Source organism: Symphodus melops (genome assembly GCF_947650265.1).
Source record: "Symphodus melops genome assembly, chromosome: 4".
In the NCBI taxonomy this organism is placed as follows: domain Eukaryota; kingdom Metazoa; phylum Chordata; class Actinopteri; order Labriformes; family Labridae; genus Symphodus; species Symphodus melops.
This window is the reverse complement of record NC_136694.1, coordinates 16101063-16162010: the sequence shown is the minus strand read 5'-3', so window position 1 is coordinate 16162010 and position 60948 is coordinate 16101063. Positions and strand designations below refer to the sequence as shown.

The following is a 60948-nucleotide window of genomic DNA, read 5'->3' as shown; positions in this document are numbered from 1 at the left end:
ACATCGTTTTCACATTATTTTGAGAATGAATGAAGTCATTCAAACTTGTTTTTATTGATCTTTTTTTTAATAAAGAAAAGTATGATGTGATAAAAAGCTTTTTTTTTTTTTTTTTACATGATTCACTAAGATACTTTTTTTATATTACACAAGTTTTGATCTAGTTAGGTCGTGAAAAGGTCTTTGAAAAATGTGAAAGATTCTTGCAAAACTCAATGGACCTGGGGAAAAGATAGAATTAATTACGGAAATGTATATGTTGAGATGTTTTCTTTCCTTCCCTTTTCTCTTGGGACGGCAATGTTCACACACAGATACATTCAAAATGTTAACCAGTCGTTTGGGATAAGGGGAATGTTCATCCCTCACTAAATATTTGCTTAAACCATTAATACGTTTTCTCCATGTGATGAAGCTCTGAAAAAGGCATCAGTTATGAAACAGAATGGTGACAAGTTTAGAGTAACACAATATCAGAGATTATTTAAAGTACTACCAGGATTGGTTATACAACCCCGTACTGAAAAGAACATTAAAACATTCCATTCTGACATGGAGCCGGTGTCAAACACCTGGTAATGGATTAAATCTGTAACATAAATCCTGAAATATGGAGTCTTGCAGGATTTTAGAACATCATGTCTACATGCTGGTTTAAGCACATAATTACAGATTTTTCCAAAGCCATCAGAAAGTCTGTGCAGGGTGTGGGAAGACGACCTTTTTAGGTTCAATTCCGTCTGAAAACCTGTGATACTAAGCACATTTAAACTCCAGATGATTCCTCTGTCCACTGTTTGCGTCAGAAGGTCACATGTTTCAGTTGTGCTATAGTTTTCATTAATGATTGGTTCGTATTTTGCAGGTTCAGTGTGGGCATTTATTCATTCAGTGCAGGTCAGAATTCAAAGCTTGGGCTGTGCCTTTTATGACTTAATAAGTAGGAATAAAGAAAGCAGTAGAATGTAAACCATTCAAACTCCCATGGCTAAAGAAATTACCTCAATATGAAGACTTCAATCAGGAAAAGGGCAAAGCAGAGCTGCACGTTATTATCTCAGGATGAATTAATTCAATTTATCAGGCTGACGACAATGAACTGAAATAGGTAAACCCTGATTGGCCTTGACATTTACACTCCATTGATTCCTGAAACATTTAGACTTTCATGCAATCTAAAAGTTGTGAGCACAAAATAACATGGATCTTTTTTATCTGTGACACATCCTGTGATTAATAAAATGTAATGTGGTGGAGAACATTTGGAAAGAGTCAGATAGAAGATACTTCCCCTTTCCCTGGTGGATGAAACTTAAGACCCAGTTTTGTGTAGCCTTGAATGATCTGTTCAGGTATTTTCAAATGTGACATTATTTGACAACACACATAGAATATGGCATAATCAGAGCAATACAAACCAATCTGGAACATTACTGGATGGAGATGGTTGAGGACATAGAAAGTAATGTTTTGTCTACATAGCATAAATTGCATATTTCAACAGATAATACATTGGACGTTAGTAAATGGTAATTGGAAGCTAGTAATTGGAAGCCAACACGATTATAGAGGATGATATGACCATGGACTTTGACTCCAGATGGACATTTATCTTGAAAGATGTTTCCCTGTTATATTGTGCCTTGCAAAATGAACTGATTGTAAACATTAATAGATCATTTATGGTACATTTCTTTGTACTCCCACCTATTTTACTATACAGTACTACTTGTACATTTGTGTCATTCTTAATGTCAAGGAACTTTTTTTTATAAATGTTCCCAAAAAGTCAAATCAGATCATGACACGAAAAGCCCTAAACATTAATGAGTAATACTTCCAAAGAAAAATTATAGATAAATATTTTAAATAGTTAATAGCTGAGAGCGTACTTTTCTGTCTTTATATGTTCAGTATGTGTGGGCTTCCTCTGAAGTTGTAGAAGAATTTCCAGTTCAAGGAAAAGACGTCACCACTTTTTCAAAAATCCAATAAAAGTGAAAGGATTGTTTCACTGAACACATTGCGATAAGTGATGTAAGAGACATGGCATTCAAAACCACACACTGAGGGTTTGATGATTTCTCCTTGAAGCTCAGACCTGGTAGGTAAAATTGAGGTTAGTGCCCTATACAAGTAAAGGTGGATGGATTAATACTCTCAGGTTCACCGGCTGGCTTTATGGTTAGATTTAACAGTGTATACATTTGATTGGCTGATTTGATTAATAAGAAAAAGAACTTCCTTTAAATTATTTATTGTCACTATAAGTTCATTTATCATTGTATGAAAAATTGTATTATGATCTGAATTGTGCATGGCTCTTGGACCCTTCAGCTTAGTTTTATAAAGTTAGGCACACCTTCTCCTGCGCCTAACTGCTGCAATGCATAGAGTCTTTTAAATGGCTTACACTGATTCATAAATTATATTGTTTCACATAAAGTGGTATTCAACATGAATAAAATATCTAACCCATATGACTCATATAGTTTAATGGAAACATTGGTAAAGTATGTTTATTCTGCATGGCTGATTTAACCCTTGCTATAACATTTTATACAAATGTAAAAACTGTCAAAAAAAAGAAGCAGTAATGTTGTGTCTAATTATATGGCATTCTGTATACAACCAGCCATTCGATAAAAATAAATGGAACTAAAGATAGACTGTTTGAGACTAAGTGCTTAATAATAATACTGTTGCACCTACTGTACCAATAACTTGATCAATAAATCGCCTACTTTGTTCATCAAGCAACTTTTTTACAAGACTTTTCTTCCTACCAAAGACAAAACATATTCAGCATAAATAAGGGTAGCCTATAACTAAACAGGAAAGGCAAAGCATAGTGATAACACTGCATGGATTTGGATTTTTGTTAAAAATTATCAAAGGAAAAAAAATGTTATGTCTATTTTGTGTATTTATCTAAAATGTCGGATGTTGAAAACGAACGACAATTTACAATATTGTATTTCTGATTCTGATTCTCACAGTCTTTCGGAACTACAAATACTTACCGGAAGTCGTCAAATGACTTAAGAGAGATACTTCCTGTGTCTGTTCGAGCGGGACTTTGAGTGCTGCCAAACGCCTTAACCATTAACATTTGTTATTGTCTTCAACAGTAAGTTTTGTTTACCGACATGGCCTTTCAGGTTGAAGCGGATTTCCCACCTGGCCTTTCATCTTTAAATGTGAGTGATGTGTTTCGTCTCAGATGGTTCTGAACTAAAACGGCTGTTAGCTCGAAGCTAAAGGAAACCCCCAAACAGATAACCACAACAATAACATGTTACTTAACGAGTCATTTAAAACCCATGGGCCGGTAAAGATTCAGATCCTTTATTCTGTGGTGTACAATATGCTTGGATAACGTTTGTAAATGTAAGGTGAGATAACTTTTTAAGGTACAACAGGGACAACTACCAATAACAATCAACCTCAGTTTAAGATATGAAACAGTAGCAGTATATAAACCCTGCGCTGAGATCATGCTTTAAGTAAACGTTTAACCGATTTATGCCCATTGTAAGAAGTACTATAAAAGTAAACAGGTGTAAGAAGCATTTGTAGCTTGTCTTGTTGTTACACGTTTGTTTAGTCGTGTCTTTCTGGGGATATCTTTACAACTCTTTTACTTCTGATAAAGTTTCCACAGAGAAAATCACTAACCCGAGTGTGGATTTAAATCACATTTAGTTTATTAGCCACTTAGCAAAATGGTCATGTTATTTTTTTAAATTCTTAATTAATTAAAACAAGTGTATGAATTCCATTACAAATGCAACTATCTCAGCATTCTGTAAGATAGCCAGCTTCACTAAAAAAAAAGTCAGTGTTGGTCACTTTCCTGTCACCTGGCCTCTTTTCCTGTCTGATTAGTTTGATGATGTCATCGAGTCACTGACTGAGATTGTTTCTCTTGTACAGAGTGTTGACACCCTGCTCAGATGTCCCATTTGCTTCGACTACCTCAATATTACAATGATGACTAAATGTTCTCACAACTGTAAGTATTACTTTTTTTTAGTTGCTGTTCTTAAATGTATTGCAGTGTTTTGAGTATATATAATATACTACTGTGAGAAGATTGTACAGCAAGAACAAAGAAGTAGCAGAGAGTCTTAGAAACAAACAAACAGTTAAGTAATGCAGGTAGCTACTAGCTCTTTATTCTTTTGTTTGATCAGTTTATTTAAGTTGGTGGATCTCAGCTTACATCTTATTGTTTCAATAGACTGCATCAATTTCTCCTTGTATGTCTGACTTTGTTAAAGTATTCTTTTGTTTGCAATTTATCCCGCAGTTTGCTCCTTGTGTATCCGAAAATTTCTGTCCTATAAGCCGCAGTGCCCTCTGTGCAATACAGTAAGTACAAATCTGCATAAACATGAGTGTCAAACCAAGAGTTTAGATTACAGGATTGCAGGTTGTTGTCTGTAGGTAAAGAGTTCCCTCTTATATCCCTTTTCTTCTAGGCAGCAGCAGAACAAGATCTGAGGAACAACCGTTTGTTGGATGATTTGGTGGAAAGCTTTCAAGCTGCAAGGTAACCTGACAAGACACGAGAACTTGTGTTCATCAGAACCCTCTTTATAAATGAGCCTGTGTGCAGACTGCAGCAGCAGTGGCTGTTTTAAATTACGAACTACAATTGGAAGAGTGATGGTGTCACAACTGGTGCACTTTGTAAGGATGTAACAATATCAAAATCTCACAATTCAACAATACGACGACTTAAAGACCATATGAAGTAAAATAATTGAATCTTCAGCTGTTTCTAACCTTCTCTAGGCTTCTACCTACCGACCTCATGGGTTTGCTAAATGCTTCCTTAAGAATAATTGGCACTGGAAGAATTCTTTTCTTGTGTCCCCTCACTTCTTTTCGGAGTGACGATTTGTTAAGTGGCTACTTGTATTCCCAGACGTGTAGGTCGCTGCAGCCCGCCAGTGTCTGCATATTATTGTTTTTTTTTTTTTTTTTTGTGCGGCACCTTTCTCTGCTTGTTCATTTCTTGGCACAGGGAAAAGCGAAACAACTTCCTCGCGTCAGATTTAAAAGCCGCTGGAGAATTCCACGATGTCAAAATGGTCTCTCTGTAGCCTTCTCCCTCGCAAACAAAGTCTGGTGTCAGTTATTCTGGTGTCGCTGTCCCATATCTGAGGCAGCGAAGAGAGCGCAAAAAAAATGAGGGAGGCTTCATTGGATGATCGTTTCGACATCTCCCACTTCCCTAAGCTCTGCTCCACTGAAACTAAACCAGACTTTTTAACCCAAAAGACCCATCGAGTCATGCCGTCACAGGTCCACAGTGGTATCAAGAAACTTCTCTTGATCTCTGGTTTTTCCCGAGCACTATGATTTTAAACTCATCCGTTTTAAATGTAGGGCAGTTTTTTTCAGCACAAGCTGTAAATCTGGAGAATTCACTATTAAAACATTTGGCTGCATAAAGAGACACAGATGGTTAGTTAAGAAACTACAAGGTCTGGTCCTTTACTTTATCATCATAGAACAATGAAATTCAAGCACTTGAATAGTCCTTTGTCGACCACAACAACGTTTTTGTATTTGATTTTTTTTTTTTTTATTTCCTTGGAGAGAGAGACCACAGTAATTGAAAATAACAAATCAGAACCGACTTTTCCCCAAAATCCATGTGAATCTCCTTACAGTGAACACAGGTGCACCATCTGTACATCTCTCCAATTTGTATACATCAAGACTCGAGGAGCTGAGGAGATAAAGGTTTACCGTGGGGATTTCAGGGGGGATTACTTGTTATTGTCGAGATTACAATATGTCCACGAGGGAACCCGTTTCACTTAACTTCAATTCAGCAGCATTAGAAAAACAGTTATAATTGCCTTCCGCTAATCTACTTGTGATTTTACGGATTTTCTGTAAATCAAATGGGGATTTTGTTTTCATAATCTAGGCTGGCACAGGGATCTCTGTGTAGTGCACGTTTCTATATGTGTTGTATTGCTTTGGGGCTGCCTTTTTTTTTTTTTTTTTTTTTTTTTCATTAGAGTCGGCTGTAAGCAGAGGGAGCAGTATCCAGGCTGAGCTGCTCTCATAGACACTCCTTGGTTCTTTAAATTGGATTTTTTTTTCCTGCAGTGACATTCATTGTAGTGGAGGAAAAAACGTTTTCCTTCATGTTTTGTTGTTTGTAGCACCGGCCGCACAGATGAAGCTTACAGCCGTACACGTGTGCTCATTGATTTTTTTTTTTTTTTTTTTGTGACAGGCTGCTTAATGTGCAGCACTTTTCATAATCAGAATCTGCTTTATTGGCCATGTATGCTTAGATATACAAGGACTTCTCTTCAGTCACCTCTGCTGGGGCTTTTTCTGGATTGTGTCTATATGGGAGATCCATTTCAGGTCCCCGGAGATTGTGGGTCCCAGGAACCTGAAAGAGTCCACAATAGAGACTGTGCTGTTCAGAACGGTGAGGAGGGGGGCTTCTCCTGAAATCCACTGTCATCTCCACAGTCTTGAGCTCCAGACTTGTCACTGGCTGAGACCGTTGACGGCGGTGTCGTCCGCGAACTTCAGGAGTTTCACAGAAGGGTCCCTGAGGTGCAGTCGTTGGTGTAGAGCAGGGGTGTCAAACTCCAGTCCTGGAGGGCTGGCTTCCTCAGACTATTAGATGTCTCCCTGCTCGGACGCAGCTGAATCCAATGAGTGACTCGTTATCAGGCTTCTGCAGAGATTGATGACAGCACATTGGTTTAAAGCAGGTGTGTTAGAGCAAGGAGACATCTAAAAGTCTGAGGAAGCCAGCCCTCGAGGACTGGAGTTTGACACCTGTGGTGTAGAGGGAGAGGAGCTGTGGAGAGAGAGAGAGCACACCGCTGGGAGGCGCTAGCTAGTGCTGATTGTCTGGTTGCTCGATGTGACGCTCCACACTGCCTCACCTGCTGCCTCCTGTCAGTCAGGAAGTTGGTGATCCACTGACAGGTGGAGGCCGGCACCGCAAACAGGATCCTAGCGTAGGTCCCTAGGGAGTCGAGGGGATGCAGGATGTAGATCAGGGTGCGAGTGTTCGGGTGGTGTGAGTGATTCTGCAGTGAGAGACTGTTTTTTTTTTTTTTTTTTTTTAAGTTGTGAAATAAACAAGAATTTACAATCTCCGGGTACAGCTGGACACCGTATGTCCTCCTGGTTTAAGGTCATAACTTTCTCATCATGTGGTCCTCGCGGCGTATCTCTTTCAGTCTATTTCCTGTTGTGTGAAAAATGACAATATGAGGGGGACACATCTCCTCAGGGTCACGCTCCTGCTTTTTTCAGAAATAGATAAGTCAATGATGTCTTCTGGCTGGTCTGTGCCAGCTGCCTTATGGATGGCTCTCCGTCAAGAAAAACAAACAGCCTGCTATGCGAACAGAGGCTGACATTGATTTAATCAGTTAGCTTTGTCCCTGGATTAAACTAAAAACCGGCTAACGTAAACATATGGGATGATTGCTTTCATTTATTCTAGTTGTCAGTTTACCTTTCCATTGATTACATCCATAGTTTTGCACTCTGAGAGGTCTCCTTTCAAACTTTACACACTCTCTGATTGCCATCACTGTTGAGATGAGTCACTCACGCATCTGCTCTGTGTTCGGTTTTTTAATTTCCTGTTGTCTCGTGTTGGGCGGCTGAAACACTCAATTCCTTGATCGATGGCTCCGTCATAAAGTCGTGTTGTTATGTGCTAATAGATTTGCCTCAAACAGTTGATCTTTGTTTTGGATTTGTTCCGTTGCACTGATTGATAACTACGGACCAAAGACAAGAACTGTCTGACAGAAGGAAAATGTCGGGCCTGGCTTAAACATAAGGAGGAATAGATTCACTGTCGAGGCTGTCCGTCTGAATGTTTAGCACATTTCATACAAACATAAACCCGACGTCCTTTACAGAAGACCAAAGATAAACAAAGACAATACAAACTCATTAATAAAATAACAAGACAAAACAAAACAGACAAAGATAAACTAGCAGCCAGAGGCACGAATGAAAGAAAATGTTTTAAGTGTGCTTTTAAAAGAACTTCATGTTTTTACAGACCTCAGATCAGCAGGTAGTTAATTTTCCATAAAGCTGAACCATGGAGACTAAGTGCACCTTCACTAGATTTGGTATTGACTTTTGGTGAGTTTATTAGACCTGTAGCTGCTGATCTGATGGCTCTTAATGGACTGTAGTCAATGAGTAGGTCAGAAAGATACTGAGGTGCCATTCCATGTAATCCTTTGTGAACCAGAAGTGATATTTTCAATTCAGTTCTTTAGTGAACTGGAAGCCAAAGGATTGTTTTTTAGTGTTCTATCTTCTTAGTGAACACTCTGGCTGCTGCGTTTCGGACCAGTTGTTTGGAGTCGGATTGGGTCATGAACCACCTGAGTTTGGATATGTTCCTGAGATTCTTCGCACTCTCTTTTGTATTTTGTGTAACACATAGTGTAGTGACATTAAGTGACTCTGAAACAATAAGCAAGATATTTGAATTACCATTGGCTCTCATGGTCTTTGTTGTTTTGTATCACTGGAAAAAAAAAAAGTTTGTCTTTCAAGTTCTTCATTTGGAATGAATCTATGGCATTTGTAATTTAAGAGACGTGAGTGCAAACATGAGCAAAGAGTAGATTGTGTCCAAAGGAGTGCGTGTTTGTTTCATGGAGCTTTGATTTCAACTTTTGTAGCTCCTCGTGCTTTTAAACACAGTCCGCACTAATGATAAAAGGCCTGACTTCCTGATGAGTAAAGACTTGATATGATGGGAGAAAATAAATGTTCAAGCAGCGAGGAGCAGACTCGGAACATCTAAATGCACAAACGCAAAAGGACAAAGAGAGCCGAAACGTCAGCACACTCGATGTCTTCGGCAGATCAGCGGGGTAGAGATCAACAACGGCCACGTTTCAGCACAAATCCTTCAACACACACACACACACGCACACACACACACACACACACACACACACACACACACACACACACACACACACACACACACACACACACACACACACACACACACACACCATAAAAAGGGGGCGCTGGTTTGTACGACAGGAAATGGACCAACAAATCAATGCAATGAATACATAGAAAAATAAAACACATCTTTACACTTATTGCATGAGAAGAACCATGAATCTAGAAGTATTTATTGTTGCCATAGGTCTAGACCTGCAGTGTCAATCAGACTTCAAACTAAAAGTCCAAACCTTTATGTTTATTCCCTCAAAATAGCATTTTTACCTCAGCGATTGTCATTGTGTTTCTCAGTGTCTTGAATTTTTAATATTCTAACCCATTCCTTATTCTTTTTGTGCCCTGCTTTGTTTCCAGTATGTGTTTCAATGTTTAATTTAGCAGCCTCTGCCAAGCCTCCATCCCATTCATAGTACCCTGAGAGATATGGTCCACATATGATGAATGTCCTTCCCCCATCAGAATAAGAAGTTGTGGAAACACTGAGATTGGACTGTTATATTTCCATCAGCTCCACATCCTCCAAAAGTCCAATCCAAAGTGACCCCAAGCCATACCCAGGCAGAGTTTTATTTTGAAGGAGGAGTCACAGAATATCCTTGTTCATGTTATGGTGTCGGAGCTCCAATGAGGCTAGGAATACCATTTCTTTATCATGGAGACTTTTAACTGTTTCCATTGAAGTTCCCATCATGTCACTCCAGTCTAAACGTGCAGATTATTTGAAGCAGAGGTGTCTCTTTGCATTTATTACTTTACAAAAAAACCCTTAACTTAAACACAAAGTATACCTATTATGTCTGTAATGTCTGAAAACAAGGACTTATTTGCTCTTCTGACAAGTGTCATCTCCATGGCAACAGCCAGTAAACCTGCACTCAACACTATTTCCAACCATTTGACTGACTAAAGATACGGAAACACGTCTTTGCTCAAATGAGGCAGAAACATTAAAAAAAGGAATGGCTCTAATGTGTCACGATAGAGCGTCAGAACGAGCCAGCTTGTTCTGAGTCACAGTGATAAGCATTCAAAAGCAACCAATAAGCTCAAAGTAAGCCACAAGACCGGCACTCTTTAGTTAGACCTCGTGATGATTTGGGCGATTTTTCATATTGTTGTCCTTCTTTATTCTTTGACTAATGTAAATAATATAAATATAAATATTCAGAGTTGGAGACCTTAAAAGAATGTGCTGTTTGTTTTCCTAGCTGCATGCATTGTCATGGATTTAAGGTGGGAGCAGACAGAGAGGAGATCTTTCCACATCGTGTGTGTGTGTGTGTGTGTGTGTGTGTGTGTGTGTGTGTGTGTGTGTGTGTGTGTGTGTGTGTGTGTGTGTGTGTGTGTGTGTGTGTGTGTGTGTGTGTGTGTGTGTGTGTGTGTGTGTGTGTGTGTGTGTGTGTGTGTGTGTGTGTGTGTGTGTGTGTGTGTGTGTGTGTGTGTGTGTGTGTGTGTGTGTGTGTGTGTGTGTGTGTGTGTGTGTGTGTGTGTGTGTGTGTGTGTGTGTGTGTGTGTGTGTGTGTGTCTTAATGGGGACAATGAGTCTAAATAAGTTTTAAATATGGAAAAGCAAACATCACACACCTCATTGGTTCCATTTTATTGCCCAGTAATGGCCCAGTTGCAATTTGTTTGCTTTCAACAATTTCCAAGACTGAAGCCAAGTGTTTCTCTCGCTCCGGAGGGAAAGGAAAGAGATAATTGAGCAGGTGCAGCTGACTTTCCAGATCTTTCTCTCCACCATTATCTTCTCATACAACATGCTCTCACCTTCCAGTGTTCCTTTACGTTATTTCACATGCACTTGTTGATAAATGTTTATCGGTGTGTACTTTCTTTTGTTTGAGGTGCAGTAGGTGCTGCATGATGTATCGGACTGAGCTCAACCTCGTCACGGAGTCGTGCTGGACTGCTCGCTTCATCACACGCCGCACACGTTTTTCATTCACATGCACTTTGCCTTTGTTTTCCTTTCTCCAGGCAGCAGTTGTCAAAAGCAAATTTTCTCTCTCCTCCAATATCCCCAAAGACTCCAGCGTCAGCTGTCAAATGCAAAACTCCCAGAGAGAAAGGCCAGAAGTGTAAGAGCACCGTTTTGAGTCACTTTTTCCAGAAGAGGCCAAAGACATCTCCATCTGAAGAAACCCATCGGGAACGCTCCGCTGCTCCTTGTACTCAGCAGGGATCACGGACTGCACACACTTCTAATGTAAACGGCACCGATCTGCATTCAGCAACTGCTCGACCCCCAGTGTGCGTGAAGGAAGAGCCGATTGACGTGCAGGAGGGATCTATGCCGGCGCTCATGTCAATCAAACAGGAGGACACATGCTCGTACGTTTTAAACACAGGAGCTGAGATGGCACATTCCTCTTCGCCGTTCAAAGATGTGAAGCATGTAATCAAAGGTAAAGACTTTGTGATCGTCTGCAGGTCACAGCGTCTGCCAGCTTATTGTGTGTTCACTGACTCTCAACATTGGAATATCACTCAGTCATCGTAAAAGAAAAGCTAGAATATGCTGCCGGTGGGAAGAAAAAAAAGAAAACTGCAGTTGTAAAGCTGAGTGTTGCCTTTTACAGACTATAAAACATCAACATTATTTCAACATTAACACAGGCCAAAGCCTTGTTTTAGTCCCACAGACGGCACATTTAAAACACCCTGTTGTTACAGCATAAATGAACATGTTATCCATGGTTAGGCAGGAGGCTGACCTGATTGACAGGTTGGCGTGACGTAAAAGTTTGTCAGGACATTTAAAAAACCCGCCTCAGCTCCAGCTGTCAGCCCGTCGTGAGGTTGACTGAAAGTTAGGCCGAGGCAATATTTTCCAGCATGGCGGGCTGCTCTCCTATCAGCCTCAGGAGCTCTCTGCCTTCACAGACGGGTGACATCACTCAGGCTTCGTCCATTCATAATGTTCACAGTGTATGGTTGGGAGCCTCCGCTTGGTATTTCAGGTGCTAACTCTCTTACCAATACGAAACGGGCGTAAAGGCTGTCAAAACGAAATCTATGACTTTAGAGTTCAGCAGCAAAGACTACATTATTGTTTTATTGTCTTTCGACCTCCTCAAATTAGTCCCAGACTACAGCCTCAAGAAAATACTCAACCTTTTTCAAGAAAGCATATTGTATTGTTGCTTTTTGCAGTTTTTATATGATGGGTATCTGTGAGAAATGTTAGCTCTGTACTGTTTTAGTTTCATCTAAGTTGTTCGGACCAGTGAGTTGTTTTTCCTGATACTGGAATGTAATGACACTCAAGCACCTACATTGTGTTTATGTTTTATTCGGATGTTAATATTATTGGTCCTTGAGTAAATCTTTTTTTTTTCTCTTTCTCTCTCCAGTGGAGTGTCCTGTCTGTTCTGTGAGCGTGCCGCAGCAGTTCATCAACAAGCATCTGGATACGTGTCTGAGCAGAGGAGAGAAGAAGGAGAGCTTGAGAAGGTAAAAAGCTACTTCACCGAACACTTCCAGGAACGCTCTCCACTCTTGTTTACTCCCGCTTTCACACTTTGTACGGAGGTATTTAACTTAAAGACTGCTGATAGATTTTTCCAAGGACTATAGAGAGAGAGGAGAAAAGTAGCTGTTGAAGGAGGTACTGTAAAGTTCCTGGTATAGAGGCAATTCTGAACAGTCTCAGAAAATAACACAATTTATTGAATGAGCCCAGATCGATTCCTTGACTAATCAGATCGGCCTATAAATAAATAAATGGAGAAACAAACCAGAGAACGTAGCAGCAGGCTGCTAAGCTATGTAGCTATTTCTAAAAGCGACGTGTCTTTTTTTTTTTTCTTTAAGATTTATTTTTGGCATTTTTGCCTTTTATTATAGAGGGACGAAAGTGGACTCAGTGATAGAGTGGGGAGAGACATGTGGGAAAGGAGCCACAGGCCACCCGTGCGAGGACTATAGCCTCAGTGCATGGGGACGCGCACACTGCCGCTGTGCCGCCAACGGCCCCACGACATCATATGTCTTCTAATAAACACACTTGTGCTTCTGGTCAAATAGCCGACAGTGCGACAGATCCTGAAGGCTCCACATCAGTAGCACTCTTCTTGGCTCTACAGTCTGTCCCCTTTACACTCAGTCATTGTGTTACACCTCTTCCCTATTAGATATATGGTTGAGGTTCTGCAGGCCCTGCCCTGTCTGGCTGACATCGTTCTGAATTAAGGGCGGGGGTGCAGACACTGCAGCCAGAGTAAATCAGGTCTTAGCTCACATATTCGTCCGTTTTCTCAGACTGTGTCACTTTATATAGAGTCGGATGATATTGACTTCATTTGTCTTGTGCACTTTTTGGGCGCCGTCTTGAGTTCGATCGTTTCCACTCTGTTCCGTTCAGTTTCTTTAAATGTTTGTTTCTTTAAAATGAAAATCACGTTTGCACATTTGTAGTTCGACCATCGTTAGCTGGCTTCGTCACTTGCCAGAGACGCTCCTCACATTGCTTGACACACAGATCCTTGTGAGTGGCCTCTGAAAGCGGCTTCTCCAGGGCGTTTAAGGACCCGCGCACAAATGATGAGGTCGTGCTAATGATTGGTTATATTTGTGTTTCAGTGCAACTCACTTCATCAGGTGGTAGACCTCGGTGTCATGATGATGAAGTGCAGAGGTTTTAATATTCTGGCTGTTTCTTGCCAGCCGTTATGAGAAGGATTCCTCTAGCAACCAGTCTTAAAAACTTCCATTGAGTGTTTTATATTCAAGGTAGAATAAAAAATGTAGCCAAAAAAGCCCATTGGACGTCTTTGCCAGATTCTAACAGGGCTGTGGATCATCAGAAGGCTGCGTCTGCACCAGGCTGACAAATCGCAACCACCCTCCATTAATATGACTTTGTTATGAGCTCTGCCAATGTGGCCGCTGTGTGATAAATTTGATTAAGCCGAGATAATCAATCAATCTTTTTACAGCTGATGACAGCCTTTTTATTGAGAGCAGTCTTCAAGGTGTTTATTAAAGCTGTGCGCAGAGAGACGCACGATCGAATCATACCTGACGATAACCAGAAATGAAACTGAGTCCGCCTGCTGGTTCCAGTTCCATTGGGAGGACGAGGCGCCCGATGGGGAAGGCGGTGTACAACCTGCTGTCCCTGCAGGAGCTGAAGAGGAGGCTGAGGGAGTGCCACCTCTCCGTGCAGGGCTCACGGGACCAGATGATCAAAAGGCACCGGGAGTTTGTCCAAATCTACAACGCTCAGGGGGATTCCTTAAACCCGAAATCAGGTGACTGTCAAAAGACTGTGGAAGCAAAATGACGGAGCCACTGTCAAATTTATCCAGCATGCAAGGCTCTGACTAACAAAGCAAAATAACTCTTGGGCCTTTGTAAACATAGTGTAAAATGTGGAACAGTCAGTAACATTAAACCCCATGACACTATACGAGGAAACGTTCAAACAGTTGAAGGAGGATTTTGTTCACCTTCTTATTTTCCAACAGAAGACAGTAACAGGTGCCAAAATGACGTCCTCCTAGCTTTTAGTATTAGACCTAGTCCTGGTCTTCATTCTGTCCCAGTGAGACTGGAAAAGTCTGTAATCCTCCCAAACTGGTAGAATCATCAGATGTTTTGACACTCACCCTTAAAAACCAGCAAATGTCAGCGGGATCAGTGAGCAACATACATGCTCTGAATGTTTCTGATCTATTAAATGACTAAGTGATTCTGCTTCAGAGATATTCCTGCATTGTGTGTGTGTGTGTGTTCTGATTTCGCCTCAACACGGTGTGTTGTTCTTTTACTGGCACCCTCGGGAGTGCTTTCATACTGAAGAGCTTCCTCAAGGGGATAAAACGTTTTATGTGCTTGATAACGCAGCTCTCATAACGGGCAATATTTGGTGATCTCTGGAGTAATAAAGCTTTCTTTGTCCTCCGTCAGCTGAAGATATTGCCAAAGAAGTGGAGGCCAATGAGAAGATCAAGAATCAGCTGCAGGGGAAAGTCAAACCAGTGAGTGCCTACTGTCTGCAAAAAAAAAAAGCAGACGCTGTGATGTTCAATAAAAAAGAGAACGCAGGTAGAAATTAGATTCTTACGAAACAGGGTTTTTTTTTCCATCTCAGGGATGGACAAAGTACAATTTCTGAGAGCTACTTAATGGAATATGAAAACGAGAATTTGTCACGCTACTCTTGAGATCATTCGTGTTGGATTGGCTGTGGTGTTTAATGTTCGTGATGTCATCAACGTCTCTTGCAGGTCATGGTTTTCTCAAAGAATGCGTCTGAGAAGGAGATTGAAGAAGTGCACTCAAACTATAGTAAGTGATTTTTTTTTTTTGCCCTGGATCTTTATTTAAACCTGACTGCACATCTAGATGCTGCTTGTATCTCATGTGCCCAAATGTTCAGTTGAATTATAATTATCTTGTTTAATTATGGAATTTAAATAGTTAATCAGCGTTAACTATAAAGGACTACAGCCTCCATACGTAGTGCACGCACTATAACCACAAGGCTACCAGGACAACCATGAATGTGTTGTCTTTAGAAAAGGCTCATTTACTTCCTGTTTGGATACAATCCTCTTTTAATGTTAAAATAAAATAAGGAACTTCTGGTAGAGTAAAGGTTAGGTCAGAGAACCAGGTAACATGACAAGAATAATGACAAGCTCTTTTACATTATATGGTATATCTTTAAAACAAAATACAACTCAGAACAAGGGTTAAGACTTCACAGCCTTCATTATTATAATCAGATCTACACAGAGCATGAACAAACAGAGTTTTTGATGCAAACACCGCTTTGAAATGTGAAACGAATTCCTGTTTGACCAAGTGAAACGTCCGAATATCTTAAACTGTCAAACTGTGGCTTTCGAGGAAGACTGTGCAACTTTCTGATCCAGTAGATGTCGCCCTTGAGCACCAGTGTGAAACCATAATAAAAAAAAACGCTGTTTAGAGACACCTCCGCTATTCTGAAGCCGCGGCTTTCCTCCAGCGACACCGCTCCACTCATCATCGCACTAAGTAGTTATGAATTAGAACCACCGTTAAGAGGAAGTGGCGGACAGAATTGTACTTTGTGCTAGCAGGCTAACGTTAGCACACTTTGGTCGACTCATAGTTTCATATTACACATACATTGACACAGAATGACCGAGATCTAAACAACCTAATGTGGCATCCAAATCAGCAGTGAGTAGACGATGTTATTCCACTTTCTCTAGTCGTTGACTGAAGCAGCTTTATGCGCAGGGTCATCCCGTAAACATGATGGTAAACAACGGCCCGACAACAGCACAACTACCGAGACTCCCTCTTCTCTCTCATTATCAGAGAGATTTTTTATATAGAATATTGATTGATTGATTTCTGCTTTATTTTTGTGTTCTGCCTTTTAGTACTTAAGCAGATGTGCTTAGTTCGATCCTGTCCCTGCAGATGACTAGAAACCAGTTATGAAAATGATTCAGACTTCCTCTGTTGGAAAGAGAGTATAGAGAAAGGTTTAGCACTACAGCAAGGTTCATCACTTAAATGGACACAGAACTGAAATATTAATGAGATAAACATGTGGCCTCTTAATGACAGCCTGTAATGACTTTTTCCAAAGTAGACCGTAGTCTTGTGAATCTGGGGAGAGGCTTGTTTTTCCAGTTTGTTGCAGAGAATTTGGTTGGAAAATCCACTCTACAGGCTGCAATCTTTTTCTTGAGACAAAATCCATCAACTAAAACTGTAAAAGGTTTTTTTTTTCCCCTGTCAAAGCTTAGTGACTGTAGTGTGGTTATTTAGTGGGGACGATTTTTTTTTTTCTGGCCTGAAACTGAAGCAACAATATTCACAGTATCTCAGACTTTGGATCTCCAAGAAAATAGGATTTCAGGTAGTCACTATGTCTACCAGCCACGGTTTCCATCTTACTTTGTTCAGTCTAAAGAAGCTTTCCATTAGGAGCCAAATTGCACAATCATCAGTATGTGAGTCATTGAGCGGCAAGGGGTGGAATGAAAATGTGAAGTGTTGAGGTGACTTAAGGTTTTGCTTTATATATATATATATATATATATATATATATATATATATATATATATATATATATATGTAAAAAGAAAAACGTATTTCTTTTTTTTTTTGGGACATATTGGCTCTGTCTCAGGTGTTTATGGCTGTTTTTGTTTTCATTTCCCATGTGTTTAGATTCACAGGAATCCGCTCCGGCTGTGTGGGTTTATCCTCAGAGTCAAGGTTGAGAAAGAACAGCAGCAACAGAGAGCATCATCCCAAGTCTTGTTGTCATGTCATTTTTATTTTTTTGGGGGGAGGGGGGGAGAGACTCTGCAGAGCTAACTTTAAAACTGGTTGAAAAATGGATGTGACTCACAGGAGGCGGGGTTCTAAAAATAGCCGCACTGCTGTGATAACCTCTTGATTTATCAGAGGAGGATGTGGATGACTCACTCTGCCAGCGGGGGGGGGGGGGGGAATGGTGAATGAGCAGACAGAAAGGTGAAAACAGCACACGTGCTCGCACACACATCCAATCCAACAGGGCTTGAAGCCTTTTTGTCTTGAATGTGACAGCACATTCTTTGAGAGTTAATACAATCAGACGCTGGTTGTTTCGAGAAACATCCTCATAACAAGGATTAACTTCGAGGAAATACATGGAAATCCTGCTGTAATGAGGCTCCCCTCCGGAGAAGTTTGATATGTCTATGCAACTCCCAGATGTCATCACTGGGGGGGGAAAGTGTGTTGAGACTGAACCCTGCGTGGTCACTTTAATCTTCTTTAGTTCAAATATTTTCTCCCTCGGCATGTAAACTAAAGCAGTAAAGCATATAAGCTATACTAAACACAGCTCTATGCAGGGCTTCATAACATCAGCGAACTTAATACATGCAACAACTGAATCCAGTATTGTGGAGATGACGTGACAAGTTAAACACATCTTTATTTGATTTGACCCAATGGTGAGACTTTGCCAAGGTAGCAACTATATAAAAAAACACAACAACAAACAAAACAACAAAAGACGGAGAAATCAGAACGATCTGAAAAAAGGTTTCAAATACACACTGGCAGCCACATGCCTCCTTCATCAAATCAAACTATTTGTTGTATTTTCTCGTTGCTCAGGACCCTCGCTTTCACTGAGTTGTGGTATTTGAGTGTAATTCCGACACTTACCTGTGGAGGCAGTCTTGGGGGGGGGGAGCGGGTGTGTATTGTAACTAATGTCTTGTGTCCTGGCTGTCTGTATACTGCTACTGGATGACTTGAATTTCCCTCGGGATCAATAAAGTATCTATCTATCTATCAGTCTATCTTTGGTTACACTGGGCATAAAACAGAGACTCCAGGTACCGGGAATTGCAGCCATGAATGAGTGAATGGAGGCGAACAGTTTTCGACTTTGTCAGCGTTCAACAAGACTATTAAGAGTTCATTAAATTGTGTGATGTTTTATTCTATTGGAATACACGCGTCAATAAAAACCTTGTGGAAAAGGTAAACAACAGGTCGTCGTATCCAAAATGATGACGTGCGTCGATGGGACATTGGATTTGTTGAAATGACAAGAAGATGCGTCCCAACCGGATCCAATTCAGTTCACTCCAGTCCTCTCACTTTCTGTTCAGTGTTATGAGTGTGTTTTCAGCTGTTCTTGACGATTATTCCATGTGAAGGGGGATCTTTTTTAGAGCACGAGTTGTTTCCAGTGGTTCATGAATGTGTGTCTGTGAAAGAAATGTTGCAAAAAGTCTGAAGAGCTTTTTTTAAGCGTGTTTGTTCTGTCACACTCTGTACAGTCTGAAGTCCAAACTGCACAACTTTTCATTAAATTTGTCTGATTGGTTAAAAACACAAATAACAGGTGGTGATTTTTTTTTTATGAAGGAAGTTGGTGGTGACTGAATCCTGAGGTTAAACTGGATTAGAGGATCATATCCAGTGGATCTGAAGTAGACTTTACAAACGTTACATGTTCATAGAAAATTCAAACTAAGATGTGCAGAACTTAAGGGGTTAGGAGAGTCTCTCTCTCATCAGTTTTAGTGGCCATGGGATTTAACTTTGGCAGACTGCGCTCTCAAATGTAGAAATTAAAAAATGTTTGCATGCTGCGTGTTGTTGGCATGGCGTATTTACATAAAACCGTTTTTCTTTCAATGCAATTCAGGCAGGCTTGGAGTTATATTCCCTTTCCTCAGAGAAAGTGGAGTTACAGAAATATCTGTGGGATTGACAGGTGTTTACTCGTAGCACAGTCAGCGGCTGACCTTTACTTCCTCTTGAACTAAAATATAACAAGACTCCCCCCCCCCCCCCCCCCCCCCCGCTGCCTGGTCAGAATATGACAAGCAGTGGTGCACATTTTTCACAGCAGCCTTTCAGGGTTGTCATTGTGTCTGTAGAGACTGTTCCTTGTAGTGTTTATGACAAACATTTTCATTTTCAACTGAACACAGTATGTGCTGTCAACAGTTGAGTAAGTCATCTGTTTGCTTGTTGACCAGTCTGATAATAACAGCGACACAGTGTGTTTATTACATCGAAGTCTAAACATTGTTTGTTTGTTTGTTTTCGAACTTGAGAGTACATTTTTTGTGAGTACGAAATCATTTAGATTGTGTTCATTCGGTTTGTCCATGTGTGTTTTCTGAAACGGGGGGGATGGACAGATGGCTTTTTAAATGTTTTCTCGTTGCATGCGTATTCTACAGCTGAAAAGGGAAACATTTGATTTCAATACACATGGACCGCAGGAAGATCAGCGATGAGCAGAATGAAACACGATGCGGCCTCCAAGTGTAGAAATGTCATTTGTCACATATTTCAGTTCTCAGAGATTCATTTCCACTCCTGCTTTGTTTTTTTATGAACTTCAAATTGCCTGAAATATTCAAAAAGCCTTATTTAGAAAATAATTAAAAGACTGTTCCTGTTGAAAAGTAACAATCACTCTTCACTTAATTGCAGCATGTAGAGCACACCTATGTTCATTCTGCTGTTTGTTTCTCTCTTGCGTTAATGCGAGTATCGCAGATTTGCAGGCGTTGTGAATTCCTGCGATTAAATCGATAATTTATGTTTGGATGACTGCCCAAACTGAATTTATGGTCTTCTACTGTCTGCTTCGATTCACAGTCAGCGATAATGTCTTCTCAATGACTTTGTAAGCCTCCACCGCAGCACTAAAAGGCTTCTCTTTTTTTTCTCTTTTTTTTTTTTTTGCTGCAGTGGAGCTTGTGTATGTGCTGTTGAATAAATCCTTGTGTTTCGTCTAATCTGTTTAACCTTTCAAGGTTGGAAGTTGTCTCTTCTTGCTCAAAATATTAATCTGATTGGCCTGATATGTAAGAATTACCCCCCAAAGAAAGATGAGTCCATGTTCTACTTGAGTTGCCCCCCTGGGATTAATAGTTTTTTTAGTTTTTAAACTTTTTGTATTAATACATGCTTTCCCAAACCACACTGTCCAGTCGCCTATTTTTCTGTTTCTATGCTTTAATACTAAGACCTTTTATGCCCTTCAAGATGGGCTGTGTTGTCACCTGTTATCCACAGTCAAGCATCCATTTAACTTTGAATTAATAGAAACTGTGTTAGCCTACAAATTAGCATGTGTTCTGCATTACGCTCACTGGCATGATGCGGATACTTCTGATACCTCTGTGTGGATACAATCATTCCAGATTTCGGTCCTTTAAACACTTGCCAACATAGTATGTGCTCTTTTCCCTGCAGGGAAGCAACACAGCAGTGATTTTTCCCGCCTGATTGCTCAGGTCCGAGGTCGCCTAGAGACCAGCAGACAGACGCTCATCAAACAGGAAGTCGTTGCAGATGGAGGGGATGAACATAAACCGCACTCTGCAGGTACTGCGCCAGCCATAAAACATGCTGTAAGCTGCCGGACAGCTGTAGGCTGGTCTGAAATCCTGCAGCACAGCTCACCGCATCCACACAACACTTGTTCCTCCTGTAAAAGAAGTGCTAATTAATTGCTTTGTAATGAAATTGTTTTTCCCAACAAAATACAAAGGAAGCCATACCGTGCAGCTCCACGTCCTTATTCTCTTCTGTTTGGGGTGTGTGTGTGTGTGTGTGTGTGTGTGTGTGTGTGTGAGTGTGAGTTTTGAGAGAGGAGTGAATCAAATGCCTTTTCCTTTTTAAATCAAATTATATGGTTTTGTGGGATTTCATATGTTTTGGGTGTTCGAGGAAATGAAGAAAACATTGAGCCAAATGCTGTATAACACAGAAAGGCTGAAGCACGTGCACAACCACATTGAAGGATTTCACTCTTGGATGATGTAATACGTTGTTTTCTACTTGTCGGTGTGCACACATTATTATTGGGAGTAAGTGAGGAAATGGTTCATTTCAATCATTTCTTTGAAGTTGATTACAACCTGGAAAAACAAAATCTCTCGCTGTCTTAATAAAGCAAAGTCAGCTCTACATCTTACACTGAAGAAGCAGAGATGAGTGTTTCTCTTCTGTCAACCTGCTGGAATCATCCGACACTTTTTCTTTTTTTTTTTTTTTTTTTGAACAGAAGTTTCGATCAACAGCTCTGCATGCTTTCAGTTTTGTCCATCAGATGTGTTTGTGTGACACTGCAGCTCATTTAAAGTGTTTGTTACACAAACACATGTTTCACACGTTAACAGCAGATGTTGTATTTAGGCCACACCACTCAGACTCTCCCGATATCATTTCTAAGTACTTAAAGGAGAAGAAGTTGTTTTAACACGCCTTCATGTGTTCATGATAAAAGTAGTAGTTCTGTGCAATCTTCAAAATCGATGAAAGAATGTCTTTATTAGTCACGGCTTTATTGATAAGGATGTTACAGAACAACATGTACTGCTTCTCGATGACTTCATTCTGCATCGAGCATACAGAAGAAGTTGGTGCTCACCCTTCATTATGACCATTTTATTCAACTTTAACAACTTCTACCTGCTGTTGTCAATTTTACGATTATGATGGATCAACGAACCATCTTTAAAAAAAAAAAAAAAAAAGTTGACAAAGCAAAGGAGTTGCCAGTGCAGATTATCCTGCGGAGAATTATCTCCCACATCAAAAAATCACTCGGCTTTTACAGCTTTAACTTATCTTTCAGCTGTCCAAAAAAACAACAAAAAAAACAACTGGTCTGGATCGGTCTCACCGCTGTCACAACTGTTGGACAGCCACAGCAGGCGGCTCTACTGGGCAGTAAAAAGCTCTCTTTACACAAACAACCAACACCGAGTGGCAGAACGACAACGCTAGCGAGCAGCTGTTAATCAAAGCGGAGGGCCATGCTCTAAATGAATGCACACGTTGTCTTTCTGCTGCCCATTTGTACACCTTTTCAAATAAAAGGCACACAAATAGTTCATGAAGCCATCCACTGTGTTTATATCATAGACTGTAAAAAATGTGAACGGCTCAATGGGATAAAAGCAAGTCTTGGTTTTGCATAGCAACTACGAGAACATCTGGCGTCTCAAACAGCCTGTCATGGCAGGAGCAGCTTTTCCACACCTCTTGGGCCTGTCTGTTTCTTACTCCGCTTAGTTCCACCTGCATGTCTGAAATAATGACCTATGTTTTTTGCCTCCTCCAGATCAAGTCGAAGAATCGGAAGGCTGCGTAGTGCTAAAGGTGGAAGAGAGAGAGGCAGATGAAGAGTCATCGGCAGGCGTGATTGATCTGTCTTCAAGCCCCACTCCCAGTGACGTATCCATCAGCAGGTGAGAAAAGACACTAAGAGAGATGATGACTCACTCAGAGGAGGTGACTCAATCTGAGCTTCTTCTTCTTCTTTTTTTTTTTTTGCCGGATCCAAGTGTAACCTACTGATTGCAATTTCACACCGACAATGAAAAAGCGCATCGAATGCGCACAAATGGATTCGTCTTGAATGAAGCAGCTCTGCAACTGAGACAATTCAGAAATCCCTCAGAGCGTCACCGACTGGCTTCATTTCAGAAATAGCATAACTACATCTTTTCCAAGGCTGTGGTAACTCATAGGACAGCATTCTAATAATCGGTGTTTCATTTAATATTCAATTAGCGTTTCTCATTAAACTCCATCACTGTGATGTGAATCATTGTGATAACTCATTCTGAGGTAATTGTATTGAGATGGGGGGGGGGGGAAGGAGACAGCCTGGCGTGTCTGGACTACAGCCTGCTGAGCTTGTCTGTAGTCTGTTTAGATCTGATCAGCATCGTGCTTGTAATAAATAACATCAGGGGGAAGGTTTCTGCTTAGTAAGGGAGAGAAAAAAAACGTGATCAACAAAAAAGGTCACGACGCAGTGTCGTAAAAAGAGAATCACATCTGGTTCTGAATCTGTGCATTGAGATTAAAGATAGCTGTAGTTTTCTGTCCTGGAAGTGTGGACCTGTCTCAAGCACAGTGGGAGAACCAATAGATCCAGATCGACAAACGAACAAATCATTGTCCTGTCCGTTTCTAGATGAAAGTAGAAGTTGTGTGTCAGAGTCAATAATACGCCTTGCCGTCCTCTGATGTTTTCAAACTGTTCCTCGTGTCCGCACTGAGCTCGGAAAAAGAGCGTTCAGTTTTGCTGCCGCTGCCTCAACTTGGAACTTTCTCCAAAAATGACTTGAAAATGGCCGACCTCGTTTCACTTGAAGCCTTTGGCTCGATCTTAAAGGACGGAAAAAGAAAAAAGAAAAAAAAAACGCGAGACAATCACACAGTGTGTGTGATTGTTCCCTGTCACTACGTGTACTTTATCTGTAAATCAATCAGTCATTGCAATTGTTGTTTTCTCTGAACTTATTGTCTGTAAACAGTTTTTTAATCAAGTACTATTTATTATGATGTGTGATGCTGCCCTCTTGACCAGGTCGCCCTTATGAAAGATCTCCGTGGGTTAGTTACCTGCTTTAAAAAAAAAACAGTCAGGTGGAACAACAAAGAAAGTCCGACATTAAACCTCTAAATGTCCCTGATATTATTGTTTATCGGTCACATAATGATCCGTCACGCACATCCTAACTCCTCACTTGTCTGTACCTAGATGTATAAGACTTGTATTGTTTTGGGCTGAACATAAAAGGAAGGGTGACACTCAGTGCAGTGTAATGAAGAGAGCGTGTGAGCTCTCTGTCAGGTCCACGCTTCCATAGTGATACCTCCTTGTGGAGAAAAAAAAGAAAAGAAAACCAATCACCGACAGTCTAACACAGAGAATCTCTGGTTGAGCTGTGAAGCGTCTCAGTGGGAATACTTATCACTTGCTGTGACACCGTAATGGCATCTTGAAACCTTTATATTCCCCTCTGACATTTACTTAACATTTACTGTGACACGGCTGAGAAATACAGCCCTGTGGCAGTCCAACCAAATCACAGCCACACAACAATACAACGCCCTCCCTATTGTGTAAAGTTGTTCAATTCAATGTGGACTGAGGACACGCACAAAAGTGTTTTGGTTTTTTTTTTCGTTTTTTTTATTTGGTTGTTGAAAGTTTTGATCTGGACAGGTTCTTAACACTCCAAGCAAATAACACAATAATGGAATAAATAACACAAGATGGAAATGTAACCCGCTGAATAAGTATAATGACTGTGCAGACAAAACTAAATCACAGTTTAATTACAAACAGATGCCTGATGTCTCTAAATGAAGCCTCGCAGCCACACTCCTTAGTCTGAAGAATCAGACGAGCCTCTCTGCCGCACCATAAAAATACTGATAGTGATGGTTCCCAGTGTGTGTGGTCAACAGAGCAGCTTCTCAGGGATCAACAAGAATCAGCCAGAACACAGTTCAAATGTCCTCATTTGTCCAGAAAACAGAGGGGGATTTGTCTCTGCTGTTGACACTATGTCTGCATGCAGCTGAGTTTGGTGCATATAAGAGGAATTAAAAATGACTTGCTTTAAAAGAAGATAAAATATAGGTAAAATATAGGATCCAGCTCTGCAGCATTGATGTGGCCTGACAGATTTGTCTTCTCTTTTTTAAAGTTTTATGTTGGTCAAGGCACACACGTTCTCTATCACCTGTTTATTCTGAATAGAGTCGCCCCTCAACTATCTGCAACCGCCGAAATGAAGCAGCTAAATGTTAGAAAACAAAATTAGAAGCACTGTCTCTCCAACGATGATGATGACCCAATTCAGCCTGTTGCATTTTTTATATGAAAGAATCAACTTCTGTGTGTTAGCTTCAAAAAGAAAGACTGGAAGTCTTTTTTGAACTTTCAAATCCAGCAAAGAAGAGCCTCTGGCAAAAATAACAAAACAAACCCTATAACTATATAACTATATGATGCACAATTCTCAGAGAGGAAATAAGGACCAATTAAAAGCTTATGTTTCAAACAGAGGGGCCAAACTTGTAGCAGCATGTCAGTTTATTTGTGGATGTGGTGCTGCTGAGTCTCTCTGAATGAATGATGAAACCATTTCCTTGGAAACCGGGAAACAGTTTAAGAGTAAATAAGTCTCATTTGCTCTATCAATGAGTCAGAGTAGAGTGGTTCCTTTTTAAAATACTTGCAAATGCTTTGTGGCTGGATATGCTCGATGACGTCATAAGCAATCTATGCCGTCTAAACTTTCTGTGTTGACGTGTTGATGTGAAATGCTCCGTGAGGACGCTGGAGACAACTTCAAGCATGCGTCTCTAGATTGTCTGGGACGTCCTGCTGTGATTTCACCTCTATGCTTAACATTTCATGAACACCACATAAAGATTTTTATTTTATTTTTTTCCTTCTACAGTTCTATTTCAGACATCTTCGGTCCAGATCCTCCCAGAAGCCCTGAGTAAGTGATTCTGCATGACATTAATGTCATTTCAGTTTTCTCTTTGTTCTGCTCATTTCTATATTATTAACACGCTAACACCACACATTGTTTTCATTACAAGTCATCGCACGCTCCTGTTGATGCGTCGATTGGACGTCAACACACCACCGTTCTCAGGATTCTTGTCCTCTGTGTAGATTTTGAAGTTTAGGAGTATTCCACACACGATCATTCGACCCCACTGCTGAGAGGACAGTTTGTCTGCACTTGATGCATCAAGATGCTGAACACACTTTCTTAATAAAAGACGCTCAGCAAACTAAAACAAAGAGGGGAAGTTTTGCATGTCAAAGTGCACTGGTCAGGAGGCCTTTAGAGTATCAAAACATTAAGCATAAAAATGAATGATGGTCTGTCTTTGAATGGGATGTTGTTCTCCTGCTTTGTGTCAGCATTACATTGTGTCCCGAGGCGTTCACTTTTTCACAGTCTCCTCTCATCTGTTCCTACTTCTGTGCAAAATATTAATATAATCTGAGCAGAAATCACACAAACAGCCACTTGGACATCAGGATGAACTGGTCAGAATATGTCGGGGGGGGGGGGACTGACATGCTCATGTTGGCTTAATTTTAACCAATGTCTGGAGTGATGAGGTAATGCCTTGCCCAAAAGGGTCAAAGGTCAACTTCACTTCACTGTGACTTCTTGTGACCTGTTGTTCAGGACACCTACGTTGATCTGCAGCACACTGATGTCACTGATATTTAATTTCTCAGAAACAAGTGAGGGTTGATCAAGGCTAACTCCTGGTTCCCGTCTCAACAACTCTTTATTTTCTAAAAGTGCTTTAACTTTCTGGCTTTTTAAAAAAAAAAAAAAACTGTGTCAAACAGATAATGTTAATAGGATATAAGAATACATTGTTGCTCCTCACATTTGTTCTATTGAGACATATTTTCAGCTAGGCAGCTTATCCGACACTCCGGTAAGAAAGCAGCTGGCGACTGAAAGTAAAGTAAGATTTTATTTTATTTTTGACTCGCTCTTCGAGTACACTCGTAAAACTACAGGGTTCCTTGTTCTGCGTTTGCTTCCGCTTCCAGCACTGGCGTTTGCTGCGTGGGTGGGACGGCCGTCTTTCACACGATCCGAAGTGTAGAGTATACTGTCAAAGGGTTTTAAGTATTGTTATTATTGGTGCCATATGTCAAACTAAACTGTATGTCATGTTCCAGTGTTTGGACACAAACCTCCAACAAGTGTGAAGAAAATGACCTCGGGATATGAGCCAAATAAGCTTGTGAAGTGTTCGCGTTTTGTCCTCAACAACTTCAGATGTGCTGCCTTTATAAATATCTTTTTTGTTAAATTATTATTTTTTTTTTTTAACATTTTTCAACATTTTCATTAGTCTCACCACTCTGCTGAGAATCCTTATCGCTGAAGCACAACCTCCCCTACCAACTCGGATCACCATGGATGGAGGATGTAGGCCTGATACTCATAGGGGACATAATAACTTTTCTTTTCTTTCATGAGGAAGTAATCAACATAAAAGATATTTATATTTTGTGAAGTGCCTGATGGCTTCTGTGTTTGGGATAGGTCTTTTACCGTAAATTCCGTACTATTGAGCGCACCTGGATATAAGCCGCACCGGCTAAAAATAAGTAAATAAATGTATTTGTACATATATAAGCCGCACTTGATTATAAGCCGCAGGTGTCCACGCTATAACAAGAGCTATTTACACAGACGTAGGCTACCGGTAACATCCGCAAATACTGTAGCGTCCGTACGGACGTTAAAGGACGACGAGAGCGTTCAAATAATAACTTTTAATAACCCGATCACTGTCGGCCGTGACCACGCCGTTTACAGCAGAGAGCAACACATAACTTGTCGTAACAATCCAACTCTCTCCCCCAGCGTTCTCTCGTACAGCCACTCAACACGTTCTCGCTGGTGCATTCACTGACTCTCCACATAATCGGAATTATGAACACATTATCAACTACTGACTTTGCAACATGAACCGTTACAATACGAAGCCTAGCCGACGGTGTCTGTAACACGGCTGATGAAAAAGATGACCGTAATATATTTCACAAGAAAAAGTCCATCCATTCACTGCCTCAGAATGACTTCATTACTCACTTCCTCAGTCTCTGTTGTCGCTGTCAGTGTCATCTTAACGTGCAGCAGCTCTGTTAGCTTCTTTGACAGCCGGGTCAATCGCCTTTAACTTGAAAGCTGCATCATATGTATTTCTCCGTGTGTTTTCCATCATGAGGGTGCGTGCATGAAGCGCAAAATGACTGATATTAAGATCCGACGTGACGAAGTCAAATGTTTTTGCGGCAGAAGCTCATTGTCCCCCATAAAAAATCCATGCATTAGCCGCACCGGAGTAGAAGCCGCAGTGCTCGAAGTGTGAGAAAAAAGTAGCGGCTTATAGTCCGGAATTTACGGTAATTTCTGCAAACAGCATACATAGATTTTTAAAACTGACTGTCATCTATGTGAAATCTCAAAGGGTGGTCTGCAGTTAGCTTTTAGTGCAGTAAAGTATCTGGCACAAGGGGCTAAATGTCTTGCTGTGTGTTTTGTATTATCAGGTTTAATTTAATAGTCGTCATACAGAAAGTTTGAACATTTCAAAAGATACTGAAAGGATTGTGGACATGATATTTTCCAAATCTGGATCACATCATGTCTTGACTCTGCTCCTCTGTCTTTGCTTCTCCAACCAGCCTATCATTATTTTATTGAGAAGTAATTAATGGAGGCCTTGCAACATACATTAAAGCAAGTGGAGCAGCTAAGCCTGCTGTACTGAATGTTCTCCAGTCTACTTTCAGAAATGCTGCTTCGGGTTGAACAGTCCTCTTCAAACATCTACTGTTGTACTTTTCCTTGAGCGAGTTTGGGGAAACTTTTATTTGTTAGCAGAGGCAGGACATAGCCTTGATCACCACGTTTATATTCATTGGCCAATAGTCGAGTATATTTCCCCTTGAAGGAGGATTTTACTCTTGTTTGTCAGAAACTGAATGTCATTTTCCAGGAAGAGTCACCGGGATATTTCACTTCAATTACAGCTTTGACAAGTGGGCTGAATATAGAGATTGAATATGTACTTGAGTGTGAAGGCTGCACTCCCTGTTCTTTTTGTTATTATGTTCTTTTCCCCTCGTTTAGTTCCTGAACGTTTAGCGCTGTCTTCTCTGTCAAACCATCCTGACAGTGCATTAAGTCAGCCATACGTTGCTCTTCAGCGAGGAGACGACGCAGCAGAGCTGCAGGGAACAAACACTTCTCAACAAACCAACTCAACAACAAGTTAGAGCAGGTGCTGCAACATTGCACCGTCCTTTCCTGTTTCCTGTCATTGTTTAAGGAGGTGAAGCCTTATGATGCAAGAGTCCAACTTGTTTTGTAAGGATATGGAAAGTAAAGTAGGGTTGTAGTATTTGATGATGCATTCTGTGTAGGATTCTGGGCCGGTTCAGTCCTTGTGTGGTTTACAGTTAAGGCTGGTTCACACGGCAGGATTTTCAAATTGTCGGCCGGATTTCCCACAAGACCAGCGCACACATGGCGATAAATAATCAGAGGTTTTACAGTTTTGGTCGTACAGTGCCAAAACAATCCGACATGTTGAATATCCCCGATTTGAGATCGGAGCGGTCCCGACGTCCTTCCAATCAGACGACAGCGGTCTGAACACACCACACACAGAAGGATTATTTTATAAGAATATTTTGCGATGATCGGAGCGTCCTTAAGATTATCGGAAGGGGAGAATCGGGGGGCCAAAATCAGCCTCATTATCCTGCCGTGTGAACCAGGCTTTAGAGAGGCCCACTGAGTTAGATACATATACTTATTACATCGGTAGAACAAAATAAATAATAATCTAAACATGAGTTCATTAACTGTAAGCCATAACGTTCCTTTTTGTACATGAAATAATTTCCAGGCTTTGTTTCCGTTTCAAAGGGATACTATATAACATATCTGTTACGACCTTGTTTAGTCTAAATAAGGTCGTAACAGGGTTACTAAAGAAGTAATAGAATAACTGGGAAAAAAAATCTTACATTAATTAAATATAATGACAAAAAAAAAAGAAAAAAATAAAGCTAAAAAACTAAATACACACACCTGCACTGCGACATGAAATAAAAAGTATTCTTACCTGAGGTATCAGTAATACTTAAGCTTTTATTTAGACAGGACAGTGGGTGGAGTCAGAAACCAGGAAGGGAGAGAGAGTAGTTAATGACAGGCCAGGTTGGATTCAAAATGTTCAGGATGAAAGCCTCTACATGGCGCGTGCGCACTAACCACTAGGCGACCAGCGCTGCCTGGGAAAAAAGTTTTCAACAAAAAAAAAAAAAAAAGGAAGAGGAACCCTTACGCTGCCTTCACTGACCTGCCTTTTCGAACACGCACCACGCAACTTGAAGTCAGGGCTGAGTGCGAGACTGATCAGCCAGTCATGGCAGTTCATTGTCCAGCTCGTCAGATGAAGCCCGTCAGCTTCGGGGTGATGGGAGAGCTCTCAGAGGTGTGGCAACGTGGAGCAAACCTGCAACACACCAGACACAGCAAGAATGAAAACACAGCCCAGTCCGAGACACTATCACTTTATTCTTGTGTGCGTGACGGTTTCATTGAAATGTTATCATTGTGCTTTGTTCCTGACACAAAGCCAAGTCTGCTTCAAGGACATGCCAAAAGCTTGGCTGTCGATGCTACTGACAAAACATCAGAAGCACTTAAATCTGAATGTGATTTCACTTTGTGTTTTTTGTAGATAATCAAGACTGGTTTGTGTCTGAGTGACCTTGTGTCCTAACCTGCCAGTGTTGATTCCTAATGGCATCCTCTCAAAAGCTCTTTTCCTGTAATAAGTCATGCAACGGCAGCAGTGATGGGCTTTTTATGTGTCATTCACGACAAGCCTGTGCTTTTAGCAACACTGAAAGGAAATGAACTTTCCATCAGTCTTCTCCGTCCTCCAGTTGTTGTCAGTCTCAGGCAGTGATGAGACGTTCACCGTCGGTCGATAGTCGAAGTTTTGATCTACACATAAAGTTCATGCCTGTTCACCAGTACACCACTGAACTTAAGACGTCACCCCATCCTTCAACTTACCCCCACGAGTGACCTAAATTCCAGTGCTGGAATTTTGTTTTTCCTCTCCGTACATTCAGGATACAGAGGTAGAGGACCTTGTCACTGGCTGCAGGGTGATATTCATCTTAGTTATGATGAGCTAAGGAGAGCCCTCCATGTGATGCTCTTAAGTAGTTCCACATGCTGGACACTGAGTTTTGAGGGCTCCCCTTCGACGTCTTCGACATGTTATATGAACCTCTCTGGAAAAAAAAAAAAATAGAGAACTATGTCCACCGCTTTGTGTCAGAGGTGTGTTCGTAACAGACGTGTGGTAACTGAACACTGCACACTGAGCTGTGGAGCCCAGTGGGGCTCTCAAGATATCGATGTGTTCATGGTTATCCATTAGTGGAAGAGGACGTCTTTGAGAGGCGTTTAGTGCCCACTCCAGATGTGTTCCTCTGACGACACAGTGAGGGGTTTTCGACAAGAAATAGATCATGGTCACTGTTCTTGAATACATCAACTGAAGCAAAGGACAGAGAGCCTTTAAAGGAGGCCACACACTGTCGCTCTTCCTCTGCTTATTACATTCAGTCTGTCTGCACAGATTAGAGCACCTCCTCTCACACATTTAAAGAAATGACAAAGCTTTTCGCAGCTTTGTTCCCTGTCGATCTTCTTAGTTTGGATTGAATTTGTAAAAGTGATAATATCCAGGTGTCCATATGTGACCTGTAATATATCAAATATTTTAAATTTAGTCATAAAGGTTTTCAAATCACTTTAATTCAAACATCTTTTAATTTCCCCAAATGAAAAGATGTAGTGATTGTTTGGATCTAAGTCTCAGGTTTGATTCTGGCTTGCTCCTTATTGTTCAACTTTAAATTAAACAGAATATATGAAAAGCTACTCCATATTTGATTGGAATAAGCACAAAGACAACATTTAAAGTTTTAAAACTGAGAAATGGTATTGCTTCGGGAAGCTGATATGCCCGATTTGATAACAAGAACATGTTCCAAAAAAGTTGCAAAAACACTTAAACAAACAAAACATGAATTTCTCAGTTTATGATATATAGGTTTTTAAATTGATTTGGTTTAAAAAAAAAAAAAAAAGCTAAAAAAGAGCATCCCAGAGAGGCGGAGTCAACCTTAACTATTGAATGGAGAGCAGTTCAAACTCTGGAAGACTTGGCTGGAAAATGTGCAATGCTGAGAATAATGTTTTTGACATCAACTTGTAAAGAGCTTCATTAAAGTCAAGACTTCATTGTTTACAGAACATAACATCTTTGAAAGCTTCTGAGAATCTGCAGATATCTCTGGATCCTGGGGACGGGGGAGAAAATCAATATTTGATGGTCGTGATCTGTGTGAGGGCATTTCATTAAAACAGACACGATGTGTAGTGGACATCACCTCCAGCAGAACACATTTCATTACTTCATTCATATTATGCTTGTGAAAACTGAACTAATATGCAAAGACGAAACGTGTATACGACAAGACCAAGAAACGTGGCAACCTTCTTTAGGTACACACTCATTTATAAATGGACTGAGGCGAAGTAGAATCCTGTCCTCACTCATCAGCTCATTAGCTCCGAATTTGAAATTCTGTGAGGTAATCCTGTACACTGCATCCTCAAGGCTAAAGAGGAGAGAGACCAGCCTCTTATCAGCCGGTGGTTAAAAAGCCAGTATCCGTGTTGGTATGAAATTATGAAATTACTTCATTCGTGGGATTTCTACAGCTTGCTTCATACATATGAGACCAATCCAAGAGATTAAATGACAAACTTCTCTTGACTTCCTTTCAGCAGGGCTGTAATCTATATAAAAAATAAAACGTCTACAGTGCTTGACTGCTATTGGACGGATTAAGACAGGTTTTAACTCTCGGTTGATTTGGTAAGAAAGAATGTTTTCAGCAGATAGAAATCTCAAACTTTATTCTCTTTGCTGGATGGACAGACGTGAAAAGAAGAACTTAGTCTTAACATTTTTTTTGATTTTAAAATATGTAAATCAACGCTTAATTGACAAATTGCATTGTGGCAGAAACCACTTAGTCCATTGTGATGTATTTTTCAGAGGGGTGTCAAACAGCGTGATGGCCAAGACATGTCAAAACCATTTTTCTGTCACTTGAGCAGCATGATTAAAACAATGAATACACATGAGCTCTGGCCTGTTGGTGTGCCCTGCTGCTGGATGATTAAAGAACACCGAATGTGAATTTATATTAAAGGAGCCTAATAAACTGACTGTAAGAGTTGTGACTCCTTGCAAATAGACAATTATATCAAGTTGTTGTTTACCACTTCAGTCAGGACTGTTTTAAGTGCAGTAACCCATTATTATAAAAAAGTAGTCTTAATGGCTCCGTTACAGTTTCCTGCCATCTGAGTGTGTGTGGTGAAGGTGAGATGTTTATTCTAGCAAGGATACACTAGGCCTGTGCAGTTTACTGTACAGTCTGTGTTGATGTAGTGTCCTAGAAGCTTGGTACTGTAAACTATATTTCTCTACCCTGTTTTTTTTTGTTTTTTTTAACATCATTATATGATCATAATGGGAAGAATGGGAAGCACATTTCCGTTATCCTCCTCTTACAGAAGACTCCAAAAGTAATCTCTGAAATGTTCTTCCACAGACAAACAGAGACGACCTCGGCCCAGAAGAGATCATTCACCTCAAGAAGAGAAGATTCCGCTTCGCCCCCTGTTTTGGGGAAACGAAGGCGAAAAACATGAGGGAAGAAAATCTCTCGACAGCAAGATCAGTACCACCTGAACTGACTGTAAAGCATACTGTAAAGCATACTGTACCAGGACGTCAATTGTATGCACATTCCTGCCAATGATATCAGGTTTTTTTGAAGTTGCACATGTAAATAAAAGTTTGGTATTTTAACTTGTTTTGTAGTCTTATAGTGTATTATAAGATTATCCCCCAGAATTCACCTGGAGGTTATAGTATTAAGATAACTGTAGTTTCAATACCTGTATTTTTTTTTAGCTTTGATCTAATTTGTTGTTTTTGTGTGTTTTAGAGAGATATAGATAGATAGATAGATAGATAGATACTTTATTGATCCCAAGGGAAATTCAAGGCATCCAGTAGCAGTATACAGACAGGCAGGACACAAGACATTAGTTACAACTCCCCCTCCCCTTTATTTCTTTCTAAACAACTTTCAGTTATGTTCATAGGTCAAGTTTAATATGAAGAATTAACTGAAATAAATGTGCAGTATTCTGTTTGTATGAACACTTCCAGGTTCCATCTGGGATTAATCTTCCTTCATTAGCAGCCCGTACAACTCTTCTCACAAATGGATATTGACATCTTTGTACACCGTGTGCCGAGCTAAACCTTTTGGACATCATTGCTGCGGTGTAACGTTAGCATTAGCAGCTGTAAAATAGATTATAAAAATGCATTTTCCTTTTACTGAATAACTCGCTGTCTGTTTGCTAATCTATCCCCTCCATCTTCAGATTTTCCCTCACATTTGGGTTACTTTCTGGCCAACTGCGATTAGGAGCTCAGTCACACTGGATTCAACTGTCATGTGCAATTTCAAAGTGTGCAAACAAATCTGTAGCCTCTCGGGTTGATTGTTTTTTTTGAAGGAAAAGGAACTGGGGGTCAGTTTAATTCAATCAACCTGATGCCTGTGGAAAACCTCAGTTCAAAGCAAGCGAGAGTGTACACACTTAAGAAGGGGGGAAAGGCGGTGTTTGTGTATATGTGCATGGGAGAGTGAGCAGGAACACATTGGGGAGCTGGGCTTGATTGAAAACAGAGCTCGCCTGGAGTCAGAAACACGATGCTTCAGACTCTGTTGTATCTCCTGTTAGTCAAAGCACGGACACACCGACAAACCCTGCTGGACACTTGGACCCAATGCATCCGTATCTCTTCTCCAATACAATGGCGCTGCTTGTGTCTGCTTTAATTGGAAGGGATGTCACTCTAGCTTGAAATCACAGGAGAGGGCTGAGTGGCTGATGATTCCGGCTGACTTCATTTCAGGAGCAATGAAGCAAGCAGTGATATCACTGATTCCACACGCTCTGTTTCCAAGAGAAACCCCACTACGTATGAACCCTTTCACAGACACCTTATTTGTCTCACTGGTAGGTATGCTGAGAGGGTTATTTATCTTCTGTCCGACACAAGGTGAAATGTGTTTTTAAATTCCAAAATACTGTTTATGACACAGCTGCCCTTGTCCTTATTTGCTTATATTATACAGCTTTGGAGGTCGTGGTGAGAGATCACACTGGCCCAGTAGCAGTCCTACAGGGTCACATTGACCCTCAGGACCCCCCCGCCTCCCCAACCACAGCTCTCGTGTTTAGCCTCAAGAACCAAATGTAAGCAGTGTTTAACGGCTCCCTTGTACTTGAAGTCCTGTAAGTAGTTGCAGAATTCTTCCAGTGGAATCACTAATGACTTTTGATCCATGAAATGTACAGAGACAAGCTGGAAGAATCGCCCACACTTACAGGAAACTTGTCCATGTTTAAGTGTTTTTATAGAAATAATAGAAAGGCAATGTAGTGTGATACCACAGGAAACTCTTTCAGGTAAGGATTTGAATGAACTATTCTAAAAGGGAACACATTTTAACTAAGTTCAATTTGTCTTCACACACACACACCTTCCATTTTAAGGTCAAGGTAGACATTAATTTCCAAAAGACACCAAGTATTTTATAATAGAGTTCACAAAGGGAGACATAACAAATTAAACGATACACAGTTCTTTGGGATTTTATTGAATCCCAGCACTGAGGTTGTCGAATTAGTTTCTGCATGCAAAAGGTGACATGTTTATATGTACAGTATAACACATAACTTGTGTTTAAATATACCCATGTCACTGCATTCATTCCCAAACAGCTGCGTTACTAAAACAACCACACATGCAGTCATACAGGGCCAATAGTTGTAGAAGGCTTCGAGCAGCAGGCCATTAGTCACGTTAATGGCCTCAGTGGGCCTCACAATGCCAACATCATGAGATAGTAAATGAGAAACACTCTACCCAAACACAGACCCTCAGTGGTGATAAAAGTCTGAACAAAAATGCTGAAGCCCCTGTGGTTTTTGAGTGCAGCGCTGGAAAAAAAAATAATTTATAGATTCAGAGCAAAGTACACAATCTGAATACACAATTGTCGAGCTGGGATGTTGAACTATGCAGCCTGATTGTAAATTATCAACACCAGTCCACACTGTGTCTCTGGAGGAATCAAACGCATCTCATGGCTGTTTTCAGGGGAAGGGGTTTAACCTTAAACGTAACAGTCAGCATGGAAACTGTTAAAGCATAGCTCGTCATGTTTTTAGAGATTACTACAACTAAATCAAGCGGATCAACTTTCAAACCCCCAAAGCACTGTTAGAAACCTTGAAACATTTTTAAACCTGACAAACCACACATCTGACTTTTTAATCTTTAAATGAGACAACAGACTGTGTTAGCATTACTGCCAATCTGAGGCCCCCCAAACTGTAAGTCCTCCCTTTGAGATCCTGTCCATGAAAATCACACACACAATCTGTGACAAGGGGCGACCCTGGCAAAGGCCAACATGCACCGGGAACATATCTAACTTTGTGCTAAGGATGTGAACACAGCTCTCACTTTGGTCATACAGGAACGAGATGGCTCGCAGCAACGGCCTATGTGAAAACATGTATTTGTAATGTCAATTCTACTTTAATTGCTAACTATTTTTCAGTATCTAAGGTTTGTGTGACTTTAACATGCCAACATCAAAAGGTATAACATTATTCAGACACAGGCTTGTGTCACTTTAACATCGATCATGAGCTGATCCATCTGAAATATATTCTTCTGCTGTTATTGCATGCTTGTCATGCCGTATCTAACTGGGTTACAGAGTCGTCCCCAGACCATAGCAATGATACTAGGGATTCAGGCATCCTCATAATAAGATAGGAATTATGCCTCAAAAACAAAAAACAAAACAGGATCCAGGCTGTAAAATTCGAATGAATTTTCCATTCAGAGATTTATATCAACGCTGGTGATGTAAACCGAGCCTTTACTTTGTAGGAACATGTAATTTGATCAAGATGAGGCACCGTGTATGTGCTTCTTTTCCTTCAAACTTGTTGAACTTTGCTCACATAATACGTTTTCAGTTTATTATGAATTATGATGCAATTTGTGAGGTTGAGGTAAAGCAGTAGTTCCTTACTGACAAAGGGGGGGATTGTTTTCTTCCATGTCTTCAAAAAGGAAATGATTAGGACCCAAACCCAATGAATGCAATTATCTACCTGGCCGGATGAAAAACACCAGCAGCAACAGACAACTTCATACATTACAGTGAAAGATGCTTTAGGAGACAAAGAAAAAGTTTGTAGAGATGAACTAAACTCCATAATTTACTTATTGGATCTTGTGCAAATACTAGATTACAGAGAGAATAGAAATGTTAGGATTCTTGTTTTTCCTGAATACATTTAATTCCTTCATTTTTTTAAAGCTCTTGTACAGTAACACATATATTCTGCTTTTGGCCATTGTTGCACTTTTTGACTGCTCCAAGCATTCTTGTTGGACTTTTTTGAATAGTTGAAGATTTTTTATATAAACAACTACAACATTATTGATATTCAGGACACTATCAAGCTTACCTAAAGTATAATCCTGCGTTACTTTTTAGCCTTTACTAACTGAAATTAATACAAGGATTTGTGCTTTGTCTCTTGTTTGTTTTTTTTTCTTTAGAGTGAGCAGTTTGCTAGAAAGATGTGAATGCTGTTCAATCCCTCATTTTCTTGTCTGCAGCAGCAGCAACAGGCTCCAGTTTAGGATTTAACACATTGCTGCAGAAAAGATATAATAAAGTATGTAATTAAACTGCCAAACTAAATTACTGTCATTTACAGTATCAAATTGTGTTTTCGGGGGACTGGCATGAACAGCCAATTCTTTAATCTACCAAACTGTAGATGCAACACATAATTTATGACAGCATTCATCATTTGCCAGACAAGCTACAAGTGATTTAGAATTGAAAACGTTAGTAGCTGTCAGAAAGATTTATATAAAATCCGAGAGTTGATATTTATCTGTGCAGAAAACTTTGCACATAAATGTGTCCCTTATTTAAGGATGTACTGGATATCTTACAAAGTGTTTTATGTGTGATAGACGACAAATCTCATACTTATAGTTTTTACATGATTTGTATTCATTTACAAGTAAAGTATATAGGGGCTGTCAAACGATTCAAATGTTTCATCGCCATTAATCGCTACATTTCATTAGTTAATTCAAATTCGCATTTCGATCACATGTATGAAATTCCTTTATTTTGCATTTTAAACAAATGTTTAAGCTCTTTTTTGTATGTTTGTACTGTCTTAAAATGAGAGTACTTTAGTCTCTTATTGAATTCAACTCAGCTATTATTTTGAAATAAAATAAGGACTTTCTGCTTTTTGGAAGGTATGACCTGACCTAAACCTTGGAAAGAGGAACTTGCTACAGATGAAAACATAAATGAACAGCTCAAAGGGTAATTAGACTATTTAAGGAGCATGTTATAATACTTTTGTTGACGTGTGTCCACTTATTTTATTATCTGCTGCTCTGTTCAAAATCAAAATCTTTAATAAGATACATAAGAATACACAAATCTATGGATTGCTTTGACAGTGGCCCTAAAATCAGCTTAATTTTTTTCTTTAGAATTCCATATGAAACACTCAGGTATTTTCACTACTTGAATCTGTGCGTGTCGTTATCTTACCAGATGGGAGCCATGCCGTTTAGTTAATTAGTCTCGACATAAGAGTGGAAAGCCATGAGGAGAGCAGTTGCAGCACAGGCATGTCTGAATAATTTTATGTGTGCTGCCAGATGCTGCATTCAAACCAAATGTTGAACAATTACACAATACTTTTAGGGACATATTGCAGTTAGCAGTTAACAAATGAAGCTGCTGTTGCAAGTTCAGCGAGGAGTCACTCACAGCACAGATACAAACATCTGGCTAACACAAAACAAGTTCAGGTTTAAACCTTGTGTGTGTTTTAATAGATCAAATGACATCAATTAATTAATTGCCATTTGCACAAGTTTTTTTGCAAAATGACTTGTTACACCAATAGTGTTCAGTCTGATAGCATTTTTTTAACTGCAATAATAGTAAACCTAGACTGACATATTGAGTAACCCTCGAGATTAAAATGATATAACGTATATTTCAAGCTTTAATTAACATTACATTTTCTCTAAAAAAACCCCAATATTGTTTGTTAAACTAACAATAATTTACCTGAAACCAGGCAATTCTTGCAGATGCAATGGTTACGGTATCTGTGGATTTGCACACTACTTGCGGACACCTGCTATTGCATTTTGTGTTGAATTGATACTGAGCTGATACTGTTACCATTACCTGTATGGGAACAACTGGAGAAAGAGGTATCATAAATACACAATAAGGTCCTTTATACTGACGTGGAGTTATGCAAGCTTACAAAAGGTAACAAATCAAAATCCACTATTGGCTTTAATTGGATCCCTGCAAGGGAATTTAAATTATGTTTGTCTTTTTTATCAAACTGTGCTATACTTCGGGCTGCTAGTTTGGCTCATTTTTTTTGAGGAAGCACCCCACAGACTACACTTCTCAGTACCCCGGTCGCTGGTTCTGACTTTTGCCGGGATGCAATTTGGTGCATATCGTCCTTATTTTATCCTGCCAACATTTCCTGTCTTTCTTCACCAGTTCTATCAGGTGAAATCAAGAAAGTAAACCATGCCAAACCTCAATTTAGCATTAGACATGAAGACGTTTTTAAAAAAGGCCCCCTCATACAAAATGCACTTTACTGCCGCACTAGAGGAGAGCGGTGATTCACATTGAGTTGTCACGTAAAGCTGAACTTGTGCTCACAGGGATACTAAATCAGTCAAGTTATATTAATGTTGTTAAACAGAATTACAACATTGACATCACTTAAGTTTTTTGCTGCTTTTAAAAAAGCTTGTTTTTTTTCCCTAAGCCCTGAGTATATATTTCTGAAGTCAGTGTATCTGCTGCCTGGTGTTGTGTGGTTGTGGTTGTGAGTGTACCCCGTGTGTGCCCAGAATCTAATTGCCCCGGAGGGAAAAGTTAAAGATTTGCTGAGTTGAACAAGAAACCATATTTGTCTTTATGACTCTTTTGACTTTGAGAGACGTGAATCGGTCTCTCAGCAGCAGTTTGTGTAATGACTTCAGAGACTTCTTTGACTAAAAAAAGTGAACAAAAACAACCACAGCATAGGAGTGTCACCGGGCAAGGAACTGAATACTGATCTGCATCGACCGGCTGACTTTGTGCATTGACCTCCCTGTAGGGAGAAGCATGAGAAAATAGACATTTCAGAGATCAACATACTAAGAAGTCATATCATTTCCCTTTAGTATATTTATGCCTGGAGTGTTAATGCAGTATGACCCAACATTTGAACCCATTGGTCTGTATATTTTTGAGGATTTCACCACCAAGCAATTCTTCAACCACATGGGAAAAAAAGTTACATTTATTTGCTCTTGGCTGTGCTATCCTCTCTGTCTGGGCTGTTATCATCTTTAAAGGTGAAGCTTATGGTACTGACTAATAAGTAAGAGAGGTTATTTTAAGTTATATAATTTATAAAGGCTTCCTTATAACATGATGAGTCTCTACCTTTTATAATGATCATGCTGCATCTGCCTTGAAAACCGTTAAAACCTATATCTTTATTTTAAAAGCATCTCTAATATTTATTTTAGTTTTACTTAGGGAGTTTTATAGTGTTAAAAAAAACAGAGTGTTTTTTAGGTTGGGAAGTATCGGATCCATCTGAACCTGGTTTCTTCTATTGCTGCATCTGTTGGGTTGCTGTGTTTACTGATCTCATATCTGTCAAACCGAGGGGCTTCCAAAACGGCTGTGTAGGGGTGCCTCAAAGCCGCTTTCTCTGGTCCAAACAAATACAGAACATTCTGGACCCGAAATGAAACTTAGAATATACTTAGAACTTTCTTTGCAGCTCTGTCTGAGGTGTTGAGTCGTGGATCATTTTTGTTTTTGTTTTTTATGTGGAATTAAAAAATATCCCTCATCCTGCTATATCGATATCATTGTAATTATAAGATATCTGTGATGTACTTTGCATTTCTAAATAAGCAAAATATTTTTCAAAGGAGATTAAGAACGTTCTCAATCCATTTAGTAGTTTATATGAACTTATTCTGTTTGGTTCAGTGGCAAACACAATAGTTTGGGACCAATGAAAACTGATGATTGGAACCAAAGTAGATTAAAAAAAACAACAAAGAAAGATAACTTTTAGCAATGAAATACAGAACAATTACCGGTATTTGAGAAATAACTGTGTTAAAATCATTATCAACTTTTAGAGACAAAACAGCACCAACAAATGATCTTTGTTAGCTAACGGATAAGACAATTAAACTAGAAACAACACTAGAACATTGGCAGACAACAAAAACAAACCCCAGTCCATCTAATTTCCCATCAGTGCATGCAGATGAACATGATGTTATATAATTGTCACAGTTGGTGTCCTTCATTGTCTTTTTTTCTGTACGATGATTTATTTCAATCACTGTGTGATTTAGCACAACGTTTTTCCACAAACCCATTTCATTTCAGTGTGAGCTATTACAGCCCATTTGTGCACTGTTTGCTGTCTAAAAGATGACTACAAGTTTTCATGATTTGAACTTTGTGAACTTTTGCTATTGACGCTGTTTATATTTCCTGTTCTCTGTTTTTGAGCTGCTCTAACACCTACATTTCCCCCATTGTGGGATCACGAAAGTTTATCCTTATCCTTTTGCAGCCTTGCACAAAGAGACTTCTACAACACATCATAAAGTTTGTCATGAAACAGACGATAATACATGGATTCCTCTGCAGAGTTTAAATTCAAATAGTCCAAATCAAGCTCAACATTCAGTCAGTAATAGTTGTCTTTCATTGCCAGATCTGTCTTTGCTAAGTTTGCAGTATTCCAGCAGCATAGAGGGTAATACTACCCTCTCATAGCACCATTAAAATCTTTAAAATATGTGAATGTGCCTGCAGCATTTACGTCATTGCTTAAATGCACTTAAAGCTGTAGTGGCTACTCTCTAACTCATCATTCTATTTGCTCTTTAATAATCTAACATGGTCTCTATTCTGTTTTCATATTTGAAGTGAAATTCAATGATGTCCAGATATCTTAGGTCAAACCTCAATCTGTTCATCTGAGCCGATTATTTAAGATAGGGAGATAAAAAAGTGGGAACAGAGTACATCGAGCCATAGAAGGCAGCAAAGAGAGTCTGCAGCATCCACCCTGCTGAATTCTTGTAGTCTTATCCTACCAGGAGGGAAAAACACACAAAGAGGTTCAGGAAAGGGGAACTGGATTTCCAACATATGAAGACCATGTGAAATTATTATTACAGGGACTGATATTTAATTATAAAGGCTGTTGATGGGAAAACATTCGGCAATGAGTTAAGTTAGGTTTATTGCTTTGAGACCTTTATCCCCCTGGGCCAGTTTGACATTTAATCACATTTCATGGGTCCTTATCTATTATTTATAGCCAGGTTGTAGTGATGACCTCATGGGATCTGATTTTATGAATAGGTATATATTGTTAAGAGCCAATATGTAGGTGTCCTTTTTTAATCAACAGGGAATACCAACAATGGTCCAACATGTTATTTATTTATTTATTTTTGGTAACTGCACAACAGCTCAGTGGCAGACAAAAACCAAATGGCAAAAAAATAACAAATATTGTTGTCTGGGTTTGTGTTTTCATTTATCTATTTGCAGTGTGTTTTCTGTGAATGCATGACCATCCATAAGCGGCACCTACCATTTCCAACAATGGAAATATTTCTGGCACTTGTCGGCTACCAAGATCAGAGATCATTATATCAGCTCTGTAAAGTAGTACTTGCTATGTCACAGTCCAATGGAGACCTCATCACAGGCCCCAAGATTTGTCGAATAGACCATTTATTGATTGAAATTTAAAAAAGGTGTATTTGTGTTTGAAACATAATGGACCTCTTTCATTAACACTGCGCGCACACAAATCTACAAATCTGTTCTTAAACAATGCATATCAATGTTTGGAGCACAAATCGGAGAGTCATCATATTCTTACTTGAATTTCTTTTTACCATGCGAACAAAAATAAAGCTTCCTCAGACCATGCGTACATGTACATACTGTACATCTTTAAATTAAATGCATGACATTTAAAATTTGTTTAGTAAAAATTTAAATATATTTTTCTTTAAAACACAAGCATTAAAAACATGAATTAACTCATGCATTGACCAAATGTATTAAATAATCATAAAATGTATGCCTTTTTATCCTTTAATCTAAAATCTTGTATCTAATCTTTGACCACACTCACTAATACTCCCAGGAGATATCATATCTGTTGCCAAAACCAGCTGATTAATTGGAGCCTATCGAGAGCCTTCAGGGAACATATACTGTACATGGTTGTGATACATCCAGCCTTGCTGAAAGAAACTGTAGTTGGTGTCTTCAGAAGAGAGCGCAATCAGACCGTCAAAACGTGTGAAGAGTGTGACGAATACCAGCTAATTTCGGATGCCAATGCACATAATACAGAATTGCTGCAACTATTTGGACACACCTCTCTTTTTTTTTACCATTGGGATCATCTCTTGCAACTTTTACGTGTCTCCACATCGCCACTCTTGTCCTGATACACCAATCGGATGTCCTAATCTGGAGTGAGCTGATTGCAGATTGCGGCCACACTCCTGACAATTTAGAATGATTCTGATTCACTAATGGTAGTGAGAACAAAATTGGCTGGTACACACGTGTCATGAATCCGACAGTGATTTTGCGTATGAACTTATTTCATGAGCAGAGTAAGAACATTTCTACGCATCTCTCAGTGAATGAGGCCCAATGACTGTTTCGATTCTGTCCTACTTTTTGCTGTTGAGTGGTTTCATGTCTGTCAGGTTTTTCATTCCTGTCCCCTTCATGTCTTCTATACATATAACTTCACATCATTACATATCACATCTGGCTGCTTTAGCATCTTCCTGAAATCATTTCACTGCTTGTAGTAACGAGAACGGCTTTCTAAAGACTCTGAAATTGGAGGGTTTAATTTCTATTTCTGCCTTCCAGGGGCCTATTACAGACACATCTCCTCTAACACAATCAATTGTTTCTCATCAAACATGCCTCTGCCAGCGCTACTGTAGGTTTTTATGGGTGTTAAAGTTTCTCTTCTCCGGTTTCTTCCCTGCTACGACTTTGCCATGTAGTCTCTGCAGTTCTATCAGAGCAGGTTTCTTCCTGTAATTTTATGGTATTATGCAAAGGTTAGACAGAAATAGAGGTTAAATAAAAGCAAATATTGGAAAACCTAGCAGGAAATTGAAAACACCTGGCCAACCATGCGTGCCCTCCAGGGCAAAACCCCTCTGGGTGGATTGCATGAAATTATTTTTGACTTTCAGCACATCTTCCTGGCGATAACTTGTCCATTTTTCACATGAAGGCATTTCTCAAGTTTCAAAACTGTTAAAGCAGACAAAAGAAATGACATGATTGCAAGAATCTTTCTTTTGCATAGAGGATGAGCCATATTGTTTTATTAAAGCGTGAAAGAGTAATAGAACAAAGTCCATTAGGGTTGAATCCCTGAGACATATTTGTTATAGTGATCATTTTGTATTTCATTTTTCAAAGATCATGTCATAAAATGTGACTTTGTCTTGGGATTTTTACCTTGATGACTTCCCGTGAGATTTGTCAGGCCTGGTGGATACTGCTGATGATAACACCCCGGCCCAGATATTTCTATTTTTTACTGAATTCACTGTTGATGCATCTGAGCTTGCTGTTGTTTCTGTGTGGGATTTTAATAAGACACCAATCTGTTTTATGCTGGGGGGAGGTTTACTGTATGTAGGTGGTGTTTGGTGTCTATAGAACTGTACGTGTTACAAATGAACATTCAATGCCTCTGTAATGTGCAAGTAGGCCAGTTTGCAGCTTATCTTGTGTTATGAAGACATAAGTGAGTGCAGGTGAGGATCAGCTTGATATCCATGATGTTTTTGTTCCAGCTGTAGAGCCAACAGGCCACTGAAAACTGAAAGCTTGAATTGTGTCAGATTGAAATTGAGCAGCAGTGAGCTCTTCTTTAATGGTGACTTGTGTTGCTGTGCTATTAGTAATCTGATATGGTGCTGAACTGTTGAATACTCATTTTGGCATATGTAGGCTTATGTTTTGCAGGTTTATAAATAAAGAGAATTAGACCTGTTTTTTAAGATATGTTTGTTTTTGTTTTTTTTGATAGAATACATTTAATGCCATATAGCTGAGTCTAAATATTTTACAAATACCTCCCGGTCCCGGAGCAGTTGCAGCCGAACATCTGTCTCTTGCTTCAGTCCCTTCTCCTCTTTCACCATTCAGAGGTAAAGCTACTGATGGCTATTAATCAATCATTCTCAACTTCAATTAACTCGGATTTTAATGTAAGTATATAACTCCCATGATTCTTCTTTTATGAGAAGGTGCTTTTCAGATTGAAATAGGTATATGTCACATTCTCAACATGAATATGGCAGATATCTAATACAGCATAGCTAAATACATCATGGAGTAATGACTGACTGAGGGTACAGCATTTACTTCAGCTTGTTTATGTTTCATCCAGAGGCTCTGAGTGTTTAAGACATTTCATGTGAATCTCTAACTGTCCAACCATAGCCATGACACCATGTGAAGCAATAAACACAGAGCCTCCCACTTAGGGATGTTATACGTAGAGGCAGAGTGTCCTCGGCAGGGTTGACTTTCTGAACCGAAGAAAAAAAAACAACAACTTTGTTTGGTCTAAAAACTCTGAAGAAATAAGAACAGAATCATCAATAGCTGTCTGTCCTTAACTCAGTTAAGGAGGGAAGGGGGAGGAGTGGAGCCCGAGTATTGTTTTGGTCTAAGAGATTTGTGCTAAAGAGCTACAGTTACAGTATCAAAAGTCGCACACGATACAATTAAACTTCAACTGAGCTTCAATTGTTGTGTAAAAAACTTTTCTTTCTTGCCTGGGTTGTGACAGTATTTCTAGTTAAAGGTCAAAAGAACATTTTTTTTCTACTGTGTTGTTCTTTGCAGGATGTTTTGTTCATATAGTTCTTTCTTCACGCTTGCCCTCACAACACTTTTGTTTTGTTTATTTTTTTGTAACCCCTGCAGCCTAATCTCTGTCTATGACATTATTGGAGGGATAAAGACCTGTGGGGAACCATTCTCCGCCTGCTAATGTCTTCTTGTATCTCTCAGATGACACAAAGCTGCTCTGCTTTAAAAAAAAGACAGCTGTCCTTCCAGAGGGGAAACACTTTGTTTGCTTTACCCTGTCAACCGCCTTTATACAAAAAAAAACAGCAACATTGGGATTTGTTTGTGTCCCTATTTGATGGATGGATGTAGTTAGATTTACACAGACAGCAAAACTGAACATTTTGTCATTTTAAGACGATTTGAATAGACATGAAAACAAATTTCAGAAATGAAAAAAGACTTACTTGTAAGATTGCCTTTGTGAACAATCTAACTGAATCAGTGCTATGACTGCTGACATTTTGACTTGATTTTATTTACTCGTGCTGCTGTCTCACAAATTCTAATGCCATCTGCCCCTGGTGTACCCCCGATTGATACCTGAGAGAGCATGAAATGGAGACGAGAATTAAATGTGTTTTAATAAGGTCATATCATGGCACTTTCATTCGTCGAGGGGATTGTAAAGAGGATACAGAGGAGATGAGGGGGACATCAGCTCTGTGTTTGTGGGTCCAGAACGTTGTGCATGTAGTCATTTCAGCTTCTTGTTAATTACATGGTTCCTTGGGGAACAGCACAGTGTTCATGTTGTCATGGTGTCTTTTCTGAGGGAAGCCTGTCACTGTGGCAGTATGTGTGCTGTAATGTTAAAACTGTCTATGGGTACCTGTCATGTTACGGTGCTCTCTCTGCCATCTTCTCTGCTTCATCATGTTGTAGGACAGATGACACATTTAAATGTCAAACATTCTGCACATCCTCTGATGATGGATGCTTAAAGGTAATAGATGTCATTTGCATCCACAAATACCAATCACTTCTCTACATGTATCAGCTGCACAACAGAAAAAAAGGATACAAAAACCATGGCCGATGGCTAACGGAATTCTTTTGGCAGGTGTAAAGACAGAACATGTGACTTTTTGATCCAGTAGATGTCACTCTTGAGCACCAGCATGAGATCAAAACAAACTGTTGTTTGGCGAAACCTCCACCACACTGTATCCTCCGCTCTCCAAAACCAAAACACTTTTAACCCCTCTCCCCTCGTGTTTGCACAATTGAGTTATCAAATATGAACACACCATAATTAAGCAATAAGCGCAAGCAGCTGACAAAATTGTCTGTCTAGAGCTGCATTGCTGTCTTAGCAGGCTAATGGTAGTGGTCTTTAGTTAGCTGTAGCTTTTACAAGGAATGACCATGGTCTAGAAATGCTTAAAAGACATTATTATTACATATTTATGTGTAAAATGTGGCTCCTTCTTTTATTGCATGAAATGGAACTTTCACATTTATTGTTATTTTGAATTCCCAATTACATTTGTGCACCAAAGATGAGTTTAGAACTCATTCGCCATCTAGTTAATAGCAATGGCAACAATTGTTTTAAATGCAAACCAGTTCTTACTTAGCCTAAAACATAATGTATACTATTGATGAACACTTTACATTTCATTGTAGTCAGGGGCTCATGATAAACAAATCGCCCTCCCATAGGTGCCTGATTTTTTAAAAACAAGACGAACAAGATGCAGATGAACTGACCAACAGATTTTCAAACCTTCAGTTTATGACACATTGTCTTTTACTCGTCATTACTCATTGTCCATAATGTATATGTTGACTGTACATATGACACAACATTATTTTCCATATGGCTTCATATGAACTTTAACTTTGCATCATTTTCTTTCTTGGTTGTTTGTGTTTGCAGGATGTATCAGTTCAAAGCTTTCATCAGAGCAAATCAAAGCAGACACATAAATGCGCACCTATTACTTAGTTTCATTTACCTTTATGAAGTTAGAGGTTTACACATTACCTTTGTTTGTTCTTTGATCATATTTCCCATCACATTATCCATTGTTTGGGCCTGCCATGCAGGACTTCAGTTTGGTTAGGTCAGTATTTTTTTAAAGTTTATGGTGTTTTTATTTTATTGCTGATTTTACTGTGTTGTTCCTGATGAATGAACCATTCTTCTCCAAAGAAGACTTACTTAAATTAAATACAAAAAGTAAGAATGCGTTTTCCTCGTATCATTAGTTATTTCAAAGTCAACCTGCTGGGTGTATTTACTCTCTGAAGCAGATCGTGAGTAAAGACTCTTTTAAAGGCATGTGGGAGTTATCTCTCCGGGGAGCAAGTTGAGGGCCTACTGACATCAACACTTGTCTCTTGGTTGATTTATCATGATTCAACTTCAAGTTATTTTGGTTGTTGGAAAAAGGGACATTTAAACAAGGGGCTAGTAAGAAAGGGAGATTAACTTTTACTTTTAAGGTTGTAGCAGTTTTTCTAGTTTTGGAAGCACTGTTCAATCTACCCCCAAAAAAACAACCTGAAATGTAATGCCGGAGTCGGCACAGAGTCACTTTAAATGAGATACTTACCTTGAGGGAAAACAACAAGACTGCAGAGTTTCTTTGCCTACCACCTCTCTTGACAGTGCAGCCAGACTTTTCTTCAGATAACATTGTATGTTTTTAGTATGAGGATGAGAGTTTTTGAGATGCTATTTGTGTTAAACGCAGCATCAGTTCATCTAACAATGTATTCATTTCCCACAAAGGGAAAATTTCAGGTTTCTACTTGGATCATTCTCCTCCTACATCATCTCCAGCTAAGCAGTTGTAGTGCATACATAATGTATGGTTAGGCCTTGGAGTGTACAGCTGCATTGCCTTCTTCTGCTCCTTAATACCAATAGCCTTCGTCCTCATAAAAATATATAGATTAATTTTTTATTGATCTGTAGCCAGGATACTGATCTCTACCGACGTGCATTCCCTATCTTAATGGAAACTTTGATAACTTTGTCTTTCACAGCCTAACTATGAATAAAAACACACTGACTGCTGGACATAAAAAAAGAAGTTGGCTGTATGGAAAAGAGCACAGAGATGTGTACTGTACTCATTTGGATTCTATTGGCATTAAATCCTTTCCCTCAATGAACTTCATTTTCTTTCCACTGTGTTGCTGTTATTTTAACAAACCAGGGCTAAAGCATTGGCCTCTAAGTAGGCTGGCTGCAACATTTCAATTAGGCTGTGGTGGAATCCCATGCTATGGGATTTGTGGATGAACTACAAACCACAGGGGCAATTTATTGTCAGTCTTCCTGCTCTGTGATATGACTCTGTCTCTCTTTGTAGCAGGGAGCCCCTGAGCTGAGACTCACTATGAATAGGAAAAAGTCCACAGGCCACCACACAGTGCAGGAAACACTTCAGTAACTGCAAATTCTGCCTGTCTGGCTGTGTGACGGAGTGAATACTTACAGGACTAATAATCAGTCCCTTCAAGGAGTTGCTATGTTGTGGTTCAACCATTCCAGCCCATTTTCACAACCTTGCTATTTTTCAAGCGTTTGAAAACTTTTCCACGAATTTGAGGGCATCAACATTTACATCACCAAATTCATTTCTTTGACATATACCTCTGCAAGGTTGTATAAAATCGGAGGGCACTGTTGAATGATTCTTAAAGTACCTTTTGGTCGTTGCATGCTATAGATATTCCTTTTAGTTGTAAAGCAGCTGTGCCATTCAAACACGAGCGTGCTGAGATTTTTTTTCTCCTCTCAAGAGCTGCCAAATCTAGATTCCACTGCAGTGTCTTCATGGACACTCTAGACAGTGAATCCATAATAAAAATAAATAAATAAATCCAACACTCAGTGTCTATAGTCATTTTTTATAGATACATGAATTAGACATCCAGTAAGCATTTCATTACAAATAAATTCAGATTCTATCATTTTTGACAAACTTTACTTGGCTTCTTTTCATAAAAATTTGCCAAAGTCATAGACAATTCTAATTTTATGGACACAAATATCTTTACAACATTTCACCTGGAATGCAACAATCTTTGTGAAATCAGGTATTTCAGGGAAGAAAAGCCTGTAGAGTCCAGGGGGGGGGGGGGGGGGGGGGAGAATAAAAAGTTGTCTTTAAAAGGTTCAGTCCCTTTTGGGAAAAAAAATGGCCCCAAACAATCACTATTTATGTTTGTGTACAGCTCTTTGTTTGTGTAAACTTGTGCTTTAAAAAGACCCCAAGAGTCCACCCTCTTACTCTTTTCTTAATACACTTCACTCGGCACAGTCTTCTGTCTGCAAACCTCAACTGAGTTTTTGCCATTTACAGAATGCATCTCTGTAACTAAGTTAAGCCATCATTACGCACCTCTACTAACACATTGCATGTGCAATTTTCTGATATGGATGTCCCAGTGTATAGATTCACATTGCATTGAAAAAGCGTCAAAGGCATGGCACGTGAACACACAGACATACACACTAAGAAATGATCATACATAAACACCATTCTGCCTTACTGCCATTTGGAGCAGGACTCTGAATAAATAATGAATCTAAATCCTGCTATCTGCTCTTGAAACCAGATAGCATCTTAACCTCAGTGGAACTAATTAGGAGCCTGCATTACACGTCCCTGAAAGTATTTCCATTCCAAGGTGGCTTATCCAGACCAACTCTTCATGTCAGTCAAACAATCTGACTGTACATTGTGTTACCATGTCTTACACAGATTTCTGAGAGGATGTTTTCTTTTAAAGAAAAACCTTCTGCAGATAATTAGTACTTCTTTTGGGGGCTTGTTTCAAAGAAGATCATAACAACACCACTTATATTTGTATATGTCCATGTGCAGAGGCTTGTGTGCTCTTCACATGCTCAGGATGGATGATTCAAACCCTCTAAAAAGCCCAATGCTACTGAGACACAGAAATAGATTATAGCTTAGAAATAAGCCCTCGTCATCCATCACAGCAAGCTGGGGTGGAACATCATGACCTTACTATCTTCCGCAAAATGAATCACCAGTTATGACTTAAAGGTCCTTGTCTTTCATAAAAGAAAGACATTTATCATTAAGTACACAGTGTTGTCTGCTCTCTCTTAAATGTAAAGCCGGCAACCCACAGAGACCTCCACTGTCACTCATGCTTATCTTCTTGTTTTCACACCTATATACAGATAAAGTTCAAATTGAGTTAATGAGGATTGCACACATACATTTCAGAATGTCACACAGAGAGGATGGTGTTGAGTTGCATTTTGTAATTGTTATCTCATCAGTAGACTCAATAATTGAAATTGCTAGGTTAGGTTGAAGTTTTTCTTAATACTTTTTATCCACAATCTCAGCCTAATCGACTGCCATTAGAATCAGGTATTTGTCCAGAGGTTATGAAAATTACTATACTCACTTAGTTTATTTGTATTGTTTTACTAAAAATGTACAAGTGACTTCTGGCAGCATCTGACTTGGTCAGGGTCTTTTAACTATTCAAAAATACTTTGTTTTGTAGCCATTGTAAGGAGCCCTGCAGGCTCATAGTTTGCGAAACTGTGCATTTTAAAAATCCACAGATTACAATAATACATACATATTCCAATTTATGTGAGAGATAAACTTAAATGATTGAGATTGCTACTACCAGGGAGTGATGGTGGAAGTAAAGCTGGAGACAGAAGATGATAAGGTTTAGGTTCATGAATAAAGAGAAATTCAGTATTGGTAAAGATCCTAAAGTGACACTGTTAAGTGTGTGGCTCTCAGTTATTCTCATCATTAAAAGTAAAGTAAATATGTTGATGTCTTTCATTTTACTATGTTCAATTCTACTGCCATACTAAGGGAATTACCTGAAATGTTTTCTTTTAGCTGCAATATGTTGTGTTCAAGTATGTTTTAAAGGACTGTCAAAACAACTGTCTTGTGCTCAAACCAGGTCTTGAGGGAGAAATAGTTGCCTCAGACTTCAGTGTCACTTTGAGGAATAATTTAAAACCATGCAACGTTTAGAACCATATCAAATTGACATCTTCTGTGAATAGTATTTTCAGTTTCTCTTTTTAAACATCATCACACTTGATTACATTTATGTTTCTTTTTAAGTTATATTGTCACAATCATTAACGTTTTCAACATATCTGAGAGTTGCATTGCTACATTTGTCCCAGAATTAATTATCTTGCAATTTAATAATGGCTAATCTTATTTGAGGCCTTGTTCATTGCTTTTACAGAATTAATTTAACTCACAAGCCACAATCGGATAAAAGGATGGAGATGCTTTATGATGCATTGGGAAGCAATCTATTTTGTGGTTTTCCACAGGGCATATTCAATAACATAGTTAGTTAAAGAAATGGATACTGTCTAATGTTAGAGACTCCGAACCCACTTCTGCATTAAACCAGGATGTGAAAAAAATGTTCCAATCCGTCTATATTAGACATTGTCCTCATATGACCACTTAATGCTGATATATACTGCAGGTGACACTCTTTAATGATAGTGACTGAAATCATGTTCACTGTGATTTGCAATAGTTATAACTCATGTTGATTTTTAATGAGTTAGTTTCCTATTATTGGCGTTAACGTTAATCAGTGCAGCTTGAAATCATTCTTGCAGCTGTGGCTGACACAAAACCTTTATTTATAAGGAAATTAAGCATTAATTTTACAGGAGACAATTCAACAAACAAATGAATATATAATTATTATATTATATATTATATTACTTATTATATATAATAATATATATATAATAATTAAATATAACCCAATTATGGCGGTGACAAACTGAGCACACCTGTCAATCCACTATGACAAAACCTATCAAATCTAGGATGCATTATTTAAACCGATTTTTTCATTTATGATGAAAAAACATTGATGTTAATATTTTCTGTGCAGTGGTTTGTTGGGCTTATTTACACAAGGAAAACTGTATGGTTAATCCATTCATCACCTGCTTCTAATTTATCAGAGGATATAACTGCTAGTTTACATAAAATGAAAGACCACATAGTTAAGTGATGTGTTGTTTTTGTTGATAAGAGAACTCTTATCTCTCTCACCCCTCTCTGACCACAACCTGTACACTTGCATTTCCAGTTACCAACTACAAATCAATCTGCAAATGTCTAAGTAGGATGCACAGGACAGCTGGAACCATGCAGCTCTTATATGTGTCCAAAAATATCCATCCCTGATATTTCTAATTATAAGGGCTTAGAACTAAATTGACTTCCCTCTGATAAATTACATATTTTCACCAAATCTTTAAAAACTAACCTTGAGACTCATTTAAGCCTCATTAGCAATCAAGAATGAATTTCCCCCTCGTAAAGATGAAACAACATCAGTCACTGAAAGCAAATCTGAGCTGGATCCAAAGTCGCCACTTTGAAAATACATGTCCTTGGAACTCTACCTCAAACTTTTTCAAGACACACTTAAACAACTGACGAGGTAATAGTGCAAAGAAAAGCTAAGGGAATGGTCTACAATTATAAGCAGATACAGCTGTGCTTGGCCACTACACAAAGACCGCAGGTATGTCAGGCTTTGGCTTTTTCTACGTTAGTTGAGCGAATAATGCCGTAGAGAGAAATTTAGACTATGGTGACCATATTTTCAAATATATGCATGTACATGTATCTATCCACAGATGTATGAAAGATGAAAGTGGACTGTTGCAGTCAGTGCAAAACGCAGCATATTTAGTGTCTGGCTCTTTTCGAAGGAAGCTGTAACTCTCCTGGAGCTGCATAAAAAATGCTGACTTCCTTCAAAGCTAGCATACTTGATGCTATACAACAGGTCCTGTCAGTGGCATAACCTAGGCTAGCTAAGACAAAATAAAAGAGGAAATAAAGTCTGACTATGAGCAAAGAAATATTAAAAAGCTAAACAAGCAGAACACATGACAGACTTAATGTTTTGGTTCTCATCGTTGGCAGCATCTAAGAAATCCAATCAGCCTATTGAAACCTCTTGGGTTGTACACCAGACTTCGTTACATTTTTACTCATCTGCAATTGAAAGTCATGAAAGTAAAATGAGGAGAAATCCATCACAGGCACAATGGAGCCTTTGTAATTTGGAATCAAATGTAAAACTTGACAGTAATGCAGAGCGAACGTAATCCTCCATATTCCTCTTTATGGGTTGATAGAAGGCTTGCTAATAAGCTAAGTTTCACTTGCTAAGAGGATTATGTTTTGTTTCAACTAAATTGGATTAAGCACTGATTCTAGACTATGTGTCGTTGGGCAGGATCATGAGCTGAAGTTCACTTTCATTATTGTCACCCACTGTCGAACAATAACTTCATAATACTCCACTGACTTCTGAAGCATGGAGTTTAAAACACAGATGAATAGTTGGTGCAGTATGACAACTCTTTTAGGGTAGTTGTAAAACTAACAACAAAACTAAAAGTCCATTATTGTAATATATATAACCATCTGGTCTCGGAATTTATTTATATCAGGTTGAAGTCAAATGTTTCTTTGTTTTTTTAAGTGACCTAAAAGCTGAGAAAATAGTCTCCATTGCATAGCATATGTTTACATGTGTACAAAATTTAAAGTTAAGAATATACTTGACTCAATTGCTAAATCGGAAATTGCTCTCTAAACACATGTTAAAAGCTTGTCGACTGTGTTATGGGTTTACTCTCTTAGACTGTTTTCATCACTTTTGGGATCAAGTTTTTTGGGCAGGCACTATTCAGCAGGCGAGTATTCTTGTCTCCCATGCAGTTTTGCTAGCGAGCCAGTCCTCAGGAACAAACCATGGGGTCAGCAACAGGGTAGATAGGCTAGGCTCTAACCAGTTTGTCACTAACAGAAATGGTTGTCCTATGAAAGCCACAACTAATGTAGTGTTTACATTATAACGGATGTTACTGACCTTGTTATAGAGACAGTATGTCTTCGGCCTCGCCAGCTGTATATCACTGATAAAAAAAGGCTTTCTGACGAGTTCTGTATTCCAAAATCATAGTTCGCAGTTTTGCACATACACGAAAAGTACAAATGTATACTAGCCTGGTCAGATTTTTAAGTACTGTATGATACAGGAGTATCTAACTACGTCGTGGCTCTCACACTATCCAATGGTAGAGCTTGCCAGTCAGCCAACTGTACTGCCATAAAAATAGTAGTAACTGTATTGTAATACTTTTATATTATGTCAAATCATATACAATGACTACATAGCTCGATTAGTGATGACCTAATGTATATTGTTATTGAATTCTATTTATTGACTGATGGTTGTGCTAGCTTGACACTAGCTATTCATTGTAGGTCAGACTGGAAGTATATCACATCACCGATCGTATAGTGTGTTGCTGACAGCATAGACTAGTTAGGAGGCAGTATACTGTTTGAACACCTAGTAGGCTGCCATATCTCAAAATGGCCAAATTAATGACTGCGTCCATCTTGTGTGTAAAAGCAGGGAGCCATGATATGTTGTCTTGAAAGAGTTTGCATCGATATCTTTTGACATTCGCATTATAATTATTTGACCCATTTCTCTGTATCTTAAAGGATTTTATTTTTGTGATGTATATGCCATACATGAAAGACCCTACATGAGCTAAGTCATTTCAGGAAATATTTCTGTATGATTAAATGATTAAATGTTCATGCCACCTCCTGTAAGTGCAACAAAAGCAGTCCTCAGCCGACCCCATCACGTTAAAATGATGCCTCCCTCAGGGCAGTGTGCTTTAATGCTATCTAACCTACTTTTTGCACATGTTTTAGGATATTGATTTGCTTGTGTTGTACAAACCCCACTATATTTCTGAATTGATTTTTTGTTCAAGCTGATTTAGGGGATTTTTTTCTGAAAGGAGTTGGGTGTAAATTGTTATTGAAGTTACAAAGGTGCTTTTAGATTAGCCAGAAAGTACAATAATACACTTGAAGCATTTAAAATGCACGTGCACAGTCTACATATGTGAGAATGCCAAGTTTACCGACTGGTGTTTTTTTTTTTTTTTTTGCTTGGTCGCTGGTGGCCAACTTAATCCAAAATAAAATGTACTTAAAGTGAGTGCCCCTGGCAAACTGCTGCACATATACTGCAGACATGATGGCATTTTTTAAAATAATGGTACTAGGCTTAAAACCCCCCAGAGCTCACCTCTCACAGTAACAAACACGCTCACTCGCTCTCTCTCTCTCTCTCTCTCTCTCTCTCTCTCTCTCTCTCTCTCTCTCTCTCTCTCTCTCTCTCTCTCTCTCTCTCTCTCTCTCTCTCTCTCTCTCTCTCTCTCACACACACACACACACACACACACACACACACACATACACACGCACACACACACAAACACAGAGGATAACAAACAGTCAAATGGCCAGCAGCTTGCTGGTGCATTTGGGGGTAATGGTCCAAGAGAGGGGAGCTACTAGTATTTCAAAGAGCTCTGCTTATCCTCCCTCACCCAGCTCTCTGCAGAGTCTGTTTGTATGGATACAATTGAGTCCATTAACGAAGTATTCCTTATCTGTGTGAGGTTTTAAGATAAGTTTATTCAATTTATGCTCAATTTCAGTTCTTTTGGATTTTTTTTAAAGGTTTCTTAAGACTTTGTAATGTACCAAACACTTATGAAATCAAGCTTTCTTTTTAGGTTGTGCTCCAAAATGTTTTCAAAAAGCTGTTTTTTAAACCATCTTTACATATAAGACCTCATTTTTCATAAACCCTTGTAAATACTTATTTGCAGTTATTGATATACAGCAGCCAAACTCATTTTAGTATGACATTTTATCTGTTGCATCAGAAATCTAACACCGACAGAGCATGCGTTGGCAATGAGCACAATCCCACTTCTGTACCTGTTTTGTTTTTGCTTAAAATATCTTCAAATATACTGTGTTGTTTTCCTCATTCTCTACCTTTTGAATTAACCAGTTGGAAAAATGTGAGAATGCAGATTTAAAAAAAACAAAAAAAACAAGTAAAGTGTACATGTAAGATGTTTTTGTTTTTTTATGTGCAACCATCATCAACACACCAGAGGGTCCTCACAGTCAGCCACATGTCAGTCATGGTCTTGACTGGCTTTGATTTAAAATCCAGCGCTCTGAGACAAAACCGATTTCAAGTACTGCAACACTATATCATGGTGACGACCATGTTGTTTAGCATTTAGAGCATGCTAGATTCTTTAAGCACGCAGTTCATTAAAAGCTGCTTAGCTTTATCTGAAAATCATGGTGTAGTGCAATACAATCAAGAAAACAATTTGTGGGACAGACATGTACTGCAGGTGTGTGCGAGGTCAAAATGTGCGAGACTGATTCTGCTCCATGCTCCTAACCCCCATGAAGATGACTCTAAATAACGTCACATTGAGCCTTTGATTTATGGTCAATGTTTCCACGGCACTAACAGTGTTGTCCTTGGCTGTGGTGCTCACTCATCTATCAGTCAATATTACTTCTCTTTTTTCCCTGTGTGTTTCCTCGTGTCCTTGTATCTCCTTTGGCTTTAAGGTCACATTGGAAATGTTTGTGTTCTGTCGTTTGTTGGTCCTTATTTGCTACACGAGCTCGAAACTGCACCAAACATTTGCCCTTTAGAAGAGATTGGGGTGTATCGTAACATGTAAATAAAAGTGTCACATGCGTGGTTCAATTACGTCTTATGCCTACTAATAAAAAAGTGCCGGTTTTTGTGCTTGCACAATAAGATGAATGATTAAACCAAAACATTAGACCACTTCCGAATGACACTGGGGGAGTTGTGCGTTTTTTGGTTTCTCCCCTTTGATGGCCTTAAGTTTATCATCAGACACATTTTCAGACGCTAATACTATAATCTCTAATATTATCTCATCCTCACATGGAAATGACAATCAAACAATCCATTCAAAAGCTATTGAGGCATTTCTCTCAAAAATATAGAAATTTGTGTTTCTTAATCTCGATCCAAAAGCAACAGTAGGGGTTGAAACATTGAATTCCAAAACCATCAACCTGCTGATGGTGCAACAGTCAGGGGTTCAACAAAATCAGTGGGTTAAATCTACAAATCAGGAATGTTTTAACAGGATTTTGCCGTCATCCGTCCATCATTGTTTAGATTAAAGACAAAACATCAAACCTTTACTATCCCACAAATTGGCAGCTAAAGAAAAAGACAACTATGTGTAATTATGGAAAAATAGAACCTTTACAAATCAACCTATGAAGTCTCTATATTTAATGGACATCAAATGTAAAACTCACTTTTAATGCTCTTCAATCACCATCATAGCGCATTGAGTTAAGATTTAAAAAAAAGAAGCATCATATAATTGAAATTTTTTTCACAGTGGTGAGAGTCAGGATTTATCACAAAAATAACCACAACAAAACAAGGCATCTAGTTTACTGGTCGTAAAGTGTGATAAGCCCATCGCCTCTGCTTTTATACACTAAGGCTTTGTGATTGAGGGAAGCCCAATGACATCACTGCAGCGTGTGAAGTGTTTCGCAGTAAGATACGGGCTAATCTTTATCCCTGTGTGTCATGAGTCATCTGTACAACAGCAGGCTTTACTTTTATCAAACAGGACAAATATGATTCATGGATTTATGGCTCAAAAAACACATGCTCTGAACCACAAACATGGAACAGGCAGTCAGTACAGGCTATTGTTGGGTTGTTTGCTTTATTCATGATCCGCTTCCTGTAAATTCCCCTTCAAAAGGCAAACCCGACAGTAAACAATGTTTCAAGACACACCAGAGGAGACGTTATCCTGTTATTGTTTTTTAAGGGTGGATGTCGTAGATCCTGACTTTAAAAGACTCCGCACAGGAAGCTCCTGTAATGAAGCAGGGTGTTGTCTCTGAGAAGTGAGGCCCACCTGAAGAATTCTGCGATATTATCAAACACAAGTTACTCATCTTCAGACTCCAAGCTTGAGTGAGAGATGTCTCGAGCTGGTGTGATGTATGACTTGTTTACGCCCAATCTTACAAGCCTCTGAAACTATCATCCCTGATATCACACACCCACTCCGTCTGTGGAGACAAGAACAGTGCTGTAAAGGAAAAGTTATTGTGTTCTCTATGAGTATTATTGATTGAGAGTGAATGACTGCGATTAGTTTTGCTCCTGTTCGGAAATAAGTACTGATAATGAAACTAAACCATATCACTGTAAACAAGGTTTGGAGCAAGGTTTGCTTCAAAGAGGGAGGGCAACCTACTGGTTAGTCCACAGAGGCTTTGCTTCTCCAAGTGGGCGGCCTGGGTTCAGATCCAACCTGTTGCTCCTTTCCTGCATGTCATTCCCCAATCTTTCTCTCCCCTATTTTGGACTGTGCCTACTGTCCTATCTCTAAATAAAAGAATATATAAAGCCCAGAAATAAACCGTTAAACAAACGCACTTCAACCTGAAACAAAAAGTCCAATAAAAGCCATATCAGTTTAACTGCACAACATTTTCTTTCACCACTATACCTTGTCGTCAGACAGCCTCTTTTTTGGTTTGTACTGTACAATAGTTCTGTAGTCTCCTGATCACCATATTGAGTAGTTTGTTTTTCATTTCAAGTGACAAAAGTTAGTTTTGCACGACTTTTGTACATTGTTTAGCCTCTTTGTTGGTACTCCAGTGTCTTCATACAGCGGCCCTGCCAACGACCATCTACAGTGTATACTGATAAGATCCCACTTTTAAAAAATCCCAACTATCCCTTTAATTGGTCTTAGCATGCAGCATACATCATACACTTACTAAACCAGGAGTTGCAGCATCCTTTGCTCCCCGCTGTGTGTCGGTCTAGTTTTCACACTGACCTCATGACACAAGCTCATCGGAGGGAAATGGCAGGCTGAGGAGCTCATGTGCTGTGTGATTACACAAGCAGCAGGAGCCAGCAGTATTAGCACGCAAAACCTTTGTGTTTTAATTCATCTTTGAACCTTGTCTCTAATTAAATCTGTCAAGTCAAAGCCCTGGAACTGTGGGAATGGCACAGAGAACTGCTGAGCCACTGGAATTATTCTGGGGGAGGGATAGACACTGTGTGTATCACAGGTTTGTATGAAGGAAAGGTTAACCCATTCTTATAATACTGGAAATGATCACATGAAAAGGTTCCTTTAAACTGGCTCTATGCCAGTGTGTACTGTATCTCCAGTGTCCATATTAATCCCTTAAACGGATACTTCTGTTGAAACATGAATCTGTACTGACATTGGGTCATGTACAGTATGTCGTAGAAATGTGAAATCATTTTTGAAATAGTTGGTGCTTGTTTGATAGAGAAAAGGCAGAAAGTGTCTTTTTGGGTCATGTCGTTGTCAGACTTCCAGAACGCACAGCACTGCATGACACTCCCACTGAAGTCGAGGATTTTATGATATATTCACATAGTGTCGGACACATCGGAAAAACGAGTTTCTGAGTTGTAAAATGCAAATTAAACACCTGTTCAAGTCGCTTTTGTTAATGTTAACACACTTTTTAATTATGCACGTATTGCACATAAACTTTTTGCTCAACTAGAACTTTTGAGTATCATTTCATGGATCTTCGTTGTAGCATCCACTGTTTTTGTGCTATTGTTACAACACTGTCATCGGAAGTCGTGAACACACTGAAGTCGGAAGAATGACTTCCCAACTTGGAAACTTGGACTACCCAAGCAACATCTGAATGCAGCCTTATTTACATACATTTACAACAACATATACGGATGTTTCCTCAACTGATTCTGAGATTTATTCCAGAATGAATTGGCAT

The 60948-nt window shown here is 39.3% G+C and overlaps 1 protein-coding gene across 1 annotated transcript; it reads left to right on the top strand.

Moving 5' to 3' along the window:
* Window positions 1–3024: 3024 nt before the first annotated feature.
* rad18 (RAD18 E3 ubiquitin protein ligase) lies at window positions 3025–33849 on the top strand. Its single transcript, XM_079340873.1, has 13 exons — window positions 3025–3200; window positions 3937–4015; window positions 4313–4374; window positions 4485–4555; window positions 10993–11420; window positions 12369–12468; window positions 14080–14267; window positions 14926–14996; window positions 15246–15306; window positions 20749–20880; window positions 22625–22751; window positions 25770–25814; window positions 33590–33849. The coding sequence occupies exons 1-13, from the start codon at window positions 3150–3152 to the stop codon at window positions 33687–33689; spliced, it is 1515 nt and encodes a 504-aa protein (XP_079196999.1). The 5' UTR covers window positions 3025–3149; the 3' UTR covers window positions 33690–33849.
* Window positions 33850–60948: the final 27099 nt, after the last annotated feature.

Excerpts from the sequence above, each read along its gene's own strand:
- rad18 (XM_079340873.1), top strand. The coding sequence starts at position 3,150 with ATGGCCTTTCAGGTTGAAGCGGATTTCCCACCTGGCCTTTCATCTTTA. Across the intron at positions 14,268-14,925 it reads TTCCTTAAACCCGAAATCAG|CTGAAGATATTGCCAAAGAA; the intron begins GTGACTGTCAAA and ends GTCCTCCGTCAG. Across the intron at positions 14,997-15,245 it reads TGCAGGGGAAAGTCAAACCA|GTCATGGTTTTCTCAAAGAA; the intron begins GTGAGTGCCTAC and ends CGTCTCTTGCAG.